The 60,948-nt window shown below is 42.2% G+C and overlaps 1 protein-coding gene and 1 long non-coding RNA gene across 6 annotated transcripts; one reads left to right on the plus strand and one right to left on the minus strand.

Annotated features, from left to right (window-relative positions):
* Positions 1 to 3,355: 3,355 nt before the first annotated feature.
* Positions 3,356 to 60,534, plus strand: EEIG2 (EEIG family member 2). 5 transcript variants are annotated; one of them, XM_020784686.3, is made up of 11 exons: positions 3,356 to 3,775; positions 31,134 to 31,254; positions 38,167 to 38,196; positions 38,562 to 38,678; positions 43,590 to 43,636; positions 53,618 to 53,724; positions 54,826 to 54,921; positions 57,073 to 57,259; positions 57,365 to 57,492; positions 58,403 to 58,472; positions 59,126 to 60,534. In XM_020784686.3, exons 1-11 carry the CDS (start codon positions 3,627 to 3,629, stop codon positions 59,166 to 59,168), a joined length of 1,095 nt encoding a protein of 364 aa, XP_020640345.3. In that variant the 5' UTR covers positions 3,356 to 3,626; the 3' UTR covers positions 59,169 to 60,534. The 5 variants fall into 5 exon arrangements, with proteins under 5 accessions (XP_020640345.3, XP_072854155.2, XP_072854154.2 ...); XM_072998054.2 differs by having other exon boundaries at positions 59,131 to 60,534; XM_072998053.2 differs by having other exon boundaries at positions 58,406 to 58,472; positions 59,126 to 60,476.
* LOC144588823 (uncharacterized) lies at positions 43,569 to 45,020 on the minus strand. The gene is made up of 2 exons (XR_013544536.1): positions 44,056 to 45,020; positions 43,569 to 44,019 (listed from the first exon to the last, which is right to left on the minus strand). It is a non-coding gene; the product is annotated as an uncharacterized LOC144588823 (long non-coding RNA).
* Positions 60,535 to 60,948: the final 414 nt, after the last annotated feature.

Consider the following 60,948-nt stretch of genomic DNA (forward strand, 5'->3'; position numbering starts at 1 on the left):
GTCCCCAACCTTTTTGGGACCGTGGATCAGTTGGGGGGCTCCATGTGCGGGGGGTGTTGTGCTCAAGTGCAACACCCCTGTGAGTGTGACACGCCCCCACATGTGGGTGGGGAGGCAGAGATCTGTCTCCACGATCCAGTTCCAGCAAACCCATGGACTGGCACTGGGCCACTGACTGGAGGGGTGCAGACCCCTGATGTAGATGACACCCCTCTCCCAACTCCATTCAACCACAGCAGATCACCACAGCCCTTTTCCTAGGCATGTTTTGCCTAGATCTGATTGAGGAAATCTATAGGTACCCAGATCAGGAGCTGGCCAAGTTTGTGGCAACCCAAAGACTTTTAATGGGCCTGCTGCTGTGAACAAAGATCCAACTGTAGTTCCTTTTGCCTTCCTGCTAGCCCTATCTACTCATCTTCTCTGTCATTTACTGGAGTAAACAAGTTTCTTGTGTTATCTCAGAGAATGCAACAAGATAAGAGAGGGAGGAACTGTCCATAAAGAACTACAGCTGCAGCTCTTCCCCAGCTGTAGCTCTGTTAGAGACAAATGCAGTCTCCAAAGCCTCTCTGGCAGTCTTTACACATACTGCTTAATTACTGGAATTAACAAAATGTTAGTCATTATTTGCTATAATGTATGTGTGGTCTGTGTCCAAAGGCTTGCAAAGACATTTGAAATAAGAAGTACACCCCTGCAGAATCACTGAGAGGCTGAGCAATTACTGTTTTTGGAGAAGGATGTTTCTTTTTATCATATCTTCAGTATGCCTCCTTTTTTCTTTTCCTTCCCCTAGGAGTAAATAGTGATCCTTTCACTATTTACTATTCTAAGTATATTTAAGGAAATAAATATACTTAGAAATGGGTGCACTGGGAAAACCCAATGAGGTGAGTCCTTAGCATGCTCTGTGGCTTTTGCCTCAGCCATTATGCCTCCCGCCTGCCTCCCGTGTTTTGTTCACATACAGTGCCAGGAGCCAGGAGTCAATATTGTCTAGCACACACTGAGTCTCACAGTCCAGGCAGGAGCCAGGTTTTAACTCCTGAAGCTTCCAAACCCACTGTGCCTCTGTCACTGCCTATTCAATAGGCAAAGGGAAGGGGCAGTGGCATTATTTCAGCTCACAGACAAGGAAAAGGATCTACTATGGGCAATTCAGTGTTTTTTTTTTTTTGCAACACCACAATGTGATAGATTATTAGATTGTGATTAGAGTAGGCCCATTTGAATCAATGGAATTTACAGAGCAGTAGATTCACCAAATCCCAGCTGATTCAATGGCCCTACTATAGGATGACTTACTACTGCTAAGCAATAGGATTTCAGCCGTTATGTTTGTCAATCTGGTATAGGGGGTTGAGGACAAGAGAGAGACCTATTTCAAATCAATTAAGTCATGAAACTCTCCTTTGAGTTTTGACCTTTGCCTGCCAGACTAACCTGCTTTGCAGATTGTTGGGATGGATACATGAATGGGGAAGAACCATATACCACGTCTTTGAGAGAGGGAGAGATATTAATGTAAGTAAAAGTAATTGATGCCCAGTATATTACACCAACAGTAGGGCAGTAGGGTTCTTTGACTTCATAACTGGGTAATCTTTTAATAGGTTGAATAATACCAGTGGCAGCTCAATACTGAGGCAATTTTGCTGAGCGTATTTTGCTTAAAATAGTAAGAGAGGTGCTATTTTGAGACATTTCACCTTGATTGAAGGTCCCTAATGCATTAAGCAGTCTATTCTCCTGCCAAGGTTTGGGCCAAGAAGGTCATAAGGAGGGGGTGAATGAAATTTTTCAAAACCTCTGATTTGATAATACAAACACATCTCAGCTTAAAAAAAGTGATATCCTGAGGAGATACATTGTCTCAGATTCAATGAGTGGTTAAACTTTACCCTCAACAGTTGGATTAGCTAAAGCAGTGGTTCTTAACCTTTTTGAAAGAAACGCCCCCTTGAGCCATTGAGGAAGTTATCACCGCCCCCCTCCCCATGGTGATGATATTTTTCTTATTTATGTATTTATTTATTTATTACACTTAAATCCAATGACCCCTGAAAACAAAATTCAATTCCAAGAAAATGAAATGCCCCCCAAAACATTTAATGATTTAGTTGCAATCGAATTTTAAGATGCAAAAAGAAATATAAAAAGGGCATAAAAACAAACCACAATGCAGGAACTAAAAATTTCAAGATGAAAACTCTGAAACTAAATTAAGATTGTAGGAAAATATATATTCATGCACACTGTAAAAAGGCTGCAGCCATCTTAACAGGTTTGGCTTGCTCCAGGGCCCCCCTACCGCCCCCCTACCGCCCCCTTCTGCTCCAGCGCCCCCACACCGCCCCTTTTCGTTCTATCGCCCCCCTGAAAAATGAAATCGCCCCCTGGGGGGCATTATCGCCCACGTTAAGAACCACTGAGCTAAAGTGACTCAAGCAAAGGCAAAATTTTAATCCAGAACAGTAGTTGTGAAAGCGCACCTGGGAATAACGGTTTCTGATAAAGATAGCAAAGTATACCAGGATAGACAATGTAGTGCTATTGCTGGCTGCTGAGACATAAGCCTCATTTAATTCATGAGGATTGCTGCCTATGAATTTACTGAAGGTAAGATTAGGGGCACAACACAAGATGGGCCTTATTACTTGTACCTCTAACGTCTCTTGCAGCTTGTTAAGATTGTCACTTTTCGTCAGCCTTATAGTAAGCCTAGGTCAAATTCCTCCTGTGTAGTTCCCTCCATCTCACAGGGATACCCTCTTTTCAATTTCACTTTTAATTTCAATTTTTCCATTATAGGTTTATTCTAAACAAATGTAGGGCATTTCCCTCGGTCCAGAAGGTGGAGCTTGTGTAACAAATTGGGAGGCGAAGTTTCTTGGGCTCGCCTGACGTAGCCCTGTGAATTCAACGATCGACACCCGCACGAGCCTTATCTGGTGGTCTGGGTCTCTTCCCTCATCCCCCCCCTCACCCCACCCCACCTTATAATCCCCTTCAGTCCTGAGAAACCGGCTTGAAGCCGCGGGGTGGGGGCGGGAGCGGAGGAGCCGCTATAAGGGAGGGGCGGAGGGACCCCTCGTGACTCTGTGACTGACGGCCCGCTCGGGGGGGGGGCAGGCGAGGAAGCGTCCCGACAGTTTCTCTCTCTCTCTCTCTCTCTCTCTGGAGAGCGGGAGGCGGGCTGGTTTGAAAGGCAGGCGGCGGCGGCGGCCGTAGCAGGGGGAAGAGGCGGGCGGGCTCAGCAAGACGAGGAGAAGTGCGGGGAGCCGCTGCGTGGCAGAGGCAGCGCCGCCTGCCTGAGGTGGAGACGTAGAGCGCGCGGGCGGGCGGGTTTTTTTTTTTTAATTCCTCTCTCTCTTCCCCCCCTCCCCCAGCTCTTCTTACTCTCCCTCAGTTTCTCGTCGTCGTCTTCCTCCTCCTCCTCGACTTGCTCACAGGAGAGGCGGCGGAGGCTTTTTCCTCATGGAGGAGCCGGTAACGGGATAGCGGGAGCCGCCGGCGCAGCCCCTTTTCGGCGACTGTTCGTTTTATTCGTTTCCTCCACCTTCTTCTCCAGCCACCGCTTTCCTCCCTCGCCCCTGCCCCCGCCTCCCCCCCCCCCCCGGTCCATGGCCTTCATGATGATGAAGAAAAAGAAGTTCAAATTCCGCGTGGAGCTGGAGCTGGACGACCTCTCCTCCGTCCCCTTCGTCAACGGGATCCTCTTCTGCAAGGTGCGGCTCCTGGACGGGGGCAGCTTCAGCGGAGAGTCCTCCAGGTAGGTCGCTCGGGACTCTCTCTCTCTCTTCTCCCTCCAGCCTCCAGCCCATGGTTTTTTTTTTGGGGGGGGGGGGGACGCTCCCAAACAAATAGGGTCCTTCCCTCGTCGCGGACGTGCAGAAGGGGAGGATTTTGTATTTCGTAAGCACCTGTTAGACTTCCAAGGTGTGAAGGGATGGATGCCTATTCTGTGCTGTCCAAAAAGAGAAGTAACGTTGCAGGCGACCTCAGCTTCTGGCCGTCTTTACCTCGCCTGCTGAAAAACATTTAAGTTCCCGATCCTGTTAGTCGCCTGAGTTAGGGATAGAATAATTTGTATTTATTAGGTAGGTCCATGGCTTGGAACTTGAGCCAGCGCCAAAGGTCTTCAGTGATGACCCCTCAAGCCTATCCTCAGTGCCAGGACTATGTTCTAACGAGAAAGCAACATGTGGGAAACACTGGTGAGATTGGGAGTTCTAACCATGTACATAGTACCTTTCCTCAGAAATCAAAATAATTTCCCTTAGACAAATGGCTTTCAGATTTGGGGCTTCCCTGTGTTGATGACCCCCCCCCAGCAGTTTTTGCGTGTTGTTTGAGTTCTGTGTTTATCTTTAAACGTGTAGGTGTGCTGTGTGCTTGCATTTCTTTAACAGCACTGGAAATAACTAATCTCTCCAACTCCCATCTTTCTTATTGTAGGGCTGTGCAAGTTCTGTTGCTGTGCCAAACAAAACAGAACATGACATCCACTCACTTCCATTGTTTTATATTAAGTTTTAAATTTCTATTGGAGAGAGAGAGAGAGAGGAAGAAACTTGCACTGTGAGTGTGGGTGGGAGGACCTAGAGATTCAAACCCCTAAATTGTCTTCTAAAATTGTCTATGGCTATGTCATAGAACAGATGGACTAGAGTTGAACACAGCGGATAATTCTGGTTGATTTTAAACAATATACTACAGAGAAATTTAAACATAAAAATGAAAATAAATAAAATAATACTATACCCTCTTACCTGGGTGTAACTGCCATTGACCTTATTTCTGAAAACATATGGTTAAAGGAGAACAGTGTTCTTGTATCAGATGGCTGCTCTGCTATTTAGCATGTTTATGAGTTGTGGGAATATATATCATGGCAACATGCTGAATCTAAACTTTTTATTATAATGACAAAGCAAACTGTTTTTTTAAAGTAAAAGTTTAGAGTTGATTGGCTTTCTGGTTTAGAAATATTATATATCTGTTCCCCTTGACATTCTATATTTGGGACATTGATTGACTGATTGATTGCCCATCTACTGGCAAGCCCACTAGTGTGGGTAGTTTACAACAGTTAAAAGCTCCATGACTAGAGATCTTGACCTGAAATAATAAACTGTTTACAACAAAGAACTCCTGCCCCAAGGCAGCAGCTAAACAAAAATACTTAGAGATAATGGTCAACAAAAGTATCACAGGTGGAGGATGTTCTTAAAGGACCTATCTGAAAAGCTAAATTTTAGCCAGCTTCCTAAAGGTCAGGAGGAGGGTACCTGGTGTGCATTCAAAGGCAAGCGTTTCAGCCACCACCAGTAAGGCCCAGTTCCTCGGGGTTGCTTTTCAAGCCTCCTTGAGGTAGCTACCCACAACAGCAAATCTGGGTGGCACAGGTAGAACTTAAAAAGAGTTGCTCCAACAGGTAATGAGATCCTATACTATTAAGGGTGTTACAGTTTAACACAAACATTTTGAATTTTCATTAATAAACAAGTCTGTTTGAAAAGAGAGCTGTTCTTCATCTGCTGCTGTGAAAAGTATTGAAAATGAGACTACTGTACATTTAAATATTGATTTAAATATGATGTTAAAAAACACTGATTTTTATCCACCCTGGATTGAACAGACCTGACTTCAGATTTCAGTTCACCAGTGGATGTGAACTGTGACACTGCTGCCCCATATGTTAAGTGGTTTCATTTGCCCTATCCCACAGAGTTCCTATCAGAATGCATTCTTCATGACATCTCCTAAACAAGGTGTCTGAAAGAAAAGCTATACACCTATGGAACAAAACACCAGGATTCTAAAGAACTCTTGTTTAATTGTAAATGATGTAAAAAGGTAAAGGTTCCCCTTGACATTTTCAATCCAGTCGTGTCCGACTTTAGAGGGCGGTGCTCATCCCGCTTTTCAAGCCATAGAGCCAGCGCCTGTCAGAAGACAGTTTTCCGCTGTCACATGGCCAGTGTGACTAGGGAACACTGTAAATGATGTACCTCCTGCTTTGTTCTCACTTTAGTGTGACTGCTAAACAAACCAAGAACAATTGGTTTACAGTGTTATCTGATCCTAGTGTTTTGTTCCATTCAATGCCAGAATTGCAATCAAGGGTTTGCCTTTCGAGCCAACAGTGTCTTGAGGGCTGTAAGCTAGGACCACTAGTTTGGATAAAATGCTAAATCAGGGATAAGTAACTTCCCATGAGCTGAAGTTGGTTGAGCAAGTTTGCCATTCATCCTTATTCCTACATAAAAGCATTCCAAGTGTAAATATTCTTCTCTTAAATAACATAAATCATATTAAACGGTGCTTTGCAGTCTAGGGAACTATTGTATTGGTGTTAACTACTGAGTAGGCATGCATAGAATTGATTGTGCTTTGTATATTTGGTGGGAAAGTATCCAGACTGGAAAGAATTGCATCTGAACCCTTTTTTAGGCTTTCACTTGATATTAAAGATGTTTATCTTTTGCCTTTTTATCGGCAAATTGACTTGGAAATGCAGGCAGGAAAAGTACTGTTAGAATTAGTTATTCCATAGTGTTCTGCAGTGCTGACATAATAGGTTTTATGTTTGGCCTTGGTTCAAAAGTTGACTATTACTTGTTTCCTGGTATAATAAATCCTGAACAAAATTGCAACACTGTAGTGTGGGCTAATGAATCTGGGATCCAAACTTCTCCAAATAGTTTCAGACTTGTGACCTCTGCAGCCATATATCAAACTATACAGTTGAAGACTGACAAAATCCATTGTTATATCACTCTTACAGTGTAATCAGAAGCAAGACCTACCTAGTTCAGTTGATCTTATGTCAGATATACGTGGCCTTAACTTCTATGTTCTGTAGAATGATAGGTACTGTAGTGAGTGTTGTTGAGAAGAACTAGGTCATAAACATTCCATGTGCTCTTCAGAGGAAAATTCTGACCAAGTAGCTCATTTGGCTGATGACAGTCTTTCCTGTTCTTTAAGAAAATACAAAATCTATATAACAGCTTCTTATATTTAAATGAGAAATATGATTTATTTTTACTAGTATTTGTGATGCTGCACATACTGTATTTTTAAATCTTTAATTGCCTTATGGAAGTTTGGTTTATTTTCTTTTTGTGAAAGGGTGAACATTCATGCTTTTTCCTGAGTCAGAGGCACATTTTACTGGCAAATGCCTGCAGTTCATTTAGTGCAGTAGAGTAAATCCAGCTGTGAAGGACTTGGCTGTATTCCTCCTTCGTATATGCGGCAGAACTGTCAGCTCAATCCCTTTTGTGCAAGTGCAAAAACAAAATGTTTCATGCCAGCATCATGACTGACAGTTTGTAAATAGTTTAATCTCTAGGTGTGTTAGGTCAATGGGGGGGGGGAATCTATATATCCCTCATTTCAAAGAATATTTTAACTATTAACCCCCTCCCCTGGAAGTACATGGTGTGGTTACTGTTTTACTGTTTATCCACAAACACCTTGGGCATTGTACACTAGAATGAAATTGTCTCCTATTCTTTTACAAATTTAAAGTTCCTCCATCTATATTTTAACAGTCTACTGAATCAATATTTCACTGAGAATGAATAATTGCACTTAACATTCTTTTGCTCTTAAACATTTTATTTTGCCATCTCTTGACTAACTTTGATCGGTATCCCTTGACTCCTTTCAGCCTGTCACGCCTGATTCTGTGGCCAAAGTGATTCTGTAGCTGTCGAGCCATCACCTCCTCCTTGGACCCTTGCCCGGCTTGGCTAATCAAAGCAGCCAGGCCGATAACAACAGAATGGGCCACTGCAATAATAAATGGTTCTTTCCTTGAGGGCAGGTTTCCCTCTGCCCTCAAGGAGACACTCATTAGGCCCATAAGAAAGAAACCTAATTTGGCGGCAGACAAAATTGGCAATTATAGGCCTGTCGCCAATATTTCTTTCATGAGCAAAGTAGTTGAGAGGGTGGTTGCTGACCAGCTTCAAGCACATCTGGATGAAACATGCCCTGGATCCTTTTCAGTCGGGCTTCAGGCCATGCCACGGTACAGAGACGGCATTGGTCGCCCTGTACAATGACTTGTTGAGGGAGGCCGACAGCGGTAAAATTTCTTTGTTGGTCCTCCTCGACATCTCAGCGGCCTTCGATACCGTCGACCACGGTATCCTCCTGGGGAGGCTCTCTGAGTTGGGCATCGGTGGCTTGACTCTAGCCTGGCTCCGTTCCTTCTTGGAGGACCGCCCCCAGAGAGTGCAGCTTGGGGAGAGTATTTCGGCCCCATGGAGTCTCAGTTGTGGGGTTCCACAGGGGTCGATCATCTCCCCAATGCTGTTTAACATCTATATGAGCTCGCTGGGTGGGGTCATCAGGGGGTGTGGAGCATCGTGCCATTAACATGCTGATGACACCCAGCTCTATATTTCCTTTTCACCAACTGCAAGTGATGCCGTCCTGTCCCTCCAGCACTGCCTGGGGGCCGTACAGCAGTGGATGCAGGAGAACGGGCTGAGGCTGAACCTGGACAAGGCGGAAGTTCTGAGGGTGGGTGGCCCTGTGGATGGTGGCTTGGGAAACTCCCTCATGTTTGGGGGGGTGGCCCTGGCCATGAAGAGTGGGGTCCGCAGCCTGGGGGTACACCTGGACCTAATGCTCGCCATGGAAACGCAGGTGGCATCGGTAGTCCGTACCGCCTTTTTCCACCTTTGGCGGATTGCCTGGTTGCGATCTTACCTAGACATGGGGGCGCTCACTGCCTTAGTACTTGCGCTCGTAATTTCTAGATTAGACTACTGTAATGCGCTCTACGTGGGGGTTCCTTTGAAGCTGATGCGGAAACTTCAAGTGGTGCAGAATGCGGCGGCCAGACTCCTTACTGGAGTGAGAAAATACTAACATATCTCTCCTACTCTGGCCATGCTGCACTGGCTGCCCATCCGTTTCCGCATTGACTTCAAAATGTTAATGCTTACATATAAAGCCCTAAACGGTTTAGGACCTCAATACTTGGTGGAATGCTTACTCCCAACTAGTTTTACCTGTGTCACCCGCGCGAGCCAGGAGGTGAGGCTGAGGAGCCTGACGCTGAGGGAGGCCCGGAAAGAAAGAACTAGAAACCGGGCTTTCTCGGCGGTGGCTCCTCATCTCTGGAATAACCTACCTCCGGAGATTCGCGCTGCACCCTTGCTGGGTACTTTTAAGAACCAACTAAAAACATGGATGTATAGGCAGGCCTTCCCTTCCAGTTAATTCCTCCCCTCTTTCCTTTTTTTTCTCTTTATTTATTTTTATTTTCCCCATCTTATAGAATCATTTAATTAATTAATTGTTATAAATTTTTTAAGAACTTGTTATCCTTATGTTGTAAGCCGCCTAGAGTGGTCGAAATGACTAGATAGGCGGGGTATAAATATAATAAATAAATAAAAATAAATAAATAAAGTTAGACACCTTTCTGTTTTGTTGTTGTTGTTGTTGTTGTTGTTTTTGTTGTTGTTTTCTGTTTGTCCACAAGTCTATTGAACATAGTGGGATCTTGACAGTAGCTCCAATAACTTCAGTTTCTGATCTTTTCCAGGTTTTTGTTTTGCTTTTGTTCATATAAAGTGATCTGGGAAATCTCTTTCACATGTGGGAAATACGTTGTCGGTTGTTGAAAGTGATAGGAAATACTGTAGTAGAATTTTTGACTGGGTGGCCTGTGTTAAAATTTTGCTTCATAAATAGCTTAAATTTCTAGTTACTGTAAAAAAGTTACAAATTTCAGACCTTGTTCACAGTCTTAAAGTCCAAAAATAAAGTTAAGCATATTAGGAATAGGGAGAAAATAAGGAGTGGTTGAATACAGTGATGTATTTAAGGATGTACTGTACATGCAAGTGAAAACAGAGTAATAGTGTCAGGGAGCGGTGAGGAGTAAAGAGGATAATCTGAGACTGAATAAGATTTGTACCTGTAGTCTAGAACAAAGGATCTGGTCCCAGGAAGTGGCATGTACTCAATAAAGATGGAGGTGTTAGATTTTGGAGACATTGGGAAATCAGTTTAGGTACCTAAGGGGAACACATTTATCTGTAACAAATTAAGGGCTTAATCCAGGGGGGAATATCTGCATACAAAACTCTTTCCATCTGCAGAATTAGAAGGAAAATAATTTGCACTGCAAGCAACATCTGTTCAACATGTCTGGTAAACCCTTCAGAGCTGGTTTTTGGGTGGTTTTTTCATCAGGTACACAGCCTAATATTTAATATCTACGCACCAGAGGTTGGCAATGATCATAGATATTACGAGTTTGGATAAAGCAAATCTAAACAATAATGTTATGTTCCACAAAATCCAGTTTTCACATTGCTCAGCCAATAAATTCTTCTGCTTGCATGGATTTTACCTTGAATGATCATTAGTAACAATCTATATTTTTGGTACAGTTATTACATGACTAAAGTAGTATAGCTTCTTGCATTTTAGGTTGTATGACTTGCTTTTTATTCACTTGAATATTGCTTGGTCACCCTCTCAGTCCAGGAAATTCTTAGCATCCAGTGATTAATCCACATTTCAGATGCCTCTTTTTTAAAAGTAGCCTGTGATAAAGTCCATGTCATACAACAGAATTGAGAGACTCGGAAGGTTAGCGAAGTAGGAATAGAAAAGATAATTTAAGTATAAGGATGTGCCACTGGAGACTAAGAGCAAGATCATCCACACACTTGTATTTCCAATCACCATGTGTGCGTGTGAAACCTGGACAGTAAAGAAAGCTGGCTGGAAAAAAAATGGTTTATTTTGAAATGTTGTGCTGGAGGACTACTTTGCTGCTATCCTAAACTGCCAGAAAGAGGAACAAGTGAGTCCTGGATAAAATCAAGCCTAAACTAGCTCTGGAGGGAACAGTGTTGAAACTGCAGCTCTCCTTCCTATGGGCACATCATGAGAAGGAAGGATTTTCTGGAAAAGACAGTAGTTTTCAGGGAGGTTGAAGGTGTCTGGAAAAGAGGAAAATAAATACGTAATTGTTATCCGGTTCTCTAATGGAGGAAAGCTCTAAAAAAAATAGAGAACTGAGACACGGAGGCTTTCTATTGAAGTTTATTTATTTGCATGATAGAGACGCTACTGCAGATAGCGGGAAGAAAGCCATTTCACCTAATTGAGGTGATTAGGGTTTCTTCAAAGAAACAAAGGAATTGGTACAATCTCTTATAGCCTGTCCCTTCAGGGCGATTGGGGTGGGCTCACAATCTCCTTAAAAGGTCATTAAGTTAGTTAGCAAAATTCATTGGATTAGTGAAAACACATTTTAAACATGCGCAGAACAATTCACTTTCCCTAAATCGTCCTTTTGTCTTTTGTTAGCCTCTGCATTCCATTCTACTGTTAGTATGTTGCCTTTTTTTTCAGAAAGCGTAAGTCCTTGAGCTACGAAGAAAGAAAGCAAGGGAGGGGGGGTCGAGCCTGCTTTGTCGAGCCTGCTTTTACGAGGCTGGCTAATCTCTTCTTGAATACACGAACCAAACAGCCTGTTTTCAAGTAAGAACAATCTTTTATGAGGCTTCTGCCTAATTGAATAAGTCAAACATTTACTCCTATCAATTCCCCCCTTTTTCTTTTTATACTTCCTTTGACTTATTCACAATTATAGTTTTCTTCCTGGGCTGGGATAATTTTGTCTGCGTCTGTGGTAATGCAGCTTGTAACAAAGCTACACAGAGGAAGAACAAGGTTTGCTTCCAGTTATTGAAAATTCCCCTTAACTAGCCTGAGGTATTCTTTTACTTGGACAATTTTCATAGGAGCCTCAGGTACAATCGGACTTTACAGGCACCTTCCTGAGGCTTGCAGTGCGTGGTAGATCAGGTGGCTCACTTCACACAGTTTCATTGTACCATGTAGTGCTGAACCCAGCCTATTCCACCACATTTAATTCTAGTCCAGCCTCCATTACTAATTGCTGTACACACATAGTCCTCTTTTTGCTCAACTCGCGTTATCAGTTTACTGTTAACACGGAATTCAATCCAAATTCTCTCGGGGTTTTCTCTAGGGTCATAACAAGTTTGAGTTCCCAGGGAGTCCTGACAAATTTTGTCAAATGTACAGGAGGCAATATTACCAACACAATTGAAGATGGACTTATAGGTTAAGGTCTGTTGTTCCCTGCTTCCCTGTCTTGTCGTTATTACACAGGGGCAGGTGGATCCTGTAGCTTGTAGCACAAGGCTCAAAAAGAGCCCTAACACTATCATTATTTTGCCATCAACCCTTGGTCTGCCAATAAGCATTTGCCTGATATTTCTCCAAGACATTAGAGGGGTGGGCTTTACCTTCGCCTGTAGTGGGAGTTCCATTCCTCGTCCTCTGAATCTAGACTGGGCACTGACCAGGGGCTTGCGTTCTTGCACTTCCAACACGTTTCGTGGTGCACCGAAGATGCGTAACGGAGCCATCCCTTGGGAATTGGTCTCTGCCTGCGCCGAGCTATCAGATCGAATTCTCCACGGATAGCTTGCAGTTGGCGTTTTTACAGCCCACAAGCTTTCAGTCCACAACCCTTCAGGATATCCCACCTTAAGCACATACCACCTCGAAGCCGGGTTTTCGTCAAATTTAGTTATTCTGGCACTCCAATGGTGAGGGCAAAATGGCAATGCAATAAACAGTAAGGCTCAAAAGGATCCAATCCTATCAGGGGGTCTTTTAAGTTCCGGATATCACCTGATACTCCGAGTAAACTGCCGGGAGGTGAAAGTATGAGAGTAGAAAGACCACTTTCTTCGGGGAATGACCTAGTCAGAGTCTGACTCTGATCCAGGGCTGATGTTGCTATCTCTGATTTTAATGAGGGGGCACTGCTTGCAATCTCGGTTATGCCAGAACTCTAGACTTGAAGCCAACTCAGTGCTAGTATACAAGGTTCCACGGCCCTTACCTCGTACCTCTTTGCGTACCACCAATTGGTTACCACAGGCCAACCCTTTGTATTCAGTGTCCCAATAGGAAGTGGTTTGTATTTGTACCTTCCACACTTCCACCTCCCCCTTTGGTGTTCGACTAATTGAACAAGAAAACCAGGGACAAATTCTACCTGTTATATAGGGAGTTATAGACATTACTCTAACAGCAATTACCCAAATAGTGGTAACCTGGGCAGGACAATGAAATCCGACAATCCTCATTCAAGCTCTTCTTCAGAGTAACTATCAGTGTCAGTACTTTCACAAGGTTCTTGATCTTTCGTAATGGGGCAAACTTTGCAGTACTAATTGTGCCACCACCAAGAATCCCACAAATCTGTAAAAACTCCGTTAAAAATTTTCCTTTCCTCCTCCCAATCAATGGTCCCCTCGTCCTTCAACACTACTTGATCACAATTGAATATCCTTTAAAGAAATAGAGTCCCCACCTGCTTCTGTCTGCTTTTAAATTCACCTTCCAAGTTTGGACCAGATTATTAACTTTTCTTACCTCTATATACACACTAAAGAAAGGACAATATTTATGCGCTAACCGACTAATTGACATTACATATGTCGTTTAAAAAAATAGTCTTTAGTCCGTCCTTGGACACAGGCACGACTTTCCACCGTCCCTCAGGGTCGACTGCGCGCTTGGCTCTGGTATAGTGAGTCCAACCAGCTTCCTCAGTTCAGATGGCAGTCTCTGTTGTCAACAGTATCTGGAACGGACCAAGCCATCTTGGGGTGAGCGGTTCACTCTTCCATGCCTTGATATAAGCCCAATCTTCGGGGTGGAAGGAATGCACTGCTACCTCCAATGGCGTTCGTTGCACTGAGATGCCTCGCTCCCTGTCATCGGAAAGAATAGAGAACAGAGCCAGCAAATACTTTCTTATAAAGGCATCCTTGTACAAATCTATTAAGGCTCACTCTCTGTGTATTAACATCCCAAATTTCCATTCTGTACAGGCTTCAAAGGGCGAGAGTCCTGTAATGCTATGCGGCTTATAAAGCTAGGGGCAAAACCTTCGGCCAGGGCAACTGCGCTTGTTGCATCAACTTATTAATTTGCTTCTTTAAAGTCTGGTTCATCCTTTCAGTTTTTTACCCCTGTCGCTATCCATTGATTGGATTAACCCATATCTACAAATAATTTGTTCCAATAAGATTTTACAAACTGTCCCTGTCGTTGCCCGAGCCGTAGGGTAAGCCTCTACCCAGCCAGTGAGCTGATCAGTTATTACCAAACACTGATTCCAAAGTCCTGACTTTGGCATATCAATAAAATCACATTGCAAATGTTCATTTACCTTTTTGGCAAGGAATACAGTGAGCCAAAATGGTGTTGGCATGTGACCACACTTTCTTCCCTATATATTTTTGCAGAAAGGCTGAGACCAGAGCCTTAACTTCCCCTTGTCTTTCCTCGTACAATGCCTTGAGGACTTCCCTGACCACCCCCTCGGGTAGCCATTGTCTTCCATCTTTTAATTTCAATAGGCCATTCACCATTGTAGCTCCCTGCGCCTCTGCCAATTCAAGCTCCTTTTGTGAATACACCAAAGGGGCAGTAATCTCTTTACTGGTAGGAATAAGGGCTGCTAAGAGGGCGGGATTCAATTCTTTCTCCGCCGCTTTTCGTCAGCCAGCCTGTTTCCTACTACCTCCAGGGAGTTTCCTTTCTGGTGCCCTGGAATGTGGATAATAGCTACCTCGGACGGGAGGCTCAACGCTTCCAGGATATCCAGTACCTACTGATGGTGGGCCAGATTCTTTCCCTGGGATGTAAGTAATCCTTTTTTACTCCAAATTTTTCCAAAAACGTGTACTACTCCACATGCATACTTAGAGTCCGTTCAGATATTTACAGATTTTCCTGTGCTTATTTCTAAAGTTCTTTTAGGGCATGTAATTCTGCAGTCTGGGCTGACATAGACGGGGGAAGGGGTCCAGATTTAACTTCAAGCCCCCCCCTCTACCACCGCATATCCCGTTATTCTTTTCCCATTCACTACTCTAGAGGAACCGTCAGTGTACAAGTTCCATTCCCCCTCTCTTGACTCTTCCTATAGGTCTTCCCTAAACTTTGTCTGTAGATCAGTCAAGGCAATGCAATCATGTTCATTACATATTTCTTTCCTGACAGTTTCTGATAAACCCTCTGCTGGGCCACAATGGTTGATGATGGTCAGTATTAGATCGGGTTTTTCAAGGAGAATAGCCTCGATCTGTAGCAGCCTACTGTCCGTCATCCATCGCCTAGCTGTATGGGTGAGGATAGTCCTATGCTGGTGCGAAGAATGCAGGACAATCGCTTCAAAGGGTGGTATCGTCCTGCCTTCTTCTGTGCTAGTACTCCCTTGACCACCCCGTTACTCACGGTTACAAATAGGTGGCTAGGTTTCTTTGGATCTGACAAAGCAACATGTCCTCCTTCCCAGTACATCATGTTCCTATGTTGCATTTACTCCTGGAACAATCTGTTCCCATTCCTCCTTTGTTCTCAAATCCTTCACCTTAAAACTGAAATATATATATTTTTCCTAACAATTTCTGGGCTTGGGCTCGATGTAGTTGTTTGCTATAGGGATTAAACCATAGCCCATAGTTTGCAAGGCATCCATGCCAATGGTTAGATCCTCTGTGGCTTCTGGATAATTCACTCTCAATAAAAATACCACACATGTTCACAACAGTCAGCAGAAGATTCCCTCAACTGATATTAGTTTGATCCAGGTAACCTCTTAAACTGTTAAGACTGGTAGTGACCCCTAAATGCAGAAGTGACTTCTAAGGAATTCCCACAGAAAGTGCCTATGTAACAATCCTGGTAAAACAAGCAAACCATTCCTGGTGCGAAATCAACCCCCCTTGTCTCTCCAGCTCCCACTTTCTCCTGTCTTCAAACTCTCTTCCTTTGCATTTTCTCTATACATGCATCACCGCCAACATAGTTCTCCTCCTGTTCTTCTAACTTGCGCTTTGCCCTTCACACCTCCGAAGCCTTCTTTTCAATAAAGGCTCTTAAACACGTACTTCTACCAACAATCCACATACTGCATCTGTCATTGTCCTGCATGTTTTTCTGTGGGATTCCATAGTCAACAATTCCCCTAGTGTCTTTTGTGTGTGTGTGTGTGATTTTCCCCATTTTCTAAGACCCATTCTCTTAAGGCTGCAACAATGTCAAATCTGTGAATATTGCTTTCCATAGTCCAACTACAAATTTTACAGATCCAGAAGTGTAGCTTTCCAATAGGCTTTTACAGCCCTTTTAGATGGAAAAGAATTACCCTGTTAATCACTAAAGTCAGAACAAAGATTCATTTTCGATTTGCCTCTCAATTCAAGGCATTTCCTTTGCTGACATGTCTCAGTGTCCCTGCACATGGGTATCAGCTTCAGTTACTATGTAAGAGTCTCTGCATGTGTTTATACAGTCCTAACGCTGGCCGGGATCTCCCTCCCTCAACACCAGGCGATTTTTTTTCCTTTTCTTTGTGCCTACTCTTAACCCTTTATACCCCAGTAAGTTTAACAAGCCAAAAGAGCTTTTTCTCACTCCCCGTTCTACTTAACACTTAATGGTTTCCAAATGGGAACCTCCAAAGAGACTCCATTCACTCCTATTTCTCTTAGGACTCCTCCTGAGGATTCCATTTCATGTACACTTTTGGACAACATTCTCTGTGTCTACTGAGAAAGTTACGTTCCTTCTTCTCTTTTGATCCTTTTTTTCCTTTCAGCTAACTGTAGTGCTCAGCTTAGAGCAAACAGTTCTGCTGTCCGAGCTGGCATGCACTATTAATTTTATTAAGGACTCCTTTCCTGAATCTCCTTTCTCCTCTAGCTGCATCGCTTGTTGGTTCAGCTTGTGCTTGCCTTCTTTACAATATTTCCAATTACTCCCTCCTTTCCTTACTCTCTCTCTCTTTGCCTAGCTTCACCTAAGTATTTCCTGAGCCACCTTAAAAGTGAACACAGTCAGGGCCCCTTGCCCCCCTTCTTCATTCCCTTCTCTTCTGGGCGGGTAGGGCAGAGGAGAACTCCTCTAGTTTCCCTTCTTGCTACCACCTTTTGAGCTTCCGCTAACAACTGTCCTATGGGTTTGGTTATCATGTCATCCATTTTCTGTAATTTGGACTTTATGTCCGAGTAACATCCTGACACAAATTCCAACCTCAGAATATTTTCATTTCCTGGATCTTCTGGGTCCAGCCCAGAGTATCTGCGCATATTGCGTTTTAGCCTTTCCAGATATTCAACTGAACTTTCATCTTTTCCTTGGGTTTTGACCAAAAGCCAATTTCATACTAACAGTCTTAGGGACTGTTGCCTTTAGCCCTTTCAACAAAAATTCTTTCATTTCTGCACTTCGCCCTCTGATAGTTTCATCCTGGAAATCCCAATCTCCAGGGGTTACTTCTGGAAGTGCTTCCCTGGCCGCCTGTTCGGTTCGAGCGGCATTTTGCCCTTGCCAGAGTCTCCTAGCATGACCCAATGCCTGGTTGGTATATGTGACTCCGGCCAGCTGCTTACAAATGTGCAGCAATTCTGTGGGCTTGTAAATCATAGTCCCTAAAGCATCTCTGAGACTTCTCTGAGTGGATACTGGGCACTAGCTCCCTGCTCTTCTATCTGCCGTGCCTTTGAGCGGGTCACTGGTCCTGCGGACAGCGTCCCGTCTTTATTTTCGCCACCATCCTCCTCCAAATTTGATTAGGTACCATATCCAAAAATCTACATAAGGGATACGGGGCGGATGGGCCAAATTTTGGCCCTTTAGGACGAATATCAAATTGTGTCTAAACTTCAGTGCACATGCGGACCATTCCTTCTCTGTCTGAAACTCCTGTACCTTTACAGACTCCCAATGCAGCAACAGTTTGCCCAGCGCACTGTTGCTTGGAATTCCTAACTCCCTTTCGCCTAGCGGATTTGGAGTCGGGGCGTCCCCCTCGGAATTCCGGTCCCGCTCCCCGGGACCTCCTGGACCCCAGGTCCTTCTGAGACGTCTGTCTGGTTTCCCATCCCACGGGAGACAAGAGACAATTAGGGAAAGGGTTTTGCGTCAAGAGTAAGGGGTCTCTTGAACGCAGACACAAATAGGGTTATGACAATCACTCTCTCGACCTGACCCAGGGTACCGGATCGCACATCGGTTACTGTAGGGAACTGCAGCTCCACACACTCTTCATTCACACAACAACGACCAACCCTTTCAGAGTTTCCCACTTCAACTTACCAAGGTCCGTTGGTCTGCTGGCTCGTTGATCCGTTGGCCGGCCAGCTTGAAAAACCTCTCGCGTTCGTGCCTCTTTCCGAGTTCGTGATGCCAAGCAGCCAAAGCGTCGGCAAGGAAGCGGCTGCCAAAAAAAGAGGCAGAGGCGCCTTCCGATTCACTTTACCGCCGCCTGTTCTGCCTGACCTCAACTGGATCAAAGCCCAGCCCCAATCGGGGCGTTTAGAGATCCCGGACGAGCCCCCAAAATTGTTATCCGGTTCTCTAATGGAGGAAAGCTCTAAAAAAAATAGAGAACTGAGACACGGAGGCTTTCTATTGAAGTTTATTTATTTGCATGATAGAGACGCTACTGCAGATAGCGGGAAGAAAGCCATTTCACCTAATTGAGGTGATTAGGGTTTCTTCAAAGAAACAAAGGAATTGGTACAATCTCTTATAGCCTGTCCCTTCAGGGCGATTGGGGTGGGCTCACAATCTCCTTAAAAGGTCATTAAGTTAGTTAGCAAAATTCATTGGATTAGTGAAAACACATTTTAAACATGCGCAGAACAATTCACTTTCCCTAAATCGTCCTTTTGTCTTTTGTTAGCCTCTGCATTCCATTCTACTGTTAGTATGTTGCCTTTTTTTTCAGAAAGCGTAAGTCCTTGAGCTACGAAGAAAGAAAGCAAGGGAGGGGGGGTCGAGCCTGCTTTGTCGAGCCTGCTTTTACGAGGCTGGCTAATCTCTTCTTGAATACACGAACCAAACAGCCTGTTTTCAAGTAAGAACAATCTTTTATGAGGCTTCTGCCTAATTGAATAAGTCAAACATTTACTCCTATCATAATGGATTGACTTCCTAAAGGAAACAACAGGCATGAGTTTGCAAGAGGTGAACAGGACTGTTGAGGACAGGGCATTTTGAATATTGCTTATTCATAGGGTCACCACAAGTTACAAGCAACTAACTCTCTCTCTCTCTCTCTAATTAACGGCCTTTTATAGTTCTGTGTCAATGTCAGTTCTAGGAAGCTTGGTCACAGTGCTCTGAGTGGTTATTTGTAATCATTGTGTCTGGTTTGCACAAGTACAGGTTTGCTGCATCATTCAAAGTCTGTTTGAATCACAGTACTGTTAACTATCCTGTTTTCTTGAAAATAAGACCTAACCTGAAAGTAAGCCCTACTATGATTTTTCAGGATGCTTGTAATATAAGCCTTACCACCAAAATAAGCCCCAGTTAAGTGAAACTCCGCCCTCCACCATTGTGCAGCAACCAGAAAAAGATGACATGACTGTATTTGAATAAATGTAGATTGTTGTACATGAAAAAAAAATACTCTGAAAATAAGTCCTAGTGCATTTTGGAGCAAAAATTAATATAAGACCCTGTCTTATATTTGGGGAAACACAGTAATATTTGAGACACTGTGGCAGTCTTGAAAATGTGAACTGATATAACCACCCCAGAGGCTGGATCAGCTTCTGCATTGTAATATACAGTGGACCCTCTACTTACAGAATTAATCCGTATTGGAACGGTGGCTGCAGGTCGAAAAGTCTGTAGGTCGAGGCTCCATTGACCTACAATGCATTTAAAACTGATTAATCCGTAACCGGCCGTTTTTGTTCCATTTTGTTTTTTTGGTGTGTTTTTTCGGTCTGTAGGTTGATTCTCTGGCTGCAAGTAGAACCTAAATTTTGCGGCCAGAGAAGTCTGTAACTCAAAAAGTCTGTAAGTGGAGCCGTCTGTAAGTTGAGGGTAATATACTTTTGAAGAAAGAAAGATATGAAAAGTAATTTTCTGGTCTTAGAGGGCTAAAATAATCCTTGACATCTTTAGCTCAGGATAAGCCCAGTGAAAATTTCAGGCCATGGAGACACCTTAAATTTATCTAACATGAGGAGGCAAGTTGTGGTCTGCAAACGTAGGGGGTTCATCAATAGTGCATGTGTATTGCAGCCCTTGGGATTTTCTCATGATCAGGGACTATGACATTATCCTCCGCCTATCCTCAGAATTTATTATTTTCTCTGAGCTTAGTTTCATTCCTCATAATATCTGAAAGAGAAATGGACTTTCCTAGAATAATCTTTCCTAGAATAATATATTATTACAGGCTATCCCAGATGTGATGCTGAGTATCTTAACGACTTCTTCTGAGTATTTGAGGTCGCTCTTAATAACCCTAAGAGCCGTTAACTTAAAAAAAGACATGTTCCTTGTTTGTTGATATGAACTTGTCTGCTTTTTCGAGCCACTTTGGTGTTGGAGGGACAGGCAATGAGGACTATCATGATAAGTATGTTCCAAATTTACCATTGTCTTGTACTGAATGTTTTCTTTGAATATTTTGCTTCTTCATGGAAGTAAATCTTATGATGTTGTCCTTGGATGGAAAAAATAATTTTGAGTCTTCTCAGTTTGAATGTGCATGCTTTTGTGCAGTCATTACTACAAATTATTAACTGTAAAGTGACTTCTGCTTACTTTCCAAACTTAAATCATAGTGAAACTAGATGAGATGGACATAATTTTTAAAAGCAACCAAAAGTTTAGTTATTAAAGACTGTCTCCCAGAGAGAGTGCTTCACTAATCTTAATGGAAGCGTCCCTGATATCTAGATGGCAGTCCTCTTACCTTACTTTGTACCATTTTTTCATTAGTTCCCAGAACTTTTCTCCCTCACTCACAGTACAAATGTTTGTTTTATATTGCTTTGCACTAGGGTGGTAGAGTTTATTGTGATGGTGCTTCCCCTATGTGGTGGGAGCTTCCCATTCCAAAGCTTGTTGTTGTTTAGTCGTTAAGTCCTGTCCAACTCTTCATGACCCCATGGACCAGAGCATGCCAGGCCCTCCACTGCCTCCCGGAATTTGGTCAAATTCCAAAGCTTACCTTCTTTTAAAAAACTATTTTAGCAGTATGATGCCTGTTTTAAAAGAGAAGGGAGTACTGTAGTGCTTTCCAGTCTGGTTCCATATGTGCCCCCCCCTTTTTGTGCAACCTGTCCCTAAGAAGGAGATCCTTAACAACTTTCATGTAAAAAAATAATTGTGTGGGAAATAGAAGTGTGTGATTATTTCATTTTTCAAGTGTTTTAGTGCTAAACAGTTTGCTAAAAGTTTGTCTAAAGCTGTACTGGAAAAATAGACAAGAAATGTCAGAATATAATCTGTTGTTGCATATACTGTAGATATCTAAAGGGTGTACCCAAAAAAGGAATCTGTGGAGAAGTTGGGAGAGAAACTGGACAGGAACATGAGAAACAGAGGGTTGAGATGCAGAGAATATAGAAATAGCTCCTTTGCAATTTTATCATGAAAAGTCTACACCATAATATAGACTGGAATCACATTATTTCCTAATGTGTCTTGATTAGTCAGCCATTTAGAAACTGCATTCATAGTGTGGCAGTAAAAGGCCAATAGGAAGTTGAGTCATGATGGAATGTTTTCATCAAGAAGTTTTCAGTATACAGTAGTTCAAGTAAACTATCATTTCAGTTCCCTTCCATGGTAACCAGTCAATACAAATATCAAACAATTTCAGGTGGGGGGCTTATGGTTAAAAAATTCTAGATGTAAAACTTCTGTTTTTCATTGTCAAATTCTCAAAGCAGATAAAAGTAGTTTGTACTTTGGGGGGAGGGTACTTTAGCAATAAGACTGCATAAGGGCTGGGATTTAATCAGCAGAATTGTAATGGGATCTTTTAAGTGCCTTGGTGAAATACATATTCTAGCCATCAATTCTTGCCTTTAATTCTTGGTGCGTTTATCTGTTTTTAGTGTGGTTAATTTGTATAAATCTATATGTGATTGTCATGAGAATCTAGTGTTCTATTTTGCAATTTCAGGCTAATGTGCCGTGGATTTATCCTGTCAAAAGTACTTGTAGGAATGGCTCCCTTGTGTAAGGGCTTGATCTTACTGACAAAAAGACCCGCTGTTGTAACAGATTCTGTTTTTTTAAAAAAATAATTAAATTTTAACATACACATGAGGTACATATACAAGCTGAGTACTGTACTGGGGAAGTGAGTTTTTCTGCCCCTCTGTCAGAGATCTGTTTATTTTGCAGCAGATGTGGAATCAATTAATTAGAATCAGTTACACGTATGAATGCCCCATCTGCTTTTTGAAAATGCCTGCTATCTGATACAGCGTTATACCAGATAGAAGGAATTTTAAAAAAATAAAAGCACCATATTTGCCGAAAAAGCTGGTGCCCGCTTGATTGATTGCCTCTCCTGACCGATTGATCACCCTTTCACCCACCAGCTCATCCCCTCACTTATTTACCAACCAATCGCCCCCACGTTCGCTGACTTACCCACTCTTCACTTTGTACCCTTTGCCCGCCCACTCCTCAATCACCTGTCCTCACGCCATCCCACCCTCACCCCTTTCCCACTCATCATCCTCTCCCACCTTTTCTGTTCTCCCCGCTATCCCAGTTAAGCAGAGCCACCTGATCAGAGACAGCAACATCAGTGTTAATGGCAGTGGCAGCAGGGAGCGTGAGGTGGTGCAGTAGCAGCAGCAGCTGCAGGGAGCCCATGGCGGTGGCAGCAAGGACACACACACTAACACAAAAGTCCATATGATTTCATCCTGAAACCAAACAAGACCAAACAAAAGCCTCTGCTGGTTTATTCCGGCAATGGGAACAGGCTTTCGTCTTCAAGAGTCGTCTATCCTTTGTATGTTTTTCTTGCAGGAAAATTACTAATTTTAGAACAAATACTTTTACTTTAGGTCAGGGGTCTCAAACTCAATTTACCTGGGGGCCGCTGGAGGCAGAGGGAGCACTGGCAACCACCTAGTTGGGGGGGAACGGCACGACATATTTTTTTTTAAAAAACCCTCACAGAATCGCCTTGCCAAAGGAGAAAAGCCCCCATCAGTACCCGTGAAATTAAACAGAACAGGGTGTGCCACACACACACAAACACACAGGTCCGGCAACCTTCCTCTGAGGGCCCCCCTCAAAAAAAGGTGCACTCAGCAGCAGCAGCTACCCCCACCACAACAGGGGAGCAAACATTGTGAGGCGAGCCCACGCAGCCTCCAGAGCCGAGGCAGCTGAAGCAGGACAAAGAGGAGGAGGAGGAAGAAGCACTATCAGGCGCTGAGGCAGCCGCTGGCTGGGCTGCTGCTGGGGGTGCCAAGAGAGCCAGAGAGCCGGTTCCCTGGAAGAGGCGGCGGCAGCTGCCATTGGCGGCTTGGAGGCGCTCTTCAAGGATGGGCCGGGAGCGAGCTCGGCTCTCAGGCATCACTCGGTGGCGGCTTGGGCGCTTGGGAAAAAGGGCCAGCAAGCGCGCCTCACTCGCTGGCTCTCTCCCAAGACAGCGCCTCTTGCACCCTCCATCCGGAACTGCAGCCTGCCAGCCGGCAGACGGGCGGGCTGGCTGGCAGGCAGGCTACAGTTCCGGATGGAGAGTGCAAGAGGCGCTGTCTTGGGAGACATCGAGCGAGGCGAGGCTTTTTTTGACTCTTGATAGCAGAGGGCACATGGGTGCTTCAGGGGGCAGGCAAGGCAAGGGCCACAAACTATCGTCCAGCGAGCCGCATGTTTGAGACCCCTGCTTTAGGTAAAGGTAAAGGTTCCCCTTGACATTTAGTCCAGTCATGTCTGACTCTAGGTGCCCATCCCCGTCTCCAAGCCCTAGAGCCAGCGTTTGACACGTGGCCAGCGTGACTAGACACTTTTACTTCAACAGCAGTCAAATCCATGTTAAATGTTTCAAATTCTGTTACTGGAATCTATGTTACTTGATATGATTATTGTGTGAAAGGAAATCCTATGGCTGAAATTCTGTTGCTTAGTGTAGTAAGGCACAGCTAGAATAGGACAGTTGACTCAATGGGGATTTGTTTACTCTTTTGTAAGTTCCATTGATTCGGTTGGTCTATTTTAGTTGTTATTTATTATGATAAGTGACAGGATTTCAGCCAAAATATATGTATATTAAGGAGTGCTTAAAAATGAGCGTATGCTAGCGTTGCACGTTAGCAGATGTGCAATGGTGCCTTTATTAGTTACTGTAATAACACTTAATGTAGTGACATTTCAGTTCAGTGAAATGTACATGTTAATAGAGCACATTTTTCTGACTGACATCTAGTGTAAACTTGTCTCTCCTGTAGAAGAATAAAGCAAATATTTGTCTAGGGTAGTCCTAAATTTGTTTGTTTTTAAAATTGAATTCAGTCTGGACATTTCTGCTACAATTCCGTTTCCTGTCTTCAGATTGCTAAATGCATGTAAGATATCACCTAAAGAATTACATGTCTTGCCATAAAAAGAGTATTCAGGCACTCTTTACACACTAAAAGAATCTACCAAAGCATTTTGTGCACACACAGAAGCTCTACTTTCCACCCCCGCCTCAACCTCAATACCGGCTGTCACATTTGTTAGCTGCATATTTTGAAATTTGCTTGTAACCTAGATTTCAGCAGCCTCGTTATATCAGTTTGTTAGTGACTGATGGCAAGCACAGGAAAGCAAGAAATTTTTGCATTATTTCCCTCTAGACATAGAACTGATGTGGCTCTTCTCATATGTTCTTTTTCTCTGAATGTCTTCATATTTCAGCTTCTGCCTGCCTTCGTATAGGAAGGTCACAATCAGTGAGTGGGTGGTTTTTCAAGGATTTATGCACCTATGCATGATTCTGATTTGTGTGGTTACTAGCAGAATAATTTATTCAAAGGAATCTATGATGTTAAATTTATTTGTTTCAGGAGTAAACATAAATGAATCATTTATAAATCAGGAATTATATCTTAATAAAAGCTTGAATATTTCAGGTACATGGTTATGACAAAAGTTGCACCTTTATTTAAACATACAGCAAGACCCCCATATATCTGAGGGATTAATTCCAAACCCACGCACCCATCCGCAGATGCTGAAAGACACAGAATGCTATTTTAATAGCAAATGCTATACATAACATGGTCTCTGGCTCCATCTAGTAGCCAATTCCAGTAATGTCATTGTGGAAATCTATTTCTCTAGCACAGGGGTCCCCAACCCCTGGTCCGCAGCCCTGTGCCAGCCCATGGTCTTGGCAGGACCGGGCTGCAGAGATGAATCTCCCACCCCCCCTGCACACACTCCCCCCATGCACGCATGCACAGCTCACCCACTCACATGCATGGGTGCCCCGCCCACCCGAGTGCACCCCGCCAACCCGTGAGCACGCCCCACCCATCTGTGAACACACCCCACCCATGCATGCCCACAAGCTCACTCTGCCCACCCACAAGTACATCCCGCCCACCCATGTATGCGTGCGCCCAACCCAAACAAGTGCACCCCACCCTCCCGTGATCACAGGGGGGTGCCTTGCCCCCCCACTAATCCGTGTTTCAGAAATGGTTGGAGACCACTACTCTAGCAAAGTATTATACATAGCATGATCTCTGGCTCCCTCTAGTGGCCGGTCCTGGTAGCTAGCTAGCTAGCTAGATTTTTCTTTTAATATTTTAAATATTTTTCAGATCATGGATAAGTGAATCATTGAATAGTGATACAGTACTGCCAATAAGGGGTTCCTACTCTAATGTTGGGCATATAAAGAACAGTTGGCATTGCTTCTAATGGCTCTTCCACATGGAGTTTAAGTTCCTCATTGAACACTCAACTTAATGGAAGCCCCCCAGCGTCCATTGTACTTAATTTTGAAAAACCTGTTTTCACAAGTTCCAGTATTTCCCTCCCCAAATGCTCGGTTTATTATTTTCAACTGGTTTATGCCACAGAGAGAAATTTAGTACTGTAGTGCTTCCCAAACAGATATGATCTAAGACTAAATGATGGACCACTTAGCTGCCACCAATTTAAGAACAAAGCAGAGGTGGAAGAACTGGGTTAAGTGTCTCACCATGTAGACATAAAGATGGAACTTGCAGTGGGAAAAGAAATGGGAAGAGTATCTCACCATGCACAAATAAAAATGGAGCTTGCAAGAAGCCAATCCTGAGATTTGTGCCTGCCCTATTCATCCGTTCTCACTGAGATGCTAACTTAGGGTGAAACAATATCTTCAGATGCTGGATACTTGGCTGCGCAGGTGCTGGATGGAGAGGAAGGAGGAGGGTGGAAGTGGCACATTATAGCTGCTTGCTCTGTTTACCTCTCACTTTAGAAATGTGACCTTCAGACAAGACAAAGCTGGCGCTGCATACCATGTTTCTTCCATCTTCCTTTGCTGGAAGTTAGCTGTCTGAGCTGATTATTTTGTACTGAAGCAATTTAATATCACACAATAGTTTGGATACAAATCTAGATAAATCCTGCATTCTTTCAAAACCAAACAACAGAATGGAAGCGGGGGGAGAAAAGAGTGCAAAAGCTCCATCTGAAAAGGCCCCCAAACAGCACATATGTGGTAGTCACAGAATCGCCACATGTTAATTTCTTCCTGTGCACTTAGGTTAAATAATATGCTGGAAATGTGAAATGCCTCGGATCTGTTATCTTTCTTGTTATGTGTAAATAGAACCTGAAAGTGTGAGAACACAGCATTTTATTTTCTAAACATAGGATGCAGAAGATAGCTGACAGGTGATAGGTTCCCCACTGCTTCAACATGACATAGACAATTAATTCAAGAGTAAATATATACTACTGAACTTATGTAGGACTATTTTAGAACAACGGCTATTATTTTATCAATCTTAATGCCTCTTGGTAGCAAAATAGACTCTAGACATGTTCCAATTTTAAAGACTAATACAGAGAGAGTGGAGCCAAAGGAAAGGACCAATTGATGAAAGTCTTCTTGAATTATAGATATCTATATTCTGTGTAGCCTTGGGCCTGCAGTGCAGTCCCAAGGAGCCCCTCAAAAAAGGTAAGGGCAAACCTCTTCTGAGTACTCTGTATCTAGAAAACCCTGGAAAGGGTCGCCATAACTCAGAATTGATTTGACAACTTGTAATTATTATTATTATTATTGTATTGCAGCAATAAGACAAAATGGGCATTAATTTTTCATTCTGCTTTTTTGGCTCTAAAGTCCCTCCAAAGCGCCTCAGTGTCATCAAATAAAATACAGTGTATAATAGTGTGAAAATAAACAGAACAAGAGCCCCCAAAGCTAGAGAAAGTTGGAAAGATAATTCACAACTGAATAGCCAAAAATGTAAGACAACCCAATTTTTTTCTTTTAAAAAAAGCATTAAAGGTGGTGGTGTTTTTTACTGAAGAACTTATAGAGCAGGCCAGGCAGACCTCTTAATGTAAGGGATGCCATAGTCTGGGTGCCAATTAAAAAGTCTATCCTACTTGCACATTTGTGAGGGCACAATAATTGGCTGCCACTGCTAGTGATTATGTATTGTGACAAATGCAGTCTAAAATTTTTAGGAATCATTATCATTATTCTTATAAGATCACCAGTAATGAGAATAAATAGTAGTTTGTTTGTTTGTTTGTTTATGTATTCATTATGCTTCCTTTCTTCAAGCCTGGGACCCAAGGCAGCTTGCAGTGTGGTTTTAAAAAATGGCTAGTATCCTTGCATCAAATCGTAGAGGAAAACAGAAATTGTGTAGGTGTCCCTTCTGCTTTGGCAAGCTTCCATTTGAGTGACCAGTTACATGGCTGATATCACAATGGGATCTTGTCAAATCAGAAGTGATTTGGCAACAGGGTACTAGGCAGTATCACAAAAGCACAATACAGTGGTGCCCCGCATAGCGAGGTTAATCCGTTCCGGATTAACCTTCGCTATGCGAAAACATCGCTGTACGGGGCAGGAAAAGCCTATTGGAACGCATTAAACTTAGTTTAATGCGTTCCAATAGGCACCAAAACTTACCCCTCCAGCGATGTTTTCGCTGGTTCGGCGGCCATTTTGGAGCCGCCGATCAGCTGTTCGGCGGCTCCAAAATGGCCACCGGATGACCCGAAATGGCCCCCTGTCAGTGTTCTCGCGCCCTCCCCTTGCTTACCGAGGTCGCAAAAATGCTGCGGGGGGCATTTTGGGTCATCCGGCGGCCATTTTGGAACTGCCGATCAGCTGTTCGGCGGCTCCAAAATGGCCTCCGGACGCCCCAATCGTCGCAAAGCGAGTGCGGCGATTGGGGCAGCTCCATATAGCGATCCCCAAAAAGGGATCGCTATACGGATTCTTCGTTATACGGTGCGCTCGTTAAGCGAGGCACCACTGTATATTAAAATATAATTAAATCTATTATTAAAATAGTTCAGTTAAAATATTAAGGATAGTTTATATTAAAAACAAAAAAAGTCAGGATATCACATTAAAATCCCTGTAATAAAATCTTTTACTACTTTTGGCTCTACAATATTTTGTGGTGCCAGTGGTTTTGCTTTCACTTTTTTAAGTTGTTTTGAAAGCTAAACCTGAGCTTCAGTGAATAGCTTTCCCCTCTCCTCCTCTTCCTCTTTTTTCATTTTCTTCTTTGTTGAAGGTTAAATACAGCTGTTACTAATAGCAATATCTGTTACATATAGAGTAGATATCACCTTGTTTAAGTTCTAGTCTTGCCCAGTGGATGACAGGAACAGAAAAGGAACTTGTGCAGGAAGTTTTAAGCACCTTATGCTCCAGTCAGATTTGCCGCCTGGTACTTATACTGTAAATCAACCCTGAGTGCTCACTGGAAGGACAGATCCTGAAGCTGAGGCTTCAATACTTTGGCCATTTCATAAGAAGAGAAATCTCCCTAGAAAAGCCCCTGATGTTAGGAAAGTGTGAAGGAAAGAGGAGAAGGGGACAACAGAGGATGAGATGGTTGGACAGCGTCATCAAAGCGACCAACATGAATCTGACCCAACTCCGGGAGGCAGTGGAAGACAGGAGGGCCTGGTGTGCTCTGGTCCATGGGGTCACGAAGAGTTGGACATGACTGAACGACTAAACAACAACAACTACTTATGCTATAACCAAAGAGACCATCACAGATAAAGTGTGATGATAGGCATTTGAACATACCAAGAATCGACCTACTTTTTTTGACAACTCTTACCTGACACATGAGCAAGCACCAAGTGTATAGCCATTGCATCTCAAAAGAATTGTGCAGAATTCTTTTTTTCTTACACACAGCTTAAAGCAGTGGTGTTAAGATAATTTAATAAATATTTAACTAGTAACATCCTGGTATTAAGGAAGACAGATATGCTTTGCTCTGCATTTTGGAGGAGATAGTAATATAAGCAGTTCTGCCTGTAATTCTTTATTTTAGTCCTTCATACTATGGCTGAAATCATACCTTGTGAACCTCACAAGGCACAAGCCATAGCTTTTCTATTCAGACAAAACATAACATGTGGTTTGTTAATATCAGAATAAGAACGGATTAATAGATAAGTATGAAGGGAAGACTAAGTCCAAGTCTCATTCCATGGTGTTTTTAAGACACTGAGAGGCACAGCATAGAAGGCTCATTTGTGATCCCTCCCTGCCACCTCTTTCTCAGCATCTTGCGTCAGTGACATTTCCTCCTTGGCTGGGGAAATATAATACTTTCAAAAATAGGCTTATCTGATACCAGATTTTATGGATGATCCAAAAGAATATTTTAAAAGCTACCTGGTTTTTCCTATTTTTCTTCAGGAAAATATGAGATGAGATTATCAAAATACATTTCTGCCAAAATATCTTTTTATTTGTGTAGAATAAATAATTATGACTATCTTGAATTTAACTTACTTTTAATGTATGCTGAAAGGAGAATTGTGTTTCTTCTTTACAGTTTGAAACTGCCAGTTAGATAAAGGCAGAGAGCTACAGTGATACTTGGTAAAATTCCCACCAGGTCTCTGCAGTAAATTGTCTAAAAACTACAATATGCAGTTTTCCCCTTTGTCTGGAGACATTAGAGGTGCTTCAGTGCTGCCTCTTTCTTCCTGCTGCAGTGAAGGAAGCAGCAGGAACAGAAAGGGAAAAAGTGCATTGCTCAAATGCCTGCCTTTGCTTGCCACCAGCCTGGCTGTTCTTTGGACAGAGTAACACGCTGCTCTTTGCCATCAGGCTCATTAATTCAGCACCGCCCTGTTTTTGCTTCCTTTGCCGCAGCTCTTCACCCTATTTGTGCAATCCCAGCAGCCCTTTCCTAATAAATCCTCCCTGGACTTCCATATACCCCTTGTAATTTCTTCATCCTCTCCTCCTCCCTTATTGTGCAGTATTTAGTAAATGAATTTTAAAAATCAATTAGGAAGACAGAGAAATTTGCAGATTAGTTCAGTAAATTTGCACTAATGCTTCTGCTTCCTTTTCCAGTGTACTATGAGTTTGGAATAAATGGTCCAGTCTTAGGTTCCTTGAAAGAAAAAAGCCAGAATGTATATAATAATATCAACTATGATCAGACTAGGACTCCATGGCCTCATGGCAGCATGACAAAAAGACATTACCACTGTCTTTATAGCTTAATATTGTTGTTACTTTTTTCCCCTGGGGTTGCCTCAAGTTAAAGATTGCTTCAAGTTCTGGAAGGAAAAAAAGCTGGCAACAGTGCAGCAGTGGTAATGTTGATATGCCCCCGTCCGTTTGGCAGCCCCCCCATATGTCAGGCCTGGGGCAGTTGCCCCCGCGTCCTTCCTTTAAAAGGTCCTGTCTGATTCTCTTGTCAAACCAGCTATGTTTTAGCATTAGCTCGGAATAGGCAAACATTATTCTTAGGGGACAACACTAATTTTTCAGAACATGGGCATACACAGTCTCTCCTGCCATTAATAGATATGCTGCAAAACTTACATTCAGTAGATTTTGCCAGTAGAAAATAATCTCAGGGAGCTATTTTTTAAATTTTATTCATTATTGGATTTTTTAAAGGAAGAGACTAAGAACGGTGACTTAGGCACTTTGTGATATGGCTTTCCTTATTCTGCATTCTTTGCTTTGAGGAAAATTGCCAATTTATCTTGTTACTATTTAATATTTCTTACATTTACAGGGAGGTGGTACAAGCAAACTGTGTTCACTGGAAAAAGAAGTTCTTATTTATGTGTAAAATGAGTGCAAGTGCCACTACAGGAGTTTTGGATCCCTGCATCTGCAGAGTGTCTGTACGGAAGGTAAAATGGTCACTTCTCTACTTCTGACATTGCAATAGTGTTTATGTTGTGGCAGTGTGCCTCTATAGAACTGATAACATATTGACTGTACTCCAAGCTCTGATGATCATATAGTAATCTCATGTTGATTGCTTTAAATATGTATTTACTAAATTGGTAGGTTAGAATAATATTACAGTGGGGTCTCGACCTACGGAATTAATCCGTATTGGTACTGGGTCCGTAGGTCAAAAAGTCCTCAAGTCGAAAATGCATTCCCCATAGGAATGCATTGAAAACCAATTAATTCGTAACCCGCCCAAGAAACACCACCGACACACAAAATTAAAATAAATGTAAAAAAAATTAACTGTACCTTTTTGAAGCCTTCCAGGTTCCCCTGCCGCCGTCATCACCGCTGCCAGAAGACTCAGAGGGCTTTGGCGCTGCTGCCAGAGGCCTCTCGGAGCTCTGACACCGCCGCCATCGCAGGACTCCGAGGACTTTGGCGCTGCTGCCAGAGGCCTCTCGGAGCTACCCTGCCGACACAGGCTTTCCCAGAGTGGACCAGGCCTACCAGGGGATGGCTTCCCCCGGTAAGCCTGGTCTACTGCCCAGGAAAGCCTGCATCGGCGGGGAAGGCATCTGGAGGTCCCCCGCTGCCACTGCTGGGAGCCGACCCACGCAGGGCAACCCTGGCCATGCCCTGAGTCCGAGCATGGCTGGGATCGCCTGGCACGGCTCGTCTCCCAGCAGCAGCGGTGGCGGGAGGGGGAACTCCGGATGCCTTCCAGGTGGAGAAGCCCTGGAAGGCATTCAGAGGTACCCCCAGCTGCCGCCACTGCTGCTGGGAGCCTTCGGAGGTCTCAAAGGGCTTTCCCTCTGATATTGGAGAAAGCCGTTTGAGATCTCCGAAGGCAAAAAGGCAGGGAGAAAGGGCTGGAAATCCGAATCCTTCCATGTCGGCGGAGGAGCCCTGGAAGGCATCTGGAGGTCCCCCGCCACTGCAGCTGCTGGGAGCCACGCCGCGTCGGGTGATCCCAGCCATGCTTGGACTCTCAGGAGTCCGAGCATGGCTGGGATCGCCCGGCGCGGCACAGCTCCCAGCAGCAGTGGCGGCGTGGGACCTCCATATGCCTTCCAGGGTTTCTCTGCCACCATGGGAGGCATCTTGGAGGTCCCCCCTGTGACAACCCCAGACCTACTGGGATATATCACCCTTTAGTTAAGCTGCCACCAACCATTCCCTATAAGAAGTCACACAGACCAGGAATGGATTTTAACAAACAAAAGAACAAGGTTTATTGAAAAGACAAACAGGGTAAATAAAAAGATCAGGTAAATAGGATAATGTAACGTGGCATAGTCCCAACCATATACATATAACAAATTGGTTCACACAGAACACTTTAAAGTAAAGCACAGACCCTGAACCTATCAGTTCTGGCTACCCAGATAGAAACCTGAACCTATCAGGTATGTACTAACTGACACACAGTTGTACTCAGTCTGACACACAGACTCCCACTCCTTACTCCTCACACCAGCTCCAAATATATATACAGTACAGCTCCTCCCCCTGATGTCCCGCCTTCCACTCCCCATAGGATGGAACTTTCCCTCCAAACCCATGACAGACAGGTACCATCAGTGCTGTATGTGACACCTCCCCTCTTTATAAGTTGTTTTGCAGGGGAAAAGCTAAAGTGCTTTTCTCCAAAAAACAACCAGGATTAAAACACAAAACAGTTATACATTAACACAATCCCATACTTACACTCTAGGTTAAACATATCACTTATGCATTTAACATTAACATTTACAATACATTAAGTTACCTTTATTAATACAAAACAAGCATGTTTAATAAACAGGTACATTTAACTTTTGGTCACCAAAATATACATAGTCCATGTTTCTTCGCCGTCTTCACTCTTCGGGTCTTCTTGACAAGGCGTCAGCAACACAGTTCATTGACCCTCTGACCACCTTCACTTCAAAGTCATAATCTTGCAGGTTTAAAGCCCACCTCATAAGTTTACTATTGTGGGTTTTCATTGTCTTTAACCACTGCAGTGGTGAGTGGTCAGTGCACAGAACAAAATGTCTTCCCCAGATGTAAGGTTTGGCCTTCTGGATCACGTATACTATGGCCAGGCACTCCTTTTCCACGGTTGCCAAATGTCTCTCACCTTTCCGGAGTTTCCTACTCAGGTAGGACACTGGATGCTGGTCACCATTTTCATCCTCCTGGCAAAGAACTGCTCCTACCCCGCTGTTAGACGCATCGGTGTAGATGATGAACTCCCGGTCGAAGTCGGGAGCACGCAGCACTGGATAATGGATGAGCGCCTCCTTCAACCTCTGGAACGCCTCCTCACAGTCGCTGGTCCACGGGATGCGGTCATCAGTCTTCTTCCGCGTCAGATCGGTCAGCGGAGTCGCTATCTCGCTAAACCTTGGGATGAACTTCCTGTAGTAGCCCACCAACCCAAGAAATGATTTGACTTTTTTCTTGGTGTTGGGCCTGGGCCAATCACGAACGGCTTCTATCTTGGCCTCTAGGGGTTTGATCACTCCTCCCCCTACTATGTGACCCAAGTATTTTATTTCTGGGCTACCCAGCTGCAGTTTGTTCTCTTTGCAGGGCCTAGGCCAAAGCACTTCCTCCCCTGGGCTAAAGTGCCTCTCCCTGGCCTTCCGGTCATACCAGGTTTTCTGTCTGACCTTCTGAGCTTGCAGGTTTTCTGCTGCTAGCTCTAGGTTTCTCTTCAGGTCAGTCATTAAAGTGTCTATATACGTCACAACATCTTGTGGGTCATCCTGGGTGATCTGTTCCCAATTTTGTTTGATTAAATCAAGTGGCCCTTTCACCCTTCTCCCAAACAAAAGTTCAAACGGACTGAACCCGGTACTGGCTTGTGGCACTGATCGATAAGCAAACAAAAGGGATTGCAGCTTCTGGTCCCAATTGTTTGGATTCTCTGCCAAGTAAGCCCTAATCATGCGCATCAGAGTCCCATTGAACTTCTCCGTTAACCCATTACTTTCGGGGTGATAGGCAGTGGTTTCCTTGTGTTTAATTCCACAGATTTGCCATAACCGTTTCATGAGCTTTGATGTAAACGATGTGCCCAAATCTGTGATTATTTCTGAGGCAAATCCCATCCTGGACATATACCCCACCAAGGCATCTGCCACTGTGTTAGTTTCGATGTTAGTCAAGGGAATGGCTTCGGGGTACCTCGTGGCATGGTCCACAATGGTGAGAATGAACCGGTTCCCCCTCTTTGTGGCCTTGGGCAAAGGTCCCACCATATCCACTCCTATACATTTAAACGGGGTGTCAATCACAGGCAAAGGGCACAACTTCGCTTTGGTCCTGTCACGGTTATTCCCCTGCCTCTGACACACATCACATTGTTTACAGAACTCCTTGATCTGCTTCCCTATTTCAGGCCAGTAAAAATTCTGTGTGATTCTCTGCTATGTTTTGTTCACCCCTAAGTGCGCAGCAAACATGTCAGAGTGCCCCCTTTGTAAGATCATGGGGCGATACTTTTCAGGTACCACTAGCTGACTTCTGATCCCATCTCCCCCTTTTGAGATATCCATCAGGGTCTCTCTATATAAAATTCCCTTTTTCTCACGAAATCTCGCTGGGGTTTCAGGTGTTAGCGGGGTGTCTGTCACCTTTTCAAAACACTTTCGGAGAGTGGCGTCTGCCTTTTGCTCTTGGCCAAATTTGCTGTCTGTGGTTAAGGTTTCTACCACAGCTTCGGGACTATCCTCATCTGCTTCCGTCTCGGGCCCTTCAGTACCCCCCTGAACTGTCCCCGTGGTGGCTTGTGAGCGTGTAATCACTAGCACCCGTTTCACATGTTCAGCCAGGTCATTTCCCACGAGCACGGCTGCTGGCAGAGTCGATGAAATCGCTAGACGTCAAACTCCCCTCCAGCCTTGAAAGCTCACAGGTACCTCAGCTACTGGCAGTGAGATCACCTGTCCCTCAATCCCTGCCACCTTCAAGCTCTCATTTGGGATTATATACTCCCTAGGAATAATATCTGGATGGCACAGGGTCACCTGGGAACAAGTATCCCTTAGCCCCCTATACTGATGGTCAAGTATTCCTACGTCCACCCCTGCGGTCTCAAACAATTGCGAATCTGTCCTCACTAGTAAGCAGCGCTTGACCTCCACAAGAGGACCATTTTCCCCAGCCTGATCAGCAGATGTAACTGTTCCAGATTGAGTAGCCATGGTAACAGGCTCCCTCAGTGGCAAGGAGCTTTGCTCTTTCTGGACACAGAACACAGCTTTTGGCTTGGTTCCACTCAAATCATGAGGCAAATTTCCCTTTAGCTGCTTCCATTTCTCACACTCTGAGATTAGATGGCCCTTTCCTTGACAGAAATAACATTTTCTGCTGTACTTGGAGTCTTTCTCATCTGGTTTTGGTTTTCCCTCCAAAATCTGGTTCCTGGACTGGCTCTGCCCAGAAGTTTTATCAACAAAATGGCCGCCCATTTTTGACGGGCTCTGAACTAACCCTTTGGAGTACTTAGGGTCCCATGTTTCCCTCATGTTTTCTTCAGAATAATTCAGGTTTTGATGTTGTGCCTTAACCTGTGTGCCTTCTTTTGGTTTCTTTTCTAGCTGCAATTTCTTCTCTTTTATTCTCAAATCCAGCTCCTTTTGCTTAGCCTCAAACTCAGCCCTGATCTGTAAAATCTCTTCCTCAGCCCTAGCTTTTATCTCTTTTACTTTTTCAAGTTCTTGCTCACTTTGTCTGGCCTGAGCCTCATACTTTTCTCTTTCCGAAATTTCTTCAACTGATAAATTGTTATTTTTCTTATTTAGGAATGTTAATTCTAATTGTGCCATTCTAATTCTATGTTTCAGTTCCATCTCTTTTATCCTCAGGGCCGTTCCCCTTTCTAATTGTTTCATCCTAAATTCATGCTGTTGGGCTAGGAGCATTTTTCTGAGTTCTGAGGTCAGTTCTCCCGTGCTCTCATCCTGCACTGAGCCAAATTCCTCCTCAGAACCTTGGTCTACCTGTGGTTCTCTCACTTCACCCATTTCCGCCATTTGACTTCGAGTCAAGGGCATAATCCCCCCCAGAACAGGCTGCCTTCAAAAGTCAAGCCTCAAAATAAAATGACGACTTTTTTCCTTTTGCCTCAGGAACAGCCTTCTATAGATTGCTGCTGTTCCTTCAGCACTAACTTGCAACTGTTGCCAGGCAGAATCCACCCCCTCTGCTAGGCCTCTCAGCAGACAGGCTAGATCACTGTTACTTCACACAGCTTTGCCTCAGCCCTTTCCCGCCAAAACGGGTTGCCTCAGAGCTCCCTAATCTAGTCCCCCCAACCTGAGTTGGCACGTTCTTCCACTAGCGTACCTCCCCGTGAGGTAAGCCTAGAAGATTACCTACGCGCCCTCAGATTGTCCCTGACTAGACCCCCCTTGCTCTGGGCACACTTGCCAAGGCTTTGCTGGACCACTGGACAACTGGACTAGTCGTATCCCACACGCTGGACACCAATCAATGTGACAACCCCAGACCTACTGGGATATATCACCCTTTAGTTAAGCTGCCACCAACCATTCCCTATAAGAAGTCACACAGACCAGGAATGGATTTTAACAAACAAAAGAACAAGGTTTATTGAAAAGACAAACAGGGTAAATAAAAAGATCAGGTAAATAGGATAATGTAACGTGGCATAGTCCCAACCATATACATATAACAAATTGGTTCACACAGAACACTTTAAAGTAAAGCACAGACCCTGAACCTATCAGTTCTGGCTACCCAGATAGAAACCTGAACCTATCAGGTATGTACTAACTGACACACAGTTGTACTCAGTCTGACACACAGACTCCCACTCCTTACTCCTCACACCAGCTCCAAATATATATACAGTACAGCTCCTCCCCCTGATGTCCCGCCTTCCACTCCCCATAGGATGGAACTTTCCCTCCAAACCCATGACAGACAGGTACCATCAGTGCTGTATGTGACACCCCCCACCGCCGATAGTGCCTTCAAAGCACTATCGGCGGTGGGGGGGAGACCTCCAAGATGCCTCCCATGGTGGCGGAGAAGCCCTGGAAGGCATCCGGAGGCAGATCCGCGGCCTATGAACTGGAAGGGTGAGGCGGGAAAAGTGCCAAATTCGAATTTGGTGCTTTCCCTGCCTCCCTCTTCTGTCCGTAGGTCGATTCTCCGGCCGCAAGTCGAAGTGAAAATTTGCGGCCGGAGAAGTACGAATCTCAAAAAGTTCGTAAGTGGAGCCGACTGTAAGTCGAGACTCCAATGTAATAGTCTGAGTGTTAAACCTGCTTAATTTTGAAGGGTGTGGTCAGGTAGCATTACATTACTTTTACACCCCCATAAAAGTCAGACTATATTATTATTAGTAGTAGTAGTAGTCATCGTAGTAGTAGTATTTGTTGTTTTATTTATTTGCCGCATTTCTCCCAACAAGGGACCCAAAGCATTAAAATTCACACAATTTAAAAACACAATTAGTTAAATATTAAAAGATAAATTGAACAATATATGATTTAAAATACAATCAAAAGATTAAAAACATAAAAAATATGAAAAATGTCTGCTAAAATGGGGTTCAGGGATTCAGTTATAATTGTTAAAAGCCTGCCTGAAGATATGGGCCTTTAGCTTTTTTCGATAAGATTCCAAAACTGCCCAGGTTTTGATGTTTCCAGTAGGAGAGGCAGGAGACAAGAATAATTAACTTTGTCTGAAATTCAGCAGAACAGTTTATTAATGCATGTACAAGCTGTGTGTTTATAGTTTAAAAGTTAGTACTGTATCTGTGATATATACAGTATAGAAAAATCTTAGGGAAATTTATTTTTATCAGTAAAATAATAACTGAATCCTATTTGTTGTTGCAGGAATTAAAAGGTGGGAAGGCCTATGCAAAGGTAAAATATTATAACTGTGTCAATGAAACGTGTTTTTGCTTTTCCCTAATCTGTATATACTTTTCATTTAGAAATCTCTACAGATTTATGATTCTTCTAATTACCCTAGATATGGAAGTTACAGTGATTATTGATGTTAATTTTAGAGAAACTAGTTGCATACACCAAGAAAATGTAGATGTATTTTTAGAATATAATAGTCCCCATAGCACCTCGTAACCTGTTTCCCACTTTCATTACTTCAAAGGTTATTTTCCAGTATTCTTATAAGGAAACATTTGATTTGCTATCAGAATGAATATTGAATAGCCTAAACTGGTAATACCCTTCGTTTTGTTTTGTTTGTGTTTATTTTTTGTCTACAGCTGGGTTTTGCAGACCTCAACCTGGCAGAGTTTGCTGGATCAGGAAATACCACTCGTCGCTGTTTACTCGAAGGTTATGATACTAAAAACACAAGGCAGGACAATTCAATTCTCAAAGTAATTGCAACTTTTTCTTCTTCTTTTCCATTATGTGTTGTTTAAAAGTAGGGAGAGTATACCATCCATTCAGCCAGATTGAACATTTCCCCCCCTAAATATTGACATAACAATTAATGAAAACCCAAGAACACAACAGGCCAAACCCCCCAAATGGGATTGGTTTGATTGTGAGTGTAGAGACCGAAAAGTTCTCCTAAGGAAGCTTTTTAGACAATATAAGGAACAGGAGCTAGCATACATACCACACAAATTCTACAAACTAAAGAATCAGATACATATTGTTTAAGGAAAAAAGACAAGCTATTATTCATAACCAATGGAAGCAACTACTCACTGCAATATCCCTTGGAAAAGCCAAACTATTTTGGGGCATAGTGAATAACATATCTAAAAGCAGTTTCTCAGATCCAGCTAACATGAAACCACATATTTGGTCCAGACATTTCTCAACCTTGTTTTTATAATAAGGACAACTTCACCAGTGTCAAGGGCGAAGTCCTGCCTAAGAAAGTTCTGAAGTGGCCTCCAGTCACCCCTACAGAGATAAAAAAACTAATTTCTCAGCTAAAACTGGGCAAATCACCAGGATCTGATATAATATCTCCAGAGCTATCAAAGTTTGATATAGATTGGTGGATGGCACCTTTGGCTGCCCTTTTTACCATGGTAGACAAAGCGGGCCTATTACCAGAAGCCTGGACCAATGCAGTAGTAGTTCCAATCTACAAATTGGGTGACCCCCTAAACCTTAGTAATTATAGACCAATCAGTCTTTTATCTATCATAGGAAAACTGTGTGCTAAATAGCTTTTAAATAAACTGGCAGCCTGGGAAGAGCAGATGGCAATAATTGGACCAGAACAAGTGGATTTAGGAAAGGGAAATCCACCCTTGATTACTGCATCAACTTAGCACATCTGATACATAAATACATAAAGGAGGCCAAATCTAAACTATATGTAGCCTTTTTAGATCTAAGAGGAGCTTTTGATTCAGTTGACCGAGAAAAATTGTGGAACAAACTAGCCAACCTCTCAATTGACAGAAGGCTGATATTTCTTATTAAGAGACTTTATTCTACAACTTCCTGCCAAATCAAATACTCAAACTCAGAGATCTTAACTGACTGGATATTCACCAACAGAGGGGTCTAACAGGGCTGTTTATTAGCCCCTTCCCTGTTCAACTTGTTTTTGCATGAATTGGCTCTATGCAGGTCCCATTTATACGCAGACAATGTAATTATCTCATACCAAACTTGGTTTAAGATGTCTCATGTACAAATACCTTGAGTTTGTAGCCAATAATAACTCACAACTCAATTATGATGTCTAAAATTGTGGTATTCCCAAAATCATGGAAATTGCAAAAGTGGATTTTTGAGGGAAGAAAGATTGAGCAGGTTAAACACCTCAGGTATCTGGGCATTACGTTTCATTTCAAACATACCTGGGTCCTACACCGTAAAGCAGCAAAACAACCAGCCAAGGATACTACCCAGTCAATCTATAGATTCTTTTATAATACAGGAAATAGATATGTACCTCCTGCATTAAAAGTGTTTAATGCAAAGATTATTCCATTGTTGCTGTATGGCATACCTTTATTGATAAAGGCATGGGATCATTCCCTAGAGCAAATCAAATCTATGTTCCTGCGGAAAATCCTGGAAGTACCACCTTGTGTGCCGTATGCGGCTCTCTACCTAAAGACGGGCCAAAATATGGTAGCAACTCAGGCATAGCTGAGATCAATCAAGTGTCGGTTGAAGATCCATTATAACTTCAAAGAGGGCATTTTTACACCACATTTTCCGAGAACCAATCATCGCTAGAGAGCTTGCCTATATTAAAAAGAAAATATCGCTAATAGGCCTGTCAGTGGAATCACTTGGCTCCCTGCCCCACAAGGAAGTATTTCAGCTAATTAAATGCAGGATATTATATATAGAATTCCAGGATCTCCTAAGTGCAGCAAATGAGACCTGTTCCCCCCTTAGCCACCTGATTCCTGTTAGGCAGGGCCAGAGGACCCTATACTGTCATATATTACAATCGCCTCAAAAACACAGAGCCTATTCCCTGGCCAGATTTAATGTAATGTTTTCAGCAGTATTATGTGGCAGATTTCAGGGTATTCCTTACAATGAGAGGAACTGATCTTGTGAACTGGGAGGAATTGAGTCGCTGGTATGCATTTGTTTATATTGCTCTCGCTACTCTGAACCCCGCACTCAATATTGCTTAAGGTAAGAGGGTGGTCAGATATAGACAGAATGCATTTTCTATTAAACGACAGGGTAGAAGACAGGGTGGAGAAAGGAGCATGCTCCGTAGCACACATAGTGAACATGCCAAAAATAGCACAATTTGAACCAGAACTCCCTCCTTCAGCCAGGTTTAAGGATCTTCTGATGTAATCAGTGGGCTAATTATGACAATATAAATTTTAATTATTATAAGGTACAGTGGTGCCTCGTATAACGATCGCCCCGTTTAATGAAGAAATCGCATAGCGATGGCTTTTTTGCCATCGCTTTTGCGATCACACTACGATCTTGCCTATGGGGAAAAATCGCTTTGCGATTTTTCCCCATAGGCACCATTTTCCCCCAGCTGAGCGGCGGGAGCTTTGAAGCCTCGCCGCTCAGCTGGGGGAAAATGTCGGCAGTGGGCTATGGCCTCGGAAGGACCTGAAGCCACTGTCCCCTACCGACAATTCCCTTCCGAGCTCTCAAAGGGGCCCCTCCGATATTGGAGAAAGCCCTTTGAGAGCTTGGAAGGCTCTCAGCGGCGACGGGGGAAGGGTACGGGGGTGTTGAAGGCTTCCAGGCCTTTGCCTGGACACCTCCCCCACCCTGTCCCTGCCGCCGGCAGCCTCCCTGCGCCGCCTCCCCCGGCCGTTCTCGGACTTCTGGAAGTCCGAGAACAGCTGGGGAAAGCGGCGCGGGGAGGCTTCAAGCATTGGGGACAGGGTGGGGGGGATCGGGAAGGCTTGAAGCCTACCCGCGCCATTTACCCAGGCCGTTCTCGGACTTCCAGAAGTCCGAAAACGGCCTGGGTAAGCGGCGCAGGTAGGCTTCAAGCCTTCCCGATCCCCCCCCCACCCTGTCTCCGATGCCGGTAGCCTCCCCGCGCTGCCTACCCAGGCCGTTCTCGGACACCTAGGTGTCCGAGAATGGCCGGGGTAGGCAGCGCAAGGAGGCTTTAAGCGGCGGGGACAGGGGGGGATTGGGAAGGCTTCAAGCCTACCCGCGCCGCTTACCCAGGCTGTTCTCGGACTTCCAGAAGTCCGAGAATGGCCGGGGTAGGCAGCGCAAGGAGGCTTTAAGCGGCGGGGACGGGGGGGATCGGGAAGGCTTGAAGCCTACCCGCGCCGCTTACCCAGGCCGTTCTCGGACTTCCAGAAGTCCGAAAACGGCCTGGCTAAGCAGGGCGGGTAGGCTTCAAGCCTTCCCGATCCCCCCAACCCACCCTGTCCCCGATGCCGGTAGCCTCCCCGCACCGCCTACCCCACCTGTTCTCGGACTTCTGGAAGTCCGAGAACGGCTGGGGAAAGCGACACGGGGAGGCTTCAAGCGGCGGCTGCAGGGTGGGGGGGTGTCCGCACCCAGCCTCCCCCCACGGCTTGGATCCAAGCCGTGGGGGGAGGCTGGGAGGGTGGTGGGATTGGGATGCCTTTCAGGCATCCCGGGCTTGGATCCCACCCGCCGCCGGTTACCCTTGGGTAACCGGCGGCCGGTGGGATCCAAGCCCGGGATGCCTGAAAGGCATTCCAATCCCACCACCCTCCCCCCGCGGCTTGGATCCGAGCCGCTGCGGCTACCCCAGCCATGGCCGGACTCTAGGGAGTCCAGCCATGGCTGAGGTAGCCGCCGTGGGTCAGATCCAAGCCACGGGGGGAGGGAGAAAACCGGATAATCCGTTCCAATTGGAACGGATTAACCGGTTTTCAATGCATTCCTATGGGAAATGGTGCTTCACATAACAATGTTTGCACATAACTTTTTTTTTCGGAACCAATTAACATCGTTATGCGGGGCACCACTGTACATAGGATACAGTGGAGAGTGTGTCTTGCAGCATAAATAGTAAAACTACATTGAATCTGAACAAACTTTGATATTGTTCCAGAAAGTTGCAAACAAGTTTTACTGAATGTAGTTTTTGACTAGGTATTTTGTATATGTGAATAAAGGTTTTTTATCTGAAATTTTATTTCAAATTAACAAAAGCTAAGATTATTAGAAGGTCATAATGTGGGTGCTCTAGTAGAAATCTGGCTGCTCAAATATTGTGTAGTGAAAATCTATCAGAATATATATATATATATATATATATATATATATATATATATATATATATATATATATATATATATATATATATATATATATATATATATATATATATATATATATATATATATATATATATATATATATATATATATATATATATATATATACTGTATTTTTTGCACCATAAGACTCACTTTTTTCCCACAAAACACAGGTGTGGAAAGTCTGTGCGTCTTATGGAGCGAAGAAAACAGATTATATTTTCCTGTTTTCTTCTCCTAAAAAATTGGTGCGTCTTATGGAAAGGTGCGTCTTATGGAGCGAAAAATACGATATATATATATATATATATATATATATATATATATATATATATATATATATATATATATATATATATATATATATATATATATATATAAATTCTGCAGGATTCTGCTGCAGCAGAAGTACACCATTGGATCTTAGCTGTTCATTTCTATGAGAAAACTCCTATGTTGCTAATTATACCAAACCTGTGTAATAGGCTAGTGATATGTTGTTTCCCTTGTGATACTACTTATACTTTTCTTCTGATTATATTTCTATTTATTCTTTCTAACCTATAGGTCTTGATCAGCATGCAGCTAATGTCTGGAGACCCATGCTTTAAAACGTATGTTCATGCCTGTGATGCAGCAGATGAAATTTTAGTTATACTGTTCATAATTGATTGCTGGGATTTTGAATAAATTGGTTGCCTTGATGCAGCTTATCTCTTTGCACCACTGTGTTCTTCAGCAATTCAGAATGCTGTAGTGATGCAAGTTTAGACAAGATTTGATGGACAACGCCATATTGCTCTCATTTGTAAAACTCAAATGAAAGAGTCAATCACTGGCATGCTATTAAGATGCAGATAAGCAGATGCAGATAAACAGCCCATGAAGGGCTGAATAGGTTGTATCCAAGGGAATATGCTTGTGTTAATAGGTTGCTTGATGCAGTCTTGTATGCGCACCTAGCATAACAGAATATGTGTGGAAATCATTCTGTTACCTGGGTTGGATTTGTTGCTTTGAGTCATATAATTACAAGCTGAACAGACTGTTACCTGTCCAGAAAAGATGTGTCCAGAAATGTCTAATATCCTGCCCATATGAGTACACATGAAAATAGAAATGCACATGGCCTCAAAATATATGTTTCAGTGGCTCATATTATTCTGTGTCATAAGTAGTACTTGAGAATAAAGGTACTTTGACAGCAAATGGAACCATCATGAAAACCAGCCACCTTGGGTGCTTTTTAAGGGAAAAGGCAGAATAAAAATATTTTAAGTTAATAATAAATAAATAAACATTGCAGCATGGCATGGGCCTAGTCAGCCACATTTTCCAGGATATTCCATTCTAGTGTTTTACAAATGTTCCATTTATTCCTGCATCCCCACAATATTCAGTCATTATTCACTGTGTATGCTCATTCTTCATTGCACTGTTTTAGTATTCTCCCCTTAATATTTAAAAAAAAACTTTTATGTACTTCTACAAAACATGGGATTCCCCACACTGGCTGATAACCTTTCTTTGTATATCAATGCTGTGTTGATTACGTAAAGATGGAGATTCTAATGTTGGGTAGATTGTTGGACTAGTCTGAGGAAAATTTACCCAACCTGGATGGAGTTACACACACCCAAAAAAGTGTTTGCAGCTTGGGGTGCACTCAAACCCATCTCTCTCTATGGAGGTTCAGATACCTGCTGTGGCCAGGAGTGCCTTTTATCAATTCTGGCTGATTGTCTAGCTGTACCGCTACCTGGATAAGAAATAACTCACAACGGTGGTCCACGGATTAGTAATCTTTAAAATAGACTGCAGTAATGCTCTCTACGTAGGGCTGCCCTTGAAGTGGGTCCAGAATGTGGCTGCCAGACTGATTACAGATACCAGAAGATATGAACACATATCCCCAGTCTTGGTAAACTTTCATCAGTTCCCTGTTACTTCCCGTTGGGTGCAGATTATGACTTATAAAGCCTTTAATGGTTTACGGCCTTGATACTTGTCAGAACATTTCTCCTACAAATAATTATCCATTCCACATGCTCCTTGTGGTCCTTGATGCTAAAAATTGTGACACCTAAGGAAGGCAGAAGAGTTAATACCAAGGAAATGTGCTTCCTTGGTTGTGGCCTTTTCCATATGGAATAAGCTTCCTACAAAGTTTTGTAAGATGCCATCTCTCTTGGTTTTCAGGAAGTTAATTAATATCAAAGTATAAAGCTGCTGTTTATTAGCATTTTGCTCATTTACTAATTGAGCTGGGATATTCAGATGTGGTTTTAAAAAACTAAATTTGCAGGTTTTCTCAAATCGGCAATAGGGGTTTTATTGTAATAAATGCATTTTCCTGTTTGTTTGTTTGTATGCCTATAATTATGTTTTGATGGGTTGTGAATTACCCAGAGAGCACTGATTCGGTGGTATAGAGGTTTAAATAAGAAAGACAGCTTGATTTACACTTGATGAATTCACTTATTCTGTACTTCAGCCAAAACTATACTCATGACCTGGCGTTCAATCCCAGGTAGCCAGCTCAAGGTTAACTCAACCTTCTATCCTTCCAAGGTCGGTAAAATGATTACCCACCTTGCTGCGGAGGGGCAATGTGTAGCCTGCATAATTAACTTGTAAATTGCCCAGAGAGTGCTTGAAGCACTATGCGCGGTATATAAGCAGCATGCTTTGCTTTGCTTTTGCTTTTATTCTATATATGATGGTGATATGTTATAGAGGACTCCTAGACATGAGAAGTATTGACTTGTATGGGTCTGCTTGTTTAAAAATACAGTGGTGCCTCGCAAGACGAATGTAATTCGTTCCGCAAGTACCGCTGTCTTGCGAAAAAATCACCTTGTGAAAAGCAGTTTCCCACTATAATCTTGACAAGAGGACATTTAATGTACAGTTATTGCTTAGCATCCTATTCCTCTTAGGACAGGTGGGGTGTGATCAAATCTCTGTGCAGTCACTCTTAGATGCTGCTTTATGCAAGACAGTATCCACCAACCCCTTGCATAAGCATTATGACCCATTGTTTGCAATGGGACAGTCTCCATCTTGTGTACGATAAGTGCAAGATTGAGATTGCCAGAATGAACATGGAGCATTTCTTGCAAGAAGCTCTTACACTCAGTGAAAACAAACAGAATTCTGTCCATAATACATTATAATTTCTTCTTTATCTTTCTTTCTTTCTTTCTTTCTTTCTTTCTTTCTTTCTTTCTTTCTTTCTTTCTTTTATTAGACTTCTACCCCACCCATCTAGACCACCTTTCATATTTACAAACATTTTCACAGGTGTGCACAGTAACTTTGGAATAAGAATATTCACCTGTTCCAAGGCACTAACTAACCCTAGTTTGCTGTAATAAACATTATTTTTTGAGAAGTAGATGTTTTTCTTGACAGTTACATTATAGAAGAACTATACCCATAAACATTCTACTTCTTCGAGCACTGTAACCTTCCCCCCAGCCTATTTACATCTGTAGTTTTTTTAAAAAAATTATTTTGCTCTGCTGCCTTTGAATTTATAATGCATATTGAGGGAATGACTTGATTAAAACATCGTAATTTCATTTCAACAAACCTTGTAATGTTGGATTGGAATGCATCTCCTCATATCCTTGGCTTAATACAGCAAAGCCTTGTTTGCTGTGTTGTGGAAAGTACTTTTTTAAAAGTGTCCTGGTTCACATGCTGCAGTAAGCCAGAAATATGACTTAAAGAGAGAGTGCCAAGCAGAGAGAACATTTCCAGCCCACCAAACTGTGCTTTTTCATCAAGGAATTTAATAGCTGAACGACACCAATAAGGGCATTTGGTTTTTGTGGTTCTTCTCTTTATAGCTGTCATCCAAATTTCTCTCTTCAGAGAAACACAGAATAGGTTTTAAGCTCAAGGGAGATAGATAGCCAGCATGGATACGTTTAGTTGATAATACAGAATTTGGACAAAAGTGTAGGAAGCTGCACTGCCTTGCAGATGTAAAATTCTGAATCATAGCAACTATCTTGAAAATAATCCCCCTAACTGAATTAAAGCGGAGTTAAATAATAGTTCAAAATGTGTTAAGCAAGTTCTGTTCTTTGTTGAAGGATAAATTTTTTTAACCTTATAGAAATAAAAATTAAGCAATGTTAAGTGAGCACAGGGAAAAAAAGCAAAACAGATGCATGCATTGGATTTAAAAAGCAATGTGTTGGTGATTAAAGGAGCTGTCTGCCACAGACTGTGCTAGCTGGGGTATTCTAGCAATTGTAGACCAAAAATTAACATTTCCCAGTTCTACTTTGTTTTAGCCTTTCTATGTGCAGTGTCTGTGTATGTGCGTGTTCCCTGTTTCTTCAAGCCGTATACCTCACTGTACTGTAGTAGAAGGAAAGATACATTTAGGATGCATTTCTGTACTACTGTAATAAGATAGATTTCAATGAGTCACGCAGCTTGGAGAATGGTTTAATTGTAGCAGTGTAGCTGGGAAGCTTTTGTTTTCATCAGCCATACTCCAGAAGCTAAATGAAGGCAATTAAAAACTGCTCTGTAGCAGTGTGTACGTTCTTAATCATAAATCCTACAGTATTTGCTTTTGACTTTGCTTTCCATTAACTTCTATGTTAGTGTTTCTAGGCAATACTTATTTTCCCAAGAACATATTGATGGTAGAATACCATTTCCAGAAGACTGTAAAGAGATGTCACTTTTGCCCAAGCAGAATAATGACACACATTGCTGTCTTTAATAATTACTAATCCTGCTGAAAGTTATAAAGAGGTAAAAAGGCTAAAGTTTCTTGTGTCGTTATGTTTTGTAGAAATGCTTATTTTAACAGTTTTCAATAAATTAATTATTTAGTAGAATCTCTCTCACACACACACATTCTAGTAGTTACGTATAGCAGATTAAAACCAGGACTTAAGGTATTCTGTGATGTGTGCAGAAGATGGCCAAAGGTTTGCCTTTCAGGTGCCAAGGAGCTTTTACCCAGTCCTAGATTTGTGATGAGTATATATTCATGATGAGTATATATAAGTATATTTGTATGCTTATGACAGTTAAGATTGTCTGTTTGTATGCTTATAACAGTTATGACTATATGCTCATAACAGTTATGGTTTTTAAAGTTATGGTTCCCCTTGCCCTCAAGGAAACAGTCATTAGGCCCATCAGGAAGAAACCGTTTGGTGGCGGACGATATTCGCAACTATAGGCCTGTTGCCAATATTTCCTTCCTTAGTAAAGTAGTAGAGAGGGTGGTGGCTGACCAGCTCCAGGTCCTTTTGGATGAAACCAATGCCCTGGATCCATTCCAGTTGGTTTTCAGGCCGCGGCACAGAAACAGCTTTGGTTCCCGTTTGATGACCTGTTGAGGGAGTCCAACGGACAAAACGTCTGTTGGTCCTCCTCGATATATCAGCCCCCTTTGATACTGTTGACCACAGTATCCTCCTGGGGAGGGTCTCCAAGTTGGGAATTGGTGGTCTGGTGCTTGCCTGACTCTGATCCATGGAGGACTGTCCTCAGAGAGTACAGCTTGGGGAGAGTGTATCGGCCCAGTGGAGTCTAAATTGTGGGGTTCCACGGGGCTTACCTCCCCAATGCTGTTTAATATCTATATGAGGCAGTTGGTGGGGTGTGGAGCTTTGTGTCATCAGTGTGCTGATGACACCCAGCTCTACATCTTTTTTCCAACAACAATGGATGCCATTCTGTCCCTTAAGCGCTGCCTGGTGGCTGTACTGCAATGGATGCAGGAGAATGGATTGAAGCCGAACCTGGACAGACGGTCCTGAGGGTGGGTGGCCCCGCCATTGGTAGTTTGGGAAACTCCCTCTCTTTTGGAGGAGTGACTCTCACTGCGAAGATCCATCTGGATCCAGCGCTCGCCATGGAAACCCCGGTAGCGTCAGTGGTCCGCTCCACCTATTTCCATCTCTGGTGGATTGCCCAGCTGCTTCCCTATCTTGATGTTGGGGCGCTCACCACTCTGGTCCATGCGCTTGTAATCTCAAGATTAGACTACTGTAGTGCGCTCTACATGGGGCTACCTTTGAGATTGATGTGGAAGCTTCAAATGCTGCAGAATGCGGTGGCCTGGCTTCTCACTGAGGCGAGACAATATCAGCATATTTTCCCCACTCTGACTGCCCTGCATTGGCTGCCCATTCGTTTCCGCATTGATTTCAAAGTGTTAATGATGACCTATAAAGCCCTAAATGGTTTAGGACCTCAATATCTAGCAGTATGCCTCCTCCCATCTAGATCTACCAGAATCACTTGTTCTAGCCAAGATGGGTGGCTGAGGGGCCTAATGCCGAGGGAGGCCTGGAGAAAAAGAACAAGAAACCGGGCCTCCTCGGCAGTGGCCCCTCACCTTTGGAACTGTCTGCCCTCAGAGATCTGTCTGGCTCCCTCGCTGGGTGTTTTTGAGAGCAAACTTAAGACCTGGCTCTTTAGGCAGGCTTTCCCTCCTGTCATCCCCTAATTACTTTTGCCATCTTGAACTATATTATTACTGTTGTCTTTATTTTATTATATTGTTTTTACTTTTATGTATTATTGTTAGCCGCCTAGAGTAGACTTCAGTCTAGATGGGTGGGGTATAAATTGAATAAATAAACAAATAAATAAAATAATGCCTACACTATTAAAACGTATTGATGCTTTAAAATATATCCTATTCAGTATTTACATACACTGAGCTCAAACTGCAGAAGCTGTCATGACAATGTGCCAGTCATATGTGGTTACATGCCTGATCATGTGACTTGGTCATACTATCAGGCATATAACTGGCATCTCCTCAGATTGCTGTAGCAGCTTCAGCAGTTGGAGCTGTGTGCACAGGAATGCTGAATACTAGCCATATTGTGCAAAATTCTGGTGGCACAGTTCCTCCAGTGTAAACCAGGTCAGGCCTCCAGAAATAATTAATTTAAAGCTTCCTATCCCCTAATTTCAACTGCCAATTCTCTCTACGGCTTCCTTTTGACCTGGAAAAGCCTTGGGAGCCTTAGGACAGAGGTTGTCTTTAATAGTAGAACATTGCTGCTGCAGCAATTGGGACTGCGGGTGTCAGTTTTTTACCAAGTGGCCTTTGTCACCAGATGAGTGGTATAGAAGTTGAATGAATGAATGAATGGATACTATTAAAAGCTCCCCACTCCAAGGCTCCCAAAGGCTTCACCAGGACAAAAGCAGCCAGTGGGAGCTGAAAAGGGGAGGAAATGAAGCTTTAAATTAATTAATTCCAGTGCCCTAATGTGGTTTGCACTTACAAATCAGCATAAGCAGGATTTTGCCCAATGTTTGGCAAAGACTTTTAAAATTCAGACTGATTATAGTGAGCTGCCCAGTGGTTCTGTAACTTGAAAGACAGTATATACATCTTTTAATATATTCTATTCATTGACATGAAGGTAGTGACAAATGGAGGAATTTTCAGCATTATTTAATGTTCACAATGTTTTGATGTGATACGGTGGACTAATTTGTAAACTCTCATATTAAGTGTCTATGCTCAGATTCATAAATTATGAGTTTAACTATCTTGGTGTTAATTGTTGTTCTGATTTAGATCACTGTCTCCCATTTGGAATGCAGCTGAAATGTTTACTTGGTTCAGTTTGAAGGAATTCTTTCCTGTTGAGATGTTATTTGTTATTGCACTGCATACTTTTTGTTTGAAATTTGAATTAGATTTATTAGCATGATTGCAAACATGTCTGGTTTTGAACATATTTTATATTTCCTTTAGCAGACATTTCTCTTTGGACACTAAAATTTATCTAATTATTTAAAAATAGGATTTACTGGCTGAAATCCTGTTGCATGGTTCTGTGTATGAAACAGAGATTATATCATTATTAGCACCTGGTTAGGCTAATTGTTGCTGATTAAATGTAATGTTGGAGTGCATGCAACTCATACACAGTTCAATTAAGTTGCATGTACCCTGAAATCCCCAAGGGAAACCTCTTTTTAATCAGAAATTTGCCGCTGATTATAACATCATCATTGTTGTGTACATGGAAGTGCAGAACAGGATTTCATCCACTATTTTGATTTGACATTGGAATGTAACTTGGAAATGAACCCCAATATTTTCTGGAACGGCATCTTCATTCCAACCTGTTAAAACAATATAACTTGAATATACAATGGATATTTTGAGATGAAGTTTCTGCAACTCTGCTGTTTGAATTTGAAATGCAGTTGCTAATTTCATGACAACCGAAGATTAATTACCAATGTGGCCTTTTTTGTTCGACAGCTATTAGGGTCCACTTTCTCTGAGATGTGGCAGACTTTCATCTACTCTCTAGACAGGATTATATCTTTAATAGGGCTGGAGTCTAGAAACACTGGATTTGCCCACTGCCCATGCAAGGTTAGACATAAGAAGACTTCCTAACCTCTCAACTGCCACTTGAGCGGTGCCATAGGTTTAGTAGAGTTCTTTGTTAACAATCTTCTTGTATATGGAACTTATAATAACCTTTGAATTGCAAAGCTGGAAGGGAACCTAATTCTCAGACATCCAGTGTGGTGTAGTGCATAGACTCAGGAGACCTGGATTCAAATCTTTGCTTAGCCATGGAAACTCACAAGTGAGGATAGCATTGGTAAAACCACTCCTTCAATAACTTTACCTTGAAAGCCCTCTTAGGGTTGTTATAAGTCAGTTCCAACTTGATGGCACGTGTGTGCATGCACACGTGCACACACAGAGTGGGATAAAAGAAAAGGCTATAATTTTTAGGTTTTCCCCTGACAGTGTACCAGAGAAGGGAACATACTTTGGTCAGCTGTGGAAAATGTTGGAGACATTATAATTCTTATGCCATTTATATTCACAGCTGTTTCCTAAGTAATGCTTTTTATACTTGTGAGGCATTTATTTAACATGGCTAATTAGCTTGTATCTCTGAATCTTTTCTGCTGTGTTATGACCAGATGCTCATGATGAACACAGCAGCCACTCCAGACAAAAACAAAATAAAATGAAAATGAAAACAAAAAGCAAGAAACAAAAACATTGTGGCACCTTTTAAAATGTTATATTTTAATGTGAGTTTTTGTGAATTAAGACCACTTCCTCAGTCATTAAATGGAAACAATATAACTGACATATGTACTGTATACTTCGCCCCTTGATTTAATGATAAAGATAACAGACAAAGTGACAATAACTTGTTAGTAAAGGAACAGGCTATGAATAATTTCAGTTATCAGTGTACAAGATAACAATAGCACTCTTGGAACAATTAGTAAATTGTGGGAACCAACATTCTTTCTAATTCTTCAGCGTTCTGCACAGCAGCTTCATCCGCTACACACAGGATTCCAGTCATGACCATAATCCAGTTGGCAAAAACACTAGGTCAGCTGCACACTCTCAATGAAGAGCTGCGTGCCAGCATGGCTTAGAGGGAACATTAGTGGGAACAAATGCAGGATTTTACACTTGGTAAAGATTTAGGAACCTCTGATTAACATTCAGTCCTTTTAAGTGGGTCTCCATATGTACCAGTCACGTTCCCGCCTGTCCCTTGGTTGTTTCACCAATCAAAGGCCCAAGCAACGTGTCTTTCAGCTGCCGCCAGTTAATTACATCATCATTATGAATTATTAATAATAGAGGTCTAGGCCATGTGTCCTTTTTAACAGAATAAAAGTTGTTTATTAATACAGATGATGAAGGTACAATCAATGTATTTAACTCTTAACCAAACATCCTACTTCATAAACTCTCAACCACCAACCCTCTCTCTCTACTCACAAATCTCCAATTTCCCTCAAAAATTCCATCTGTAATCTCCCCTCCTCCCCCTCCTGCAGAGACTCTTATTATATCTCGTGACTCCGCTTCTCCAGCACTCTCATTGTTCCATGCAGATAGCATATCAATATTCATGACCTGTGCAGATGCCACGTTACTTTACCTCAGCTATTTCTCTTTCAAGTCTAATTGTGTAGTGTAGGTTTTTCCCCTCCCTAAAATGGTCACTCAGTTTTTGAGTGACCATTTAAGGAAAAGCATTTGGCTTCTTTAGCATTTCAGCTGGATTTGCAGTCACTCAATGCTGGTAATACAAGTCAGAAATCTCTTATGGCAGCATAAATACATCACCACATAGTACTGGGGTGGAATGCTGTAGTTCATTGTAAAGTTGACTTGTTCAGTTCAAGACATTGATCTTCTGCTAGGTTTGCAATTGTATAGTACCCTTTTCCAAAACTGTGTAAATAATATAATCTTGTCCAGTCATTGAGGGTGTCAGGAATGTTGTACCATATGCAAAACATGGGTTTAGATTTTTAATTTATAGAAAATAGTTAAAAGTTAGATCTGCTGTTTGAAAGTATTGTTTCTATATGAAAAGCAATAACATAGGCTTTTGGAGCTATGAATTCTGAAGATCAACTGGAGTTGGGTCATCTTGGCATTGAAAAAGATAAATTGGATGGCAGTGCTAGAACAAATGTCACAAATTTACTGGATCTTGTTTTCAATATGCGTGAAGTGCATGTGTGTTTACCCTACAATTAGGACCTGCTTTAATTTCAGTCTGTTTCATTGATTACAGGCCTCCATCTACAGCAATGTCTATATCAATTGCCGGAGAACCAGAATCCCTACATGAAGACAGGAAGGGTGTAGAGAACACAAAATCATCACAGCTAGCTGTATCAGGTACAGAACTATGTTGTGATAGAGGTCTGAGAGAATGAAACAATTATTGCAAGTAAGTGGAGGTTTGGATGAATGGGAATACCACTTGATGTAAGGCTGTAAGTCAAGAAAACAAAATCTGGCCTACTTGTCAATAACTGAGTCTCACAAAAAACAATTCAGGTATAACAGAGAGATTTGCCTGAGGATTGATCTGCATATGCAGGGAAAGCATTGCATCACTTGTTAAATGATTAAATTCTCTGTCACAAGAATATCATGTTGTGGGATCTTCCTTCACCTTTATGGGGAACTTGTGTTGATTGTGGGGCATCATTTCAAACATGTAATATTGAGGTCTAAATTGGTGTAATCACAGGAGCCTGTATTTGATATTTCTTCTGAATATATAGATTAGTTCTTAGTTATCATAAGTGACAAATATGGAGTAGACATTTTAAAATCCACCGTTAGTGATTATTAAGGATAGACAACCTTTTACATTTTGCTGATAAGAGCTGTGTATTATTTCACCCAGTCATGACTCAGTTAAAGATACTACCAACAGAAATGCATTGATTTTCTCTCCTCCACCCACTCCCATATCTCCCCATTAAAAACAGTTCCCATTCTTTCCATTGGAGATTTTGATTGTTTTAGAAAATTGTATCAGGAATACAAAGCGGTCAAGACAGCAACACAACTAAGACAATCTGAAAATCTAATATCTATTTCTTCTGCATGTTACTTACTCGTGTTATGCTGAAATGTGTAGTATGTTTTAAAATACTGGGAACTATCTGCCAAAAAAAGTGTACATTTTCCTCAAATTTCTTACAGTATAGACTGTGGCTCAAATCTTTTTGCCCAGTTAGGCTGGCGAAGCACAAATGGCACAGGTTTGGGGGTGAATTGCCTCAAATTATGAAATCATCATAGACACTATCTATTGCATAATGAGTTGTGAGATTCAGTCTGCATCTTATAACGTCTACAGTGATTTCTTAAGCAGGGGCAATTTACCTCCAAAAGCTGTGATATTTATGTAGCTGTGCAAGAGGATTTCAGCCTATCTATCTGAAAAATTAATACAGCAGTTTTGTGTGGTCTTCTTTTTTATAGATCTTGCACCTAAGAGCACCTCTGTTCCAGAGGAATTTGGAGCATGTGGGCATTCTAGGACCTCTAGCTATGCCAGCCAGCAGTCAAAAGTGTCAGGTGGGAGGTTTATTGATACCAGTAAATATTCTGACTGTTCCAGGAAAAGGATGTAAATTTAAGTACTTATTTTTTAAAAGCTTTGATGGATTCACAGACATTATTAACAAGAACAGGGAAGGTTTTTCAGAACTCAAAACCGTCATCCTTTGTGCAAATCTCTTGACTTAAAATTACTAAATGAACAATTAAAACTGTTATCATGGCTGGTACTCCTTTATTGGACTTGCACCTGTGACTTAGAAGCAGCTGGAAATTAACCAAGTGACACTTCTCATCACATCTCTGTGCTAGCAAAAATTTTATCCATTAAATTGCCATGTGCCAGGCATCTATGTAAGAGTGATATGGGGGAGGGGTAGAACATGTGCTAACTTTTAACTTGAGAAATCTAGAAAGTGAAACAAAATGATGCCCCTTTTTAAATGAAATATAAGATTTGACACATCATTAGTAGGTAAGGAGAAGAGCAGTATGTTTGCTATGCATGTGGAACTCCCTTGCTCTTGAGGGCCATATTTTATCCTGCAGTAACAAAAGTGGGCCAGATAATACTGGAGTGGTCCTCTGGCCCAAACTTTGCTTATCTGTTCCTGGTGTGATATGGGGCCACACCACTCTGGCACGCATTTCTGTTTACTCTGTGTATGGAAAGGCTTAAAGACAGTCTCTTTGTGCTTGCCTTTTGAGCCTGTGAAAGGAGTTCTTCCATCCCATTTACCTTTTCATTTGGAAGTGTGTGTTGGACAAGGTAGAATCTTGTTATTAAAGGTAAGAGTGGTATTCCTCTGTGTATAGCACACCTTCCTAGTTGCAAAGTCTAGTGTGCATGAGACAATTGCCTTATTCCAAGGGGTAATGCTTTGTGAACTGGTGAAATCAGATTAGACATGTTCCCCTGCTTGCATACAGTTACTAAGCAGCATGCATAAACTAACTCAGTGAGTCACGGGGCCAACAGAACAAGAGAAGCAACATCAGCAAGCTGCAGGTAAATGATCCCTGGAGGAATAAGAACTATAAAGACATGGAGGATGTAGGGAGACTGTCTTAAAGGAAGTCTCAGCAGCACATATGAAGACGTTGAAGATAGAATACTATATAGTGTTCACTCATTAAACATGTTTGTCATTTGGTGCCAAATTTCAGTTGCACACCACACTACCTTCTCTATGGTGGTTCTGTTGCTTATTTTCCACTTCAGTTCTTTTTCTTGGGGGGTGCAAAATAATAATGCAGGACTACATGTGGCCCATTAACTACTGTTTGTCCACCCCACCCTACCTCCTTTGTGAACATTGACCAGGAGATACATACTCTGTTTCCCCGAAAATAAGACCTAGTGTGATTTTTCAGGATGCTTGTAATATAAGCCCTACCCGAAAAATAAGCCCTAGTTAAGTGAAACCCCACCCTCCACTGTTGTGTAGCATTGTGCAGCAACCAGAAGATGACATGACTGTAAAATAAAACATCCCCTGAAAATAAGCCCTAATGCATTTTTGGAGCAAAAATTAATAGAAGACCCTGTCTTATTTGGGGGGAAACATGGTAAACATTGCACATAATATGGTGGTTGTACTAAGGTAGTCAGTAAGGGCCAGCTAAAAAAATTAGAGACTAGGGAAGAGGGGGTAGTCAGAGTGGAAGGCATGGGGCAATATAGAAGCACACACATAAAGGCAATATGAAGCATTTCCCTTTAAATCCTTTCTTTTTGTCTCTTCTTAAGCTGCAGCACTGGCTGCAACAAATCCTAAGTATGCATCACTGCAGCAATTCCATATTTTTGCCCTGCCTTAATTTCCATCCTTCATCTCTTTTTCCCATGTGCCAATTTCTAGACTGGATGCTTGATAGATGGTGCTGTTAAATATAAATGATGCCTTTTTGTTTGCTTATTGTTTTCAAGTACTTTGACAGTAGTTGACAATAATTCTGTCTCTTCCATGTACCTAAAATAAAATTATAATGGGCATGTATTTCAATGGAATATTGATAACTGAACGAGCCCTGAATATTTAGGGCCTATGTGAAACAGGAGGGAAAGCAACATGTTTAAAATAGCAATGGTAATTGGAGTGGTGACATCAGCTGAGGTAAGAACACTTGCCACTGTTAAACTAATGGCTCTGGACGGTTCTCTTCTAGGGTACAGCACTTGCCATTCCAGATCATCTAGTATCTCTGATCTTTGCCATAAGAGAAATACCTCTGTGGGAAGTACATCAACTGGCATAGGTAGCATTCTAGAGCCATGCGGAGAGGCTGAAATGAAAAGAAGTGACAGTAATTTAGAGATGCCCATGAAAGAGGCGCCCCCCGAAAAATTAAACAGGTATAAAACAAAACAAACCTTTCCCAATTTACTTAGGTTTTCTTTCCAGAAATATTCAGAATTGCTCTCTGATCTAAAAGTCATGAAACTTAAAATATTTCATAGGCACCCAGTGAAACAGGATTCTGTGGAATCACAGCTAAAGAGGGTTGATGCCACCCGAGTTGATGCAGATGACATTGTTGAAAAAATACTGCAGAGTCAAGACTTCAGTTTGGATTCAAGTGCAGAAGGTTTGTGAAACCTTTATAAGTGAACAAAAGCCTGTTGATAGATGGTTGCTGAAGAGCTCCAAATGTTCTCATTCATAATAGTCTGGGCCTGGATTCCTGAGGCAAACCTTGGTCTGTAGAAAGCAAAATTACTAATAACTTAGTGGGCAGAATCATTTTGATATTTGCATAAGGTTCGTACAGCCTGTGTAAGGTTTGTTATGGCTAATTAATTACCGCCATGCCATCAAGTCAATTCTGACTTGCAGTGACTCTTAAGTTTTTTTCTAGGTATACAGAAGTGATTTATTATTCCCTTCTGGGAGCATTTGGGGCTACACAGCTTGTCCAAGGCTATACAAGCTGTCTCTGAGGCAGAGGCACAGGGAGAAATTTAACTCCCAACTTCTGGCTCTGCAGCCAGTTACCTAACGCATACAGCTAATTCACAAGGTGCTGAGGTATGTCTTGGTCACATACTTACTCTTTCACCTGTTTGTGCAACCATGATGCAATCCAGCATCTCATCAAGTACAGTAGTTACACTTAGCCGGAAACCTTAAATGAACAGCAGCAGAATTCCAGACACTACTTGTTAGTTTACAAGAAATAATAGGATTTTAAAAAAATCTGGAATGGTGGAGAAATATTACTAACCTTGTAGCTGAATACACGAAATTTTAAATTAATACTTTTAACACCCATTGGGTACAATGCTTTGGATCCCTTAAGTACCCAGCATGAGCAGAAGAAACTATTCAGTTACACAAGTGCAGGCATATCTACAGTTTCCTCCTGCCGGAATCTCAGCTTATCCTGGGGTGCTTTTGGTTTTGCTTTTTGTTGATACAGGCAATAAAACAGGGAAGAAGAGGCAAGAAAGCCAAAATACTGTAACTTTCCCATTTAATTCAAATACATTCTTTTTCAGAAGAAGGACTAAGACTTTTTGTTGGTCCTGGAGGGAGTACTGCTTTTGGAAGTCATCACTTACCTAACAGGTACATTTAATAATGCTATGTATGTTCCCTGTCAGTGACACAATAATTTAAAAAGGATATATTTTCTCCAAAAATCTGAATATATATCCTTTAATGTGTAAAATTTGAAAACCCAAAGTAATTCTCCCATAAGATTCTACTATGATAACCTCACAATATTTACTGCTAATAGAATTTTGAAATACAAGGACTCTGTTGTTATACAAGCTATATTTTTATGCAGGAAGTAGTATTTTGACATTTTGGAAATGGGATTAAATTGCAGTTGATTCAACTGTATTAACATTTTAAAAGTTATCCAAGTGTACTTTGATTTTACTGCTGAATGAGCACAATCCAGAACTCATTGCTGCAGAATTGAGACAATGATTCTGAATTGGGTCTAGTTAATATGACTTTGGGTCCCAATGAAATCTGTATGAATTTAATCTTGACTTCGTTCTTATTGAACTCAGTGGAAATTGAATAATTCTCTGGATCACATCTACTACATTCAAGCATGTGTGGTTAAAATCTTGAAAATGTCATTATTTCTTTAAAACCAGTTAACATACTTGTAGATGTTACAAGAGGTGTGTGACCCCAAATGGGAACAGCCTAAACAGCTTTTCGCTAATACCATCTAAAGAATAAACATTTCTCCAATTTTTCAGAGTAGGATCTGGAGCATATGAACAAGTAGTGATTAAACGCTAGAAGATCTGGACTAAAATGGCAGAACTCTTCGATTTCCAATGTTTACTTCCTTCCTAATGCTACTGGAGATGGGCTTCTCCAACATGCCAGCACACAGTGGCTTAAGTTATCAGTTCGGGTTCCTTATACCAAAATGCTCTCTTCTGTATCAACCTGTGGTGTAAGGCAGTTTTTCATCTTGTACTTTGCCAGCCACTGTAGGTATGTTGGTGGATTTATTACAGCATTATATGTGTAAATCAAAGTACTGTTTTTGGAGACAGGATAAATGATGCACAATATGTTGAAACTGTCTCAGTATGTAGGAATGCATACATACAGTAATATTATCTGTTTGAAGCTTTGTTTTTCATAAGACCTCAGAGGCAGAAGCATTATCTGTGTCAGTTTTCTATAGTACTTTTAACATTGACTAGTTGTTTGTCAAACTAGAATATGGAAATCAGACATGCTACTTTGAGGAAATGACTCAGGCAGCAAGCTTGCAGGAATTAAGATTAAACATTACTACAAATGTGCATAACTTTCAGTTATATACAAGGAAAAGTTTATTAAAAATGAGGGAGTGGATCTCGGAAAATTTGAATAGGATATATGGATGTATGTAATTACTATTTAAAATGCAGCATTTCATTCTAGGGAGGAGACTAAGGCCCTTAGAAATATAATTGAATACTGTTTAATTGTGCTGATGTTTAATTTGTACCAAAAATTGAAACTATAGTATCATAGGTATTCTATAGGAATTCAAAGCTTGTTTGAGGGTAACTTGTAATGAACAGCTTGGCATATGAAGTAGCATGTTCATCTTATAAAATCTCAAATTGAATTTTGAAAGAGTGCCTTGCTCTGAGCTAAAATGAACATTAACTATTTTTAAAGAGCTTTCAGAATCAGTAAACAGTTAACTCTCCGATTAGTTTATGCTGCCCAGAGCACTTTATATAGCAACTTTATTCACTCCATTTGAAAACTTTAACTGAGACATCCACAAATAATATTTCTGTAGTTTGTATCACAATTATAAGGTTTTTGCCTTGTTGTGCAAATATATGTGTACTGTTTTCCAGAGCCATAATGTTGCAGATGAACAGGGCAATGTATGGAGCACATAACCCTTAAAATACTGACTATATGGAATCCCTAATGAGTATTTTGCTTTAGCTCTGTCGCATTTTAAATTGGGTCTCATTTAAATCCCATTCTTTTACTGGGCTATTTGTAGACAACACTTAATGGAAATTGTGCAGGTCAACATTTCTGCTGGAATTCTTACTATAAACGGTATACAGATTTGCACAAAAGGAATAATGCAGTGTGCCTATGCAACAATTTGATTAACACATTTCTAATAGCCTTAACCCATTTTATTTTCGGAACAGGATTTTAGGCTAAAAACACTGTGAACAATTTACAAATGTATCAACAGTTGGTTAGTATTCTTGAAGGCTTTCACAGCCGGGATCTGATGGTTGTTGTAGGTTTTTTGGGCTCTTTGGCCGTGTTCTGAAGGTAGATCTTCCTGATGTTTCGCCAGTCTCTGTGGGCGGCATTTTCAGAGGACTGGAGTAGGAACTCTGTACATGCTCTGTTGCTGTTTGTTGGATAGTTGAGTATTTATAGCTGTGCACCCACAGCTATAAATACTCAACTATCCAACAAACAGCAACAGAGTATGGACAGAGTTCCTACTCCAGTCCTCTGAAGATGCCGGCCACAGAGACTGGTGAAACATCAGGAAGAACAACCTTCAGAACACGGCCAAAGAGCCCGAAAAACC

This window comes from Pogona vitticeps, chromosome 4, assembly GCF_051106095.1.
Source record: "Pogona vitticeps strain Pit_001003342236 chromosome 4, PviZW2.1, whole genome shotgun sequence".
In the NCBI taxonomy this organism is placed as follows: Eukaryota; Metazoa; Chordata; class Lepidosauria; order Squamata; family Agamidae; genus Pogona; species Pogona vitticeps.

Excerpts from the sequence above, each read along its gene's own strand:
- EEIG2 (XM_020784686.3), top strand. The coding sequence starts at position 3,627 with ATGGCCTTCATGATGATGAAGAAAAAGAAGTTCAAATTCCGCGTGGAG. Across the intron at positions 53,725-54,825 it reads ATCACAGCTAGCTGTATCAG|ATCTTGCACCTAAGAGCACC; the intron begins GTACAGAACTAT and ends TCTTTTTTATAG. Across the intron at positions 57,493-58,402 it reads TTTGGATTCAAGTGCAGAAG|AAGAAGGACTAAGACTTTTT; the intron begins GTTTGTGAAACC and ends ATTCTTTTTCAG.